The sequence below is a fragment of the Notolepis coatsorum genome (genome assembly GCF_963971535.1).
Source record: "Notolepis coatsorum genome assembly, chromosome: 4".
Taxonomy (NCBI): domain Eukaryota; kingdom Metazoa; phylum Chordata; class Actinopteri; order Aulopiformes; family Paralepididae; genus Notolepis; species Notolepis coatsorum.
This window is the reverse complement of record NC_140168.1, coordinates 42,764,109-42,836,197: the sequence shown is the minus strand read 5'-3', so window position 1 is coordinate 42,836,197 and position 72,089 is coordinate 42,764,109. Positions and strand designations below refer to the sequence as shown.

The following is a 72,089-nucleotide window of genomic DNA, read 5'->3' as shown; positions in this document are numbered from 1 at the left end:
TGAACATTGAGGAGACATCATTAGAAAGCACAATGTATGTTTCCATAGTTACGCAGATGACACACAATTGTACATCTCCGCTGAACCAAATGATCACACAGCTATAAACTCCATTTCCGCCTGTCTCTTAGCAATAAACAAATGGATGACGAACAACTTCCTAAAATTAAATGAGGGCAAAACTGAAATCCTACTAGTCGGTCCTATAACAAAAAAATAAATGTTACAGAGCAATATGGGGCAACTTACTCCTTGGATCAAACCCGAAGTTACAAGTAAGTAACCTACACTGGCTTCTGGTAACATTTAGAATTGATTTCAAGGTCCTCCTCCTTATATACAAAGTATAAACATTGCGATCATCTACTACTGGTCTATTGAAGGTTCCAAGCCACAGTCTAAAGAAAATCAGGGATGCAGCCTTTGCTAACTATGCACCAAAGTTATGGAACACACTACCTATGGACATTAGGGAAGCTAGATCTCTTAATATTTTCAGAAATAAGCTAAAAACGTACCTCTTCACCATAGCCTTCTAATACACCCCGCTGTTGATTGTACTGTAGCACTATTTTACTCTGGCCATTCTATTGCATAATTTTACTATCTATACTATTCTATTATTGCACTGTATTATTGGTGTGCAAACCAGTCAACTTACAAAAAAGAGCCTGTTGGAGGATTTCAACAAGATAAATGCAGTGCAAAATATTTCACTATAATATTTCAAAGCGAAGTAAAAAATATTATAATAATTATTTGATCATGTTAAATTATCATTTGATCATGTTAAAAAAGGGGAAATAAAAAACATTTGTTAAAAAAAAATAAAAAAAAATAAAAAAAATCAGTGGGGCACAGATGATCATCAGTAGGGCACGTGCCCTACTGATAGTAGTCTAAGGCCCCGTTTAGACGGAAACGCTAGCAGGTGAATCCACAAAGATATTTTTGCGGATGTGCCTTTCGTTTATACGGAAACGGCGTTTTTACGGGGTGAAACCGCAAAAAAGTGAGACTACCTTCCAGGGTGGAATTCCTAGAAACGCAAAAGCTTTGCGATCTCGTCTAAACTATCAAAACGTATAAATCTGTTAAAACGATGACGAACGGGTTGTCACGGCTCTGGTCGCGCGTACTGCTTACGTCACAGGTAGCAGGTATGCGCCAGTAGCCGAGACGTAAACAAAGCAAGTATGTCTGACTTATATCAACGGAGATCACCTGAAGGCTACATTGGCAGTACTTTTAACCCTTTCACTGCCACACGACAGAAGGTTACCCCTTTACTATCACACAACCGGCTGTGGTGTGGCAGTGAAAGGGTTAAATACACAAGAATCTGTCCCGCGGCGTGAGACCGTGAGTGGACCCACTGTCTGTGAGTGACTCTGCTTTGGTGCAATCACATTCCCCATCCACAGTCTGCGAATCAGAGGCAGAGTAGGGCGGGTCTTCACAGCACGTCATGTGACATATGCGCCAATCGTGTGACAGCGGGTCTCCGTCGTTACAGCGTCGTCTGCACGGAGAATTCCACTCCAAAACGCTCGTCTAAACGTAAAATTAAAAGTGAAACCGCAAGATGACTTTTGCGGTTTCTGTTCACAAAACGCTCGTCTAAACGGGGCCTAAATACGCCCATGCCCCAGACCCCCGCTTAAAAAGTGGCCTGACTGGGGCTATATTTCGCACTATATTTCCTGGCCTGAATGATTTCCCCAGTCCGGCCCTGGTTAAAACCCTCCAATACTTATTAGTGTTTGTGCGTTTGAACGTTTGCATGTTTCAACCATACATTTCCATTTATAAAATTAAAATTAAAATTAAACATTTAAAAAATAATAGTGGGGGTCGCGGCTCTCTGACACTGTTATTTCGGGGGTCATGGCCTGAAAAGTTTGGGAACCCCTGGACTAGAGCATACATTTGAGCCATCAAAGAAATGAAGCAAAAGTGGTTACCTGTGTTGAACTGGTTTATTTTTTTGAAAATAAAAAGATATAGTGGATTACTATTACGACTACTACCACTGCCAATGCTACTGATACATCCCTATTGGCAAACTTTATATTTAAAAAAAATAGTAAAAAAAATAAAAAATAAATAAATACATAATTTTTTTTGAAATTTTGTTTTCTTTATAAAAAAGAAATGTTTGGTTCATTATACAACTGTGGCGGGACTAATTAGACTGTGGTGGGCCGTCTAGGTAATTAATGGGAAACCCTGGTTCAGGGATGAGCTTATGTGTTCCTTTGCATCGAGGGGGGAAATCTGACAGAAGGCTTTGCGTCTCTCGCACTCCCATCAAGTCCAGTTAGTGATACGGCACACATATGACGCTTATAAATAATATCCTGAGCTGGCATGTCTCCATTCCATCTAAATCAAATCAAATCAAATTTATTTATAAGGCCCGACAACACACGTTAATGTCCCCATGGGCCGTACAGGTCTTCTTTAAACAAGTCAAGAAGAAAACATAACAATAAGTCAAGAACAGAACAAGAACACCATAAGGTCCAAACATTTTTAGATGAATGCAAAAAAAATAAAAAATTAAAGAATGCAAGCACTCCCAGACTAGACTAGGCAGAATTTCAGAAAATGTGCTTGTATAAAGTGCTGAAGGCATTTCGTGTTTATTTTTGGTACACAACATTTCTAGGGGTATTAAGGGGTGCTGAATCTAAATCTGCTGTATACCAAGCTCAAAAATGTCAAATAAGGCCTAAAAAAATCTCAGCTCGGTACACACTCTCTTGAACGGGGTCTTTTGCTAGGCGCCGCTCTGTGTTCAGTAGATAGCGCTCCGTGGCGTCTTTCTTTGCGTGAAAGGTGGGCATTCCCTCTCGCCTCAGGAGTGGAGTTGCGTATCTCATCACTCCGCCAACTGTGACTCTCTTTGTCCCCTGCTCGAGTAGGTTGATGGCGTAAATGTCTTCTTTAGAGCGAATGTCTTTCTTTTCGTTCTTAAAGGGCATTGTCTCTAGGGTCCATAGCCTCTCGACATGCTGCAGGAGAGTGGTGTCTTCTTCTGTCGTTCTGGAGTGGAAGCAGCTAGTGGCTGCTGTTCGGTTGAGAGATTTAGCGAGGGGGCCTTGCAATGTCCATCCTAGGCGGGTCTCGACTGCTGCAGGACAGCCTCGGGGGCCTGTATGGACCCGGTCAATCGGGACTATGAGTTCTGCATGGTCGGAGCCTATCAACAGGGTCGGGGTAGCGCCGTCTATGAGCGGGATAGGTAATTGGCGCAGGTGCACATATTTATCCATCAACTTGGTGACAGGGTAGGTGTACTGCGATAGTCCTATTTCTTGGCTGGTGAAAGCATTTGTGATCTTGTACCGTCGCTCTGGCTGCCCGTTGGCTGCGATAGTGAAGGAGACATTCTCGCCCTTTATCGTCTTTAAATCTCTTCTTATTGTCCGAATCGTCATTTCGTTCTTGCTCCCCCGCAGTCCCAGCTGAGTCGCAGCGGAGGCGAGCAGAAGGGTCTTCTCTGACCCGTCATCAAGGACGGCGTAAGTGTCCATGACTTTATCCTGGTAGCTCAATGTCACTCGGACTACCTTTAAGAGCACTTGCGCTCCGTTGCTGCTGGCGGGGTCAATGTACATGACACTTGCCTTGGTGCCGCTCCGTGGTGCAGGTATAGGCCGTCTTCCGTTACTATCGTGTAGTATATCTAGATGGGCTCCATCGCACCGGCTGCACCTTTTCTTTAGGCGGCATTCGGCTGCCATGTGGGGCCGCGCACATCGATAACAGCGCCGGTTGGACTTTATCCATTGGCTCACTTCTTCTGCATTCATCTTTGTGAATGAGTCACATTGTGACAGCCAGTGTTCTTTCTCACAGTAGGGACACGCTATCTTCCACTTCTCCTTTCTCGAGGGGGTGCTGTGACTCTTACTGCTCGGTACTGACTCTGATTGGTGCATGACAGTCACCGATCTTCTTCCATCACTTATTCTCCTGGGTCCCTCTCTGGAGCTTGGCGTGCTCCGCCCGAAGGTGTCCAGTCGTAAGCTGCTGACCTCTCTCGCCAGGAAGTCGGCCAGATCAAGGAGGGATGGCTCGGGGCCGTCGGGATCTCGGTAGTCCCTCTGCCGCCGAAAGCGCTCCTGTCTTGCGGGTGGCAGCTTCTCCAAAATCCTCTCAACGTTAGAGTTGGCGTACAGCTCATGCATGCCCTTCTCCCGTTGAGCTCCCAGCATCCCCACCAGGGACTGCACTTTGATTGACAGGTTGTCTAGTGAGCGATTGTCTGTGGCTGGGGGTAGGCGGTCAATATGCCTTATCTCCTGGATTACGTAATCCCATATACGTCCATATCTCTGATCCAGCGCTGCAAGGGCCGCTGTGTATGGGGTCGAGGAGGTAGCATAGGCTAGCGCTATATTGTGCGCTCGCGGTACTTTCAGGTGCTTCAATAATATTGCATACTTGTGGCGTTCATCAGCGACCTCCACCATCATTGTCTCTAAGCACATCCGGAGCTCCGTGTACTGTGCTCGACTCTCATAAGCGAAGTCTGGGAATGACGGCGTGGCGTTGTATGACGCCGTGGATGGCTGATACATCGGCGAGCGTTGGGGGAGAGACCTCCTGGGCGAGTCCCCTCTTGCGCCTCGCTGTGGGCTGGTACTGGCAGGGTACCATGGCCCGCTGGTCCAGGTACTGTTCCTCGGGGCTGGTCGTGCGTCGTGCTCACCCGTGAATAGAGTCGGGGGTCTGTAGCGCAGCGCCGCGGGGGTATAGCCTGGACTGTATGGGACCTCCTGGTCCGGTGGAGTACTGTGCTGTCGTCGGGCTTGGTTCTCCTCTTCTCCCTCTTCTTCCTCTATCAAATCTTCCAGATCCTGTAATCGTTTATTTAGCTTCTCCGCAGTGTATGCCGCTCCTTCCTTGTAGCTGGGTCTCGCTTGGACCGGTATGGGAAGGGGGTCTGCGGGGGGTCTAGACTCGGTCTGTTGGTCAAGTTCAGGGTCGCTTGCTCGTTGTGGTGACGCTGCTCTTGACTGTTGTCTCGACGAGTTCCTTGAGCCCCTGGCGGAGGGAGAGGGAGTTGTCCTTTTGATCAGCTGCTCTATTAGCTGCGCTTGTTGCTTGTCGCGCTCGGCTTGTATCCTGTCGCGCTCTGCGTCTCTTTGGGCATCGGCAGCGGCGCGCTGGGCGTCGGCGGCGGCGCGCTCTGCTTCTCTTTGGGCACCGGCAGCGGCGCGCTGGGCGTCGGCGGCGGCGCGCTCTGTTTCTCTTTGGGCACCGGCAGCGGCGCGCTGGGCGTCGGCCCGGTCTCTTGCCATATTCTCTTCCATCTGGAAGCGTCTCATCTCCAGACGTGTGCGCTGTTCTTCGCACCGTTGCTGCGCTTGGAGGTGTTCGCGCTCGCCAAGCATCTGTGCTTGGAGCCGATCGCGCTCGGCGGAGGCTGTCAGGCTGACGAGGAACGCCTGTTGTAGTGTCCTCTCCGCTTCGCTGGGGGAAGGCGGTAGTGGAGGTGAGCCGCTCCTGCGTGAGCCGCTCCTGGGGGTACTCGTTGGGGAGTCCTGGAGCTCTAGTTCCTCGGCGCTCTCCTCCTCTTCCTCCGTGCAGAGTTCTCTCTCTGTAGGGTTGTCTTCCTCCCGGGGCTTGTCGGGGACTACTTCTTTAGTAGTGGCGGGGGGTAAAGGCATGTCAATTCCCTCCTGGTCCCCACCGTGGGCTTGGTCAGTTACATTAGAACCTACTAGGGCCTCTGTGGTCGGGGAAACCTGTTCGTTAAGGTCAGACATAATTTTACTTTCTACTTTTACCACGTTTACCGTTTGTCGAAGACTAGGTAGTTGACTGACAGTGTAAGCCTCTAAGTACTGAGGTGTCTGTCGTCTGCGCCGCGGGCGTTCTAGGTTAGGAGGATCGTTTCGTGGAGTGTTCATCATAGGCCATTTCGATATTAATAACACTATATTAATATTACACTAGTTACCATCCGGCTCGAAGGACCAATTGTAACTGAGGGGTACAATTCCCTGACTGTATTGTTAGATATGATATTTAATACCACTACCTCATGTACTTTAACTTCTGGCCACCCAGTACAAGATATAAGTATGATGAACACTTTCCCACCTGATGAAACGAACCAACACAAATGTACCAAATCGAAAGTTTAATACAGCAAAGGGTGTATACAACGATCACTTAATTACATTTATGATTTGAAATATGGAATATGCACTTTTATGGCAAATGAGTATTCGTAGGTAAATCAACATTGAATGTCCAATCTCTGGTTGCGCAGGGAGTAAGTATACAACCTGGAATATTTAGGAAACGATAGCGAAGGTACTTAAATGATTATAGCTGGATACACTAAGGGGGGGGGGGGTCCCGCTGGTTGTAAGACAGTAGGAGGGGGGGGTTAGAGAAGCCGCTGGCGGTATCCCATCTGGCCGACGGTGTCTTGGGAGAATCCAAAGTCTTGGACACGGTGCCCACAGAACCTCGGGCCGCAGACGAATACAGCTGGACCCTCTGTGGAACGGTATCTGCCGGTCCACAACGGAGAGACGTGAGGCGACCTCACGTGTAGAGCGCCGTCTCACCTGGAGTCCTCTCCGGGGGGTAATTCCAACACTCGGCAGTGTTGGCCTTTATCCATGGAATAATCAAAGCACACAAAGCATAATCCAAGCCGTGGAAGGCTCGCCGTCGTCTGGGTAGAGTAATCCAATATACAGGTCCAGTCGCTCTTGGCCCGGAGCTCCTCGGATGCAATCACCACTAGGGGTCTGACCAGCCTGGTTAAGCGTCCAGATAACGTCAGGAACGATGGGGGTACTGATAACTGTAGAACTCTAACCGAACGATGCACCATACATAAATAGACTATTATTAGCTTAATAGAATACGTCCAACTCGACGGTATGGTGCCAAACTATGACCATCCAACTATTAATCTACACGATATCTCAATGCCTATTCTGGGCCAAGTAGGCCTTACTACACCGCACGTGCGTCGTGGGGAGGCTTTTGCGTCTGTCACTCTGTTGGAGGGTAAAGAACTGGACTAAAAGAAAGTTCTACTTTACAAGCGCCATATATATATGCGCTATGAACAAATAGTACCATTCGTATTTCGCCCGGCATATTACTGCGCGGAACCGGGGGTTGCCTCGACATGTTAGGCGGCACGATTGAACTTGGACCTAGGGGTATGGCAACCTGGCGCCAGGTTCTCGTCCAATGGTAGAATGAAACTATTATGGGCTGTTTAGTAGAAACGGGGATATTCAATGCATATTGTACAAGGAATATACAGGGGATATCAAACGATATACAAATACAATTAAATATATATATATAAATAAATATACATATTCGGTTTAATCTGATCCTTCACAACACCCATAATTAACTCTGAAGAACATCAGTCAGCTAAAATATGGGATTTTCCTATGGTTAAAATGTGCACAAATTGTGTAAAAAAAAAAAAAAAAAAAAAAAAAACAGCCATTTACCATTTCAAGAATAAGAATATAATTCTTTGTAATATAATTCTGTCTTTTGACAATAAAATCCCATAATAAACTCTGAAGAACTGGCGAAACGCTCGTTGTACAAGGCGCATCAGTCAGCTAAAGCCGTTTTGAGCAGTGTTGATCAGCAGTTTATAAAATAATATTTAAAATGTTTATTAGCAACGCCAAGCTTTCAAACCATTGCGTTTCTCTGTCCGAAACCCTTGTGCAACTGTGAGTACCTTTGAATTTTCTCTGCGATACTTGTACAATGAGCGTTTCGCAGAGGACCAATTCTTCAGAGTTAATATGGGATTTTCCTATGGGTAAAATGTGCACAAATTGTAAAAAAAAAAAAAAAAAAAAAAAAAAAACAGCCATTTACCATTTCAAGAATAAGAATATAATTCTTTGTAATATAATTCTGTCTTTTGACAATACAATCCCATAATTAACTCTGAAGAACTGGCGAAACGCTCGTTGTACAAGGCGCATCAGTCAGCTAAAGCCGTTTTGAGCAGTGTTGACCAGCAGTTTATAAAAGAATATTTAAAATGTTTATTAGCAACGCAGAGCTTTCAAACAATTGCGTTTCTCTGTCCGAAACCCTCGTGCAACTGTGAGTACCTTTGAAATGTATCTGCGATACTTGTACAACGAGCGTTTCGCAGAGGACCAGTTCTTCAGAGTTAATATGGGATTTTCCTATGGAATGTGAATGGGTAAAATGTGCACAAATTGTAAAAAAAAAAAAATAAGAATAAAAAACAGCCATTTACCATTTCAAGAATATAATTATTTGTAATATAATTCTGTCTTTTGACAATAAATGCCATTCATGGCTTACCTCATTTGTGCGTTTGGACTGTTGTTTTTAATGTACAATAGCCTACGTGCATTTTTGTAGTCCAGCTCCAGTATACTTCCTGGCAGAAGCTCACACTTTGGTTTCCTGTTAATCACGTCATCCAATAGTATTTGACGTGAAACTATTGTATGAGCTTCCTCCAGAAGTATACTGGAGCTGGGGACTATAGCATGTCTATCATTGTAAATTGACAGTTATTTTGCCAAATTATTAATTATATAATATAATAATTATTATTATTCAATTATTTTGTTGGCAAGTCTGAAAAGTAATGCAAAAGACTTCCCAACAAAATTATTGAAAAATAATAATTATTATATTATATAATTATAAATAATTTGGCAAAATAACTGTCAATTTACAATGATAGACATGCATAACTGTATAGTCCCCAGCTCCAGTATACTTCTGGAGGAAGCTCATACAATAGTTTCATGTCAAATACTATATGATGACGTGATTAATCACGACAGGAAACCAAAGTGTGAGCTTCAGGAAGTATACTGGAGCTGGACTACAAAAATACACATAGGCTATTGTAAATACACAGTAAATTGTTGTAATATATATACAACAAAATAATGTGATATCACAGTAATTTCTTACAATTTGATGTTGTGAAGTCACAGTACATTGTTGTAATATATATACAACAACATATTGTGATATCACAGTAATTTCTTACAATTAGAAGTTGTGAAGTCACAGTAACTTGTTGTAATATAAATACAACAAAATAATCTGATATTACAGTAAATTTGTTACAATTTGATGTTGTGAAGTCACAGTAAATTGTGTAATATATATACAACAAAATAATGTGATATCAGGGCGGCTAGGTGGCGCAGTGGGCAAGGCACTCGCCACCAACGCAGGAGATGCTGGGTTCGAGCCCAGCTCTCGGCATTGCTACCAGCTTGGCTGGTCGTTCATACTAATACAATTGGCAGTATTAGGGGGTGGGAAGCTGGTGGGTGGGGATCGGACGTTGTGGACAGCGACTCCTACAGGTCGGTTGGTGCGCCTGTGCAGTAGAATCAGGAAGCGACGGGGGCGGCGTGTCCCTCCCACGCAGACCCTCGCCGCTGAGAGATCGCGCTGTGCAGGTGAAAAGATGCGACGGCTGCCTCCTCGAGTACCGGAGGGGACACGTGATGCAAGGCTTCGTCCACATTGCAGCCGGCTTGTGGGAGGCATGGCCTAACAACATTCGAGACAGGGGAGGGTAGAATTGGACAATACGAAATTGGGGAAGGGAGAAAAAATTGAAAAATGGGGAGAAAAAGTAGATAAAAAAAATTATAATGTGATATCACAGTAATTTCTTACAGTTCGAAGTTGTGAAATTACAACAAGAACAATGTATTGTACTACCAGTGCTGTGAAATTACAACACGCTTGCTGTGAAGCCATTCACAGTAAATAGTTGTAAACCTTACTGTAAAAGTTGTGTAAAATATTGCCAGTAATTTATTGTGACTTTACCGTGAAAAATCGTACAGAATAACCTATGCGTGTGTCTAACATGTAAAGCTAATGTGGTGTAATATGTAAATGTGTCAGGCTGTTGTTCGTTTGCGTGTACTAACCAGTCCGATTACTGTGGGTGGGGGAAATGTCCAAGTTCAAAGTCTATCTGTGCATCCCGAGACGCCAGTGGAAGAGCGAGAGCACGCAGGGAGCGAGACGGTGTTAATCCGAGCGCAGGAGAGAGAAGAAGACAACACCGGTTAGCAAAAGAAACAGACGAATCAAAACACTGGGAAAACAAAGTAACAAAACCGGGTTAGTCAAAGACACGAGGAATAAGAATGCTGACTTGTGAAGTATAATTTCTGATTACCCCCCCACCCCACCACCTACAATGTACAGTTTTCCCCCCCCCCCCCCCCCCCCACCTACCCAACCCCCCCTCCACCCCTCCTACCAACCTCCTCCAATGTACAGTTTCTTCATCAAATGTATATACTCTATTTTTTAGACTCTTCTTGTATCAAAAACAGTACTGTATTCGTAAATCTGGTATGTCATAAATGTATAGATGTAGCAGTACTGTCTATCTGTATGTCATGTATGTCATATATGTTATGATGAATTGAAAATGGGGGACCCTGATGTAAACAAGACGAAAGTCTTTCTCTGGTCTGCATTCCCTTAACAATTGTGTGTATTGAGCTGTACTGTATTGTACCCATTCTGCAATCTGTTAATAAAATATTCAATCAATCAATCAATCAATGGGTGATGTCTGAGGTCCTGCTGTCTGGAACAAGGTGTCGGAGTGTGTAAAAACAACTGATTGTCTGAAGACGTCTTAATGCAAAAGGTTTCTCCAATTTATTATAAAAAATATAGGGGGTTACAAAAAGGAAGTGTTTGCAATCAAAATGGTCTCATTAATATCTAAAGACAGGGTTCAGAGTGGGATCCGTCAATATAATTTCAAAGTTCAAAGAATGTCTCGATTCTGTCGTCCTTCCGTTGGTTTTTGGCAGGTAGTGATCTGATCTGCAGTCCCTTCGTGGCTCCTTATAAGCCCTCCATGCTCGAGCCCCTCCTTTACCACTCGTCTTCATCAAAAGAAAGGAGGGGGACCAAGAATCTTCATTGTGTGTACGGGGGGAAAACAAATTTATTTTGAAGTAGGCCCAATATAGCTTATCTTACATCACCTTCTGTTTTATGACTCCCAGTTGTCTCCAGTTGTCTCCAGTATCTGGTCACATCCAAAAACTCAAGTTCAAGTTCAAGTTTCTTTATTAGTTGTCATACAGAAATACAGGATACTTTTGTATGAAATGCTTCTTTCTGTTTTGCTCCTGAGAGTGTGCTAGGTAAAAAATAGATAATTATAAAATAAGTATAATAAGTATAAAATAGAAAGTCAAGTACTTAAACAAGTGTAAACAAGACAAACATTTTCAATATACATGTACAATATACAATGCAGAGTAGTTACAGAAAACTCGACATACTCCATCATTCCGCCATCCGTTTTGCCACTAGTGCACCCTTCACCACTCACCATTGTGACCTTTATAACCTGGTGGACTGGACATATCTTCACACCAGAAGGCTTCTTCACTGGCTTCAAATAATTTACAAAACCATACTTGGTAAAACACCTCTCTACCTCTCCACCCTTCTGCACGTCTCCACTTCTAACTACAGCCTAAGGTCCAGCAACTTCATCAAACTCACCATCCCCAAAGCCTGCACGGTTTCTGGACACAACGCTTTCCGATTTGCTGCTGCATCTGACTGGAACACATTACAAAACACCCTTAATAGTGCTGTGACAAACTGTCAAAAAGGGCTTTCGTTTTTGAGATACCCCTACCGGAGGTAGAACAAAACACAAGCATGTTTTTCCTCATCTCTAAGGTCTCCCATATATAAAATGGATTCTTGTATAAAAATATTTTATGCAAAAACTTGTTAAATTGATAGATATTGTTATACACCCCCAAAGGAAAAAAGAATAAAAATATATCCTGGCCGTATGGGAGTTGAGACATATAAACTCATGTAGATTAATAATACAAGCTCCAAGAGCTTTCAAATTTGACATGCTAGCAGTCAGACAGTTGCTTAACCTAATAGAAAAACCTGGATGTGAATATCTTTATGCATGTAGGAAATATATACCTATGTACACATACTTGAAATAAGCGGAAATGTAAAAAGTAATATCTATGTGTAGACACCTGAATATGTCTGACAATAATTCAATGTGTCTAACGCTAATTCCTTGCATTCCCTGTGTTCGCGAGGACGTTGTGTAACCGGCTGACCACTCTTGATCCTCCCTACCCTAACATTGACACTTAACTTGCTACCTCTCTTTGATCCTTCCTATCCTAACATTGACACTTCATAGTGGGACAGGATACAGGTGCCACCAGGGGGAGCTGGTGACGACGTTGGGCAGGGAGATACAGGTGAAGAAGGATGGGCTCAGGGCGAGGCGCCGACGGAGGCACTTCCTCTTCAGCGTTTTCCACGGAGGGAAGAGGACGTACGGAGCTGGAGCTCCGGAGATCAGCACGCGAGATATACACCCAGTTACGAAGGGGGTTAGTAATGAGTATGCGATAGCTTAGCTTTTAGTCAATGTGGAAGAGACATTTACATTTAGTCATTTAGCTGACGTTTTTATCTAAAGCGACTTACAAGTTCTGTACGACAAGACAGCAAGAAGGGTACAACTCTATCAGCTGAGTAACAATGTTTATCAAAGTGTTGCGTGTTACAGTGTAGGTTAGTTTATTAGGACAAGTGCATGACAGTAAGGTTAGTCAGGGTTAGATTTTATTTAATTTTTTTTTATCATTTCAGATAATGGTTGAATAAGTGAGTCTTTAGTCGACGGCGAAAGATTGGACGGGATTCGGCTGTCCTAACCAGTGCATGTGAGCGGATCGGAGCGTGAGCGGCGCGGGGCGCGGAGCGGCCGGTTTTGACGTGAGCGAGGAGTGGGTTTTAAAATGAGTCGGCGCGACGTCCGGAGCGAGAGTTCTCCTCCGCTCCAATCCACTCCAGGCCGCTCACAGTGGTTTAACACTGATGTAATATATACATGCAGTACAATGCCAAAGCAACAGATGGCGATGTACAAACATGAAGGCCATTTTCAACCAATGAGAAGGGTGAACCTGTGATAGGCTGTTCGTTCAGGCTTTGTCACTGTAGAGACGCCCACACTCACTCCAGTTAGAAAAAGTATATCGACACCATTGTTGTTGACGTTAGCTTACATGCTAACGTTAATGGCAGCGACCATAGCATTGTGGCTCGGCTAGCCTATCATCGCTTAATAGAGATAGTGAATGGATAAACAACGTTATTTAACATTGCAGAATGGCTACAATTACAATGCGGCTCAATACAAACAATTGTTAAGGGGCCCAGGGGGTGTAGACTGTTGTAGTTTGAGCTCATTTACACCATGCTCCAAAAAAAGAAGAAAAAAAACTGCCGAGCGATCTGGCGCGGGGAGCGGGGAGCGCTCGATTCAAGGTGAGCGGGGAGCGAGCGGAGAGCGACTTGGGGGCGGGGTCAACATGAGTGATTAGCGGAGCGGACCAAGCTTTAAAGAGCGAAGAGCGGATTTCTCGGCCGCGCCGATCCGCTCACGTGGTCTGGTCCTAACTGGGATGGGTAGTTCATTCCACCATTGTGGGGCAAGGACTGAGAATAGGCGGCTTCTCTTTGATGACCCTCCGGGAGCTTGGATAGGAGTAGGTCTGAGGCGGCCAGAAGATGCAGAGCGTAGGGGTCTTGAGGGTGTGTAGTTAGAGACCATTGACCGGAGGTAGGCGGGAGCGGTTCCCTTTGCCGCACGGTATGCTAGGTCGAGGGCCTTGAAGCGGATACGTGCAGCAATAGGGAGCCAGTGCAGGTCCCTAAGAAGTGGGGTGACATGGGCCGACTTCGGTAGGTTTGAGATCAGGCGGGCCGCTGCGTTTTGAATGAGTTGAAGAGGCTTGGTGGCAGTAGCCGGGAGGCCAGCTAGCAGTGCGTTGCAGTAGTCGAGGCGGGAGATGACTGTTGATTGGACGAGTAGTTGGGTGGCTTCTTTTGTCAGGAAGGGGCGGATCCTTCTGACGTTGCTCAGGAGGAATCTGCAGGTTCTGGTTGTCGCTGCGATGTGAGCAGAGAAGTTCAACTGGTCGTCGAGGACAACACCAAGGTTCTTGGCGGTCGGGGACGCGGTCACAGCTGCATTCTCGACTGTGATGGAGAGGTCGGTCAGGGGGGAGGATTTGGCCGGCAGGTGGAGCAATTCTGTTTTGCTTAGGTTCAGTTTGAGGTGGTTGGTCGTCATCCAGGCGGAGATGTCGGACAGACAGGCCGAGATCCGCTCAGAGACGTGGATATCTGAGGGAAGGAAGGAGAGGAAGAGTTGAGTATCATCGGCATAACAATGATATGAGAAGCCATGAGATGTGATAATGTTACCCAGTGATTTAGTGTAGAGGGAGAAGAGAAGGGGTCCTAGGACCGAGCCCTGGGGGACACCCGTCGACAGAGTCCCTCTCCATGACACTGTGACATTGTGAACTAAGAAGCAGACGAGCTACTACCGAAGAGTGTGGTAGATGTTGCCCACATTGCGTTTTAGCTGAAGTATAGGCGTCGAGACAGGGGGTCGCCGTAGCCCACAGCTTAGCTTCAGTTAGGCCTAGGGCCCAGTTTTAGCCCGTGTGTTGCCCCACCCCCTTCAGTCCAGCAGCGGACGTCACTGCACTGCACGCTCCTCCAGCCCCTCCAAGCCGTTACCCCAGCAGTCACCTGCCCAACGTCTACCCAGCCCCGCTGCCTGCTATCACGGGACCTCACGATGGCCATCTCGCCACACGGACGGTTGGTGGTGAGAGCGGGTCCGCCATTTGGATAAGTACAGCAAGCGCTCCGAGTGCTGAAGCTTTATCGGTAGACATTCGCCACTGGGCGGCGCAGGCTCTCTAAGGGCGAAGAGAAAACAGTGCTTTGAACTGACGCTGATAACAGTGTCTAGGGGCGCCCCGACCATTTATTATTTTGGGGAAAAGCCGGCTATAGATAGGACTTTTATTTGTAACGTGGGCCCACTGTCATTTGGTTTGAGTGTAATAATAACGTGTGTTCTTTTATACAAATCCCATTGAACTCCTTTATCCCTCTCCCTCTTCCTCCCCTCTCTCCCCCACCTACGGAGAAGCGGAGCAGTAGATAACCCTTAAAGGGAAGAGGTTATTACTGTGTCTAGCCCAGTGTGGGAATAACGTGAGTCTGTAGTATAGAGCGAGAGCACTAGGTGCCCAGTGTGGAAATAACTTTCATAGATGTGTGATAAGTTGTAACGTGAATCAGACTTAAAGTAAAGGAGAAGTAAATGGGACCACTGTGTGCGTGTCTGTTAATGTGCATCTTACCTAACCCTTTCCTTCCGGGTAATGTTTATTACAATTTAACCCTTTCCCCACCCCCTGCCTATAGTTCATTGTGAAAGGACTCCCTGGAAGAAGAGATCTTGTATCTCAATGGGACATTCCTGGATAAATAAAGGATAAATAAAAAAGGTCTCCAATCATCATTCGGGAAGGGTACTGCTTTGGGGAGCGAATATATCATCCATCTTTACTGTCATTGGGTGTGGGAGGGCCCAGGAAGTATTGGGGGAAGTGTGGGTGTGTGGGGAGCTGCTGTTGATCGCCCTGGAGGGCAAGAAGGACCAGCGCACCATTCCTAGATTAGTGAATCCTAGGCCCCATCCACTCCCGCTGCTCGACCTCCACTTCAACATTCCTGGCCTACAGTCGGGGACCCAGCTGGACCCAGCTCTGCTGTGTTCCCACTACCAGGTGGCCGTGTACATCCACTCCCATAAAGCAGGGATAATCCACCCTGCTACATTTGGCGTCACGAACAGGATCAACATCCTAACTCACTTCCTTGATTGACCGAGAGAGAGACCCACGATGTCCGAAGAACGGACCCGTGCCGCACCGGAAATGGCGGCGAAAGAAGAGGCGCTCCCAGAGGAGCGACAAAGCGCCCAGCACGCCTCCCCCGAGGTAAAAGAAGAAGAAAGAGACAATGCGAGAATTGGCCGCCCAAGTGGAGGCCCTGAGGTGTCGGTTCCACGACCAGGCAGGCCTCCTGGACCGACAGGCGGCGTACCTGGAGCAGGCCCGGATCGACCAGCGAGAAACCCTCGCCTTAGCCAAGGCCGTCCTTGAGAGACACGCTCGTGAACCCCAAGCGACCCCCCCGACGGTATACGTCCAACGGGGGGGGGGGGGAGAGAGGGGAGAGCTGTCAATAGAGGACTGGATCCGGGCAATGAAGTCGCACTTCCGAGCGAGCTAGGTGCCGGCCGAAGACCAGGCGGAGGTACTACAACTCCACCTGAAAGGCGAGGCTGTGTGTGTGTGTGTGTGGGTGTGTGTGTGTGTGTGTGTGTGTGTGTGTTGTGTGTGTGTCAGATAAGTAATACAGATATTAATATGGAGAGGGAGAGGGAGAGCGAGCGAGAGAGAGAGAGAGAGAGAGAGAGAGAGAGAGAGAGAGAGAGAGAGAGAGAGAGATACCTGAATGAAAGATACCCCTTGTTTGGTATTTTCTGAATGGTATATGGTTAGATGACATTTGGTAAGTCTACAATCGCCACTGTGTTTATTTTGTATAAGGATAAAACTCTATAAACAGTCTTTCAAGTGGATCTTCTCTTCAGCCCCCTCTCCTCATCCAGATGGTCGCCTGGCTATTGTCAGCTGACCTCTCGATCTGGTCTTATCTTAGAGGAACATGGTGTTATCTTGCTCTCAGGAATTTATTTGCACTCTGGCAGGAAGCTCCTGAGGCTGTTACTCAGCTGTTCACACATTTGGTAGATAATCACCTCAACAGGCCAACTTGGTTTACTGTGTTTTAGGAAGACTAGTTAGTTGTTCAGATAATCCATACATACATTCTTTAATTGACACCTCACTTGTAAATACGCTTCTTGGTAAAACGAACCACAAGTGATCAGTATGAACAAGCACTGAACGACGGGCTGTCGGGCTCTTTATGCTGCCGGTGCTTCTCCCTCCGTGTGCGTCCCCGCGTGCGCCCAGCTGCTCCCAATCGCATCTGATTAGACTCGATGAGTTGGGACGAGGTACTGATTTACTCGATCGCCCCCACATCTGTCCTGTCTGCTTGAACACAGCCCTGTTACACACAATCTCTCCAACAGGGTAAACACACACGCTGCTAGTCGTTTGGTCTCACGTGCACGTGCATAGACATTCTTACTAACTCAGACACGCACGTCAAACCTAAATTAGGCCTGGACACACACTCTCAGGCCCACGCACTTACACGCATGCATGCATATATACACACACACACATAGGCCTACACTTATGGGACATATAAAAGGATGGAGTCTTCACTTCGACTGGACTTCTAACTCTTGTTCGACTTCTGCTACTTCTTCTTCGACTTCTTGCTTTCTTGTTTTCTTTTTGCTTTGTCAGGCCTGTAATTGTTTTTCATTGTGCTATTGTTTATTCACTTTTAATAATTAAATAACCAGAAAAGTGCATTTTCTCTCCTTCATTTTTGGCTCTCGTTTGCCAGAAACAGAACGTTTTGCAAATGGCTTCAGACATTCAAAAGGACCTTTCAAATATAGCTCTAACTTGCTGACCTGGCTGAAACCATCACTCACTCAAACAAATTGTAAAGCGCTTCGGATAAAAGCGCTATATAAATGCAGTCCATTTACCATTTACTAAGCTGAGTTGAAAACTCTGTCCCACAGAGTTTATTCAGCACCTCATAATTATCTGAACACGAAACCACCCACACAAAAACATATTACAGGGATACATAAATAGGCCATTTCACACAAAATACTCAATGCAAATATTTTATTGGTATAAAATAATATAATATCAATGCAATTCATAGTTTATGAATAATTTAGCAATCAATCATGAGCATTCCAGAAGATTCCTCCGATCTTTCATGAAGAAAAAAAAAGTTACAGCACACAGATCAGCTAAATGGTATCCCGAATTGCATTTGCTTCTCAGAATACGATGTGTTAGTGGTCAGCATTAGTAATTACTCTATTTGCCCAGAGAAAGGGGATATATTACACGCCATATAGGTACCTGCTGTGTAAACCTCATATAGTGCCTGCTGTGTATACCTCTTATATTGCCTGCTGTGTATACCTCTCATATAGTGCCTGCTGTGTATACCTCTCATATAGTCCCTGCTGTGTATACCTCATATGGTGCCTGCTGTGTATACCTCTTATATTGCCTGCTGTGTACACCTCTCATATAGTGCCTGCTGTGTATACCTCTCACATAGTCCCTGCTGTGTATACCTCATAGTCCCTGCTGTGTATACCTCATATGGTACCTGCTGTGTATACCTAATATGGTGCCTGCTGTGTACACCTCTCATATAGTCCCTGCTGTGTACACCTCTCATATAGTCCCTGCTGTGTACACTTCTCATGTGATCTGCTCCTCCTGGTAGCTGGAGGTTGAGATGGAGCCGTAAGGGTCCATGACTGTCTGGGCACAGCGCACCACTGTGACCACTAGGAAGAAGCATAGGAGACAGAGGAAGAAGAGAGCAAAACCCAGATCCACATCCACCTCAAACTGGGTTGATACAGAACGACCAGCCTGGTCCATGGAGGTGGTGATGATGATGATGATGATGATGATGATGATGATGATGATGATGACTGAGTCTTTCTTATTAATCTTTTTGTAGATTTATTTTTTTATATACTCCAGCAATGTACAGCCAGACCAGCAAATCAGCCAGACAAAGGCAAAGGTCTACTTTAGGCGTCTAAGCTCTTGAGGTTTCCTATGGAAGACGTGTGTTGGCACAAATTGTAGGAGCTTGATGGTAGATCCACAATAGGTCTCATCGGGTGAACGTCACCACTCTATAGTCCAGCCGGGATAGTGAACTGTGGGAGTGGAAATCAGTTAGCCAACCAAATCTATTTCCATAGTAGTGGTTTGTTGGTTCTCTTGTTTAACCCTGTACAGAAAAATAGCCTTTCAGAATTCTTAAGAAGACAGAATCGTTTGATCAGTTGTGAGCAATTTAACTTTTCAGTAGAAATTAATAGTAAATTCTTAAAGGTATAAGAACACAGCACAATTGCAACATGAGCAAAGCTAATTATGCACAAATCATTATACAATTGTATTAGTCGTTAATGACTGACAGTAACAGACACGTTTAAGTAGAATCAACAATATACACTGAAGATGGGTTCTTGAGCAATACCATTTATGATTGACCAATTATTGTCCCATGAAACACATGCAATGCAATGAATTTCAAACATAACTCAAAAACAGTTTCAACACAATTTCAAACTCACCACTCTTCTTCTACCAAATATGTCAATCTCCTTCCGAAGTGGTTTCCCCACCGCCTGCCAGTGCCGACACCACGAAAGCCTTTCATAGCAGCATATCTCCGTCTTCATAAGCACCTCTGACGTTCCTTATTGCTTGAGTTACATGAGAGGAGTCATCTGTTACCAGTCTTCCCCTCTTCTCATGATCATCAGCGGGAAAATGAGCAGCCCACAAAATACCCTCTAGTCTGCACGCGCACACACACGCTACACGAACATATACACTTGCACTTTGCGCACACGCGCGTCGACCTCCCCCTGGTGCGTAAAGCCTTTATGAATACTTTAGCAGGAATTGAATGACGGTCCACAGTTCACAAATGAATCAAACACCCCCACCACCTTTGTTCTACTGTCAGGAGAACCTTGGGACCTGTCACCTCCCAGACTTAACACCATCATAATTCCAAGCACCTATAAGCAACAATGAGCGTCTTCCTCACGCAGGGCTGCGAGGGTAACTAAAGGGAAAGGGGGGGGGGGGGTGAATGGAGGTAAAGATTTTGGGAGAATTGTACAGGTCAGGAGGTATAGGTTGGAGCCGGAGGGTCGTGGAAAGGGGAGTCTACTATGGGACAGGAGAAACAGGAGATGCATTTAGCAATTAAATTGTGGAGCGAGAAGCGAGCGGGGAAATTGACCCTGCCTATTTAAAATGGAGATTGTTATTCGGGCAGCCGGCAGAAAGGAGCAGTAGAGGTGGTGCGGGGCAGCGTCGGGGTAAAGTGATCCTACTCTATATGCAATTAGGAGGCCTTTTAGGCTGCAGCCAAAACAGAGGAATGGGGGAGGGGAGGGAAAGGCTTTATTAATATTAATATGAGAAAAGTTAAATAAGTCGTCACTGACCTCACAGAGCGTTGTTATAAAAAATGTATACCACTAATCGTTAGCAATGGGCAGGCGCAGGTCTGCATGTGCTGCTATGTGCTTGTGACATTAAATCAGTACACTTGACACTTGTATTGAACTTTTAGGTTGTCTGGAATCTGAAATGTAGGGAAGAGAACAGACGAAACCTCCTATAGTTACAGCTTTCCAGCTGAAATAACAAACTGGTTGCATGGTTGAAAATATACCACAATATCAAACAGTGCGTCAGGCACCCAAGTAGTGAAGAGGACTAATGTTTAAGAGTTTAATTATCCATATCGACAGCTCATCTGTCACGTCACGTTTATACTAGCTGCTCCAAGTTAGTGTTCAGTTGTTTTACCAAAAATCTAAAGGAAGCTTCTCTGTCCAACTAATGTTGCCTGAAAGATGTGCTGGATTGACTTTTATTAATATGAATGTGAACACAAGTATTTGAGTTTAATTTAGATTGGGACTAGTTTAGTCACCCCAGTCCCCCCTGTGTTTGTGTGACTTGTTGTGACCTTTATTAATTTAGAGGTTAATTAGTTCCATTAATCGGTAATTAAGCAGTAGGTAATCAAGGAGAAGGAAGCTCTGACACTATTACCAATGAGACATCCCTGCCAAACCATGCAACAGAGACCAAAAGAGCATGGGTGAAACCTCTCGAATACCACTCGGTAACAAACACCTTGCATTGTTTACTTGGTCCCTTTCAATTACAAACAATTTCTAACCAATTCAAATGACTCCTTCCAGATTTCCCTTTCTTTTTTCAAGAAAATAACAGGAGCCACAATGTTATCCACAACGTTCTTTATCTTATATGTCTGCAACATGACTAAATAAAAACACTGTTGTAAAGGCAAAAGCTGTTTTGGAGGGAGCCATGGGTAACACACGGTGAGGCATTACAAGGCGATTGGTCTTTGTGTGTCGAGGCATGTAGGAGGTAAAAAAAAAAGGTGAAGGCATGGCAGTGCATGGAGTTGTTGATGTCCGACGTCTTTGGAGATGTGAATGGAAAAAGAGCTTTGGGACGCGAGTCATAGCCAAAAGACGAGGGCTTGAGCCGGACAGAAATAAAAATAAATTGTAGATTTAATTGCAGATACAGTGAATATGAATGTACTGTATACAGTAGACATAGGAGATTTTGTACGTAACAAAGTTATGGGCACTTGCGAAACAGTGGCAAATTATATGACGTGTAAAACTTACTTTGGTGTCCCGTTTTTACACTTTGCTTTAAGATTTCCTTGTAATAACATTTCTTTTTAACAAAATTAACTAAAAGATTGACAAAGAAAGTGGAAGGATTTGGACTTTTCTATGAAGGTGAAAAATAAATATAAAACAAAAAATTGTAAACTAAAATCATAATCGTAACCACTCAGAAAACAGAACGCGAAATGTCTGGACTTGAATCGCACTATGCTTAAGCTAGGTTTATATTCAGTCGATGCAGAGCCATATCAGAAACCCCATAAAGTGCATCTTTGGATGGATGGACAGAACAACACTGATTAGAAATAACATTTACTCTACCAGTACAACATTAATAATAGCACTGGTCCGAGTTAAGGAACACGTCAACATTATGGGGAATGCGCTTAACATCTTCTCCAAGATAGATACCAATTTCCTCTCTGTGTTTAGTAGAAAGCTATCCGGCTGTAAACTAACCTAGCTTAGCACAAATGAATGTAAGCAGATACGGACCACTAGCCTAGCTTAAAACCCCCAGGAGCTGTGTTTTTGGCCAACAGCTAGGCTAGCTAGTCCATATCCGCTTCCATTCATTTGTGCTAAGCTAGGCTAGCTTGCAGCTAAATAGCTTTCAAATGAATGCCACCTAGTATTTATTTTCTTGTCCGACTCTGGAGATGACGGTAAGCGCATTTCCCATAATGTTGGCATGTTCCTTTAAAGAGAGAAATTTCCTCTCCAATCTGTCGAGATGGTTTAGTGGATTTAAAGCAAGTAAAGAGTAAAAGAAAAGAAAATCAAGTAAAAGACAATAAATGAACAAACAAACAAACAACAAACAAACATTTAAAACAATCTCAAGCGTTTGTGCCTTCTGCTTCCCAAAAGGGCACAACATTTAAGATAAACAGCCACAAAAGCGAAATCGCACACAATGCAAATGTTGTGCCCTCACTTTCTTTTTTAACAGTTTTAAAACGTCATTATTTACTGTGAAATATTTCTCTTAAACAAAATTGGAACAAATATAATTTAACACAACACTGGCTCATTCTGGTCTGAAAACAAAATTTGCAACAAGCATAGCGAATGATCTATTGGCCATCAACAAAATGGCAGCCGCAAAATATCAACCACATGCAAACCGTTTGCACAGATTCCTTTGCTGCTATCGTAGCTATTCTGCGCGTCAGTAAATACATCACCTCGACTGACCAACACCCAAGTTATGGTCCATGTAAGGACAGTACCTCGTCACTTATGGCAGTGTCACTGACATCAGTACAGTTCAGCTTAGCGAGAACTACCAGTATTAGCAGTGTCACTGACCTCAGTACAATTCAGCTTAGTGAGAACTACCAGTATTAGCACTTAGTTTAACATTATTTCTGGAAGAGAGGCGGCATACTGAGAAAAGCGTAAATCAAAGTCAAGTGTAAGAAGAACAGCTTAAGAAGAGTGTTAAAAAAATAAAATTAAAATTAAAAAAGCGTGCAGGAAGAGAATGCCCGTGCTTAATGACAACAGCTCTTTAACCACTCTTGAGAATGGAGTACAGAAAGCTATGAGCAGGCACATTATTGTCACATGGCACCTGGTGACCGACACACTATCAAATCATAAGAGGGAGGTAAAGGAGCACGGGAGAGGAGAGTGGGCGTTCAGGGAGAGGAGTACTTCGCTGCTAAGGCACTGGACAGGTCATGATACATTACACACAGTTTTAGCTGTTTTAGCTTCTGGCTCCACCACAGTCTTCCGTGTCTCTTCCCATCCTCTCCCTCTCCTCAATGAAATGTAGCCCGATCTATGGAGCTGTGGAGTCTTTCCCCGTTGGGAGTGGACGGCGTGAAAAGGTGCATCATAGTTCGAGTATGTTACAATTTAGCCATTATGTGAATGCAATTTAGTTGTGTGTGTGTGTGTGTGTGTGTTTGTTGCCACCCATTTCCACAGGCCAGTCTCCTAATCTTTGGCCTTCAGTGAGTCGCCGCTCTTCGTTCCTGCCACGTCCTCCCTGGCTCGTCCAGTCACTCCATCTTGCCGTGGTGGTGGTTGTTGTTGAGTGGTGTGTGGCCATTCTGCACGTGGCCATTTTTAGAGTTGTCCTCGTCTTCATCTTCTGATTCGGGCTCCTCCTTATCACTCCTCTCGTCATCAACGATGTGCTGCCGAAATAAGAGAGAAAAACATTTCATTGAAGTACACACCCCCTAAACCAAGGCCGAGTCAAGGCCGAGACCAGACGGATGCGGTCTGCAATGCGTTCTCACCAAATAGTATATCTCTCTCATTCAATGAGACAGGTAGTAGGGAACTGCCTTCAACACACAGACAGACCCCTTGTTTGAAGTGGTGGCGGTTTTAATCCTAGAGGTCATCTACAAAGATATCCTTTGAAATACAATGTGATCAACTCTGCCCGACTTGAGCCCCTTTTCCACCACAGAAACGTTCCCCCCAGAACTAGGGACCCTTTGAGGAACTGTGCATTTCTACTGCGGGGACCAGGGTCTAAGCAGAAGTTCTTGACCAAGGTCTAAGCACAAACCATTCTTTTGTTAAATAAGCTATGCATTAAAACATTTCCCCCCAGCAAATCTTTTAGTTAGATCAAGATCGTGCTGTCAGAACAGTCCTAAGTTTGTAGCTTAAGTATTTAATGAGACATTTAACGTAAATTCTGCCAATGTCATCTGCTTTCAATCAGGAAATGCAAACGTGAAATGTGTTTTATAAGCCTATAAATCAAGTGATCAATGCAATGCAATTATCCTTTCCAGCAGATTACAAGATTGTATGAACTAAGCAGGTGAAGTGTTTGCAGGTGAAGTATTTAAAGATTGCTATTGCCTATTACTAGGCAATTCTGGCGCAGAGAAGATCAACAATCTACTATAAGCCTTGTTTGGAAATACGAGTCATCTGGACTCATGAGCTGCCGTGCATTGAGCGGTCTGTTGCACGTTCCTGTTCAATGCGAGGACCAATATATGTCAAAAGAGTATGCAGGGAACATTGTTCTGTTCATTTAACTGTGATCATGAAGATCTGATCAGAGAAAATTGTCCTTCCATGTTCTCGTGAGACTGGAATACCTAGAGACCTTTTTCACACGTCAGAGGACTCATTTGCTTAATCTTCGCAGATCTTTATGCCACGGTGGAAACGCAGACAACAATGGGCTGAAGGAACGAAAAAGTATCGTGAAATGTACCGCAATTCCTGGGACTTTCGGTCAAAATGCGGTTTTGGAGAGGGAAGATCACCATGGCAAATCACCTTTATCCCCTTTACAACTAGCTCTCCCAAATCAACATAAAATAATTGACAATTATGTCCTGCATTCCCACTCACACACTCTGAACTCACAAAGCTGACAAAATATGGAATATAACGACTTAAACTAAACATTCTAATTGTGGATCAGTGGAGAACGAGAGAAAGTGTAGGAAGGGTAATCTAATGATTGGCACCCACAAATTCAGATTATTGTGCTGGACCTGGTAAAATGAGTAGATGACGTGTACCTCAACTGTAGAAACCTTTATGGACATTTATTAAAGTTACAGTGGGAAAACTATGTAATGTTTAAGACACTAGGAGCTAGGAGACTGCCTTTGCTCCACCTGTGCGCAATGATTGACAGGCACACCCATAGGCACCCCCTCTGAGCCCGCTGGTGACGGAGTTGAAGAAGAGTTCAGACCTGACTACCTACCCAGGGGACTGAGGTAAAGAATAGTTCAGCCTGACCACCTACCCAGAGGACAGAGGTAAAGAATAGTTCAGACCTGACCACCTACCCAGGGGACAAAGGTAAAGAAGAGTTCAGCCTGACCACCTACCCAGGGGACTGAGGTAAAGAATAGGACCACCTACCCAGGGGACTGAGGTAAATAAGAGTTCAGCCTGACCACCTACCCAGGGGACTGAGGTAAAGAAGAGTTCAGACCTGACCACCTACCCAGGGGACAAAGGTAAAGAAGAGTTCAGACCTGACCACCCCCCCTGGTGATCGACTAAAGAACAAGAGTTCATCCTTTAGATTCACCGTTTGCTAATTATGTCAATACAGAGGGTATAACGCTCCACAGCCAACCGAGAGACAGGGGTCTGTCCATCTCTCTCTCTCATGCAGACTTGAACAAGCTGTAATGTCTTGCTCTCTCTCTCTCTCTCTCTCTCTCTCTCTCCAACGTGTACTCTCTCACCCAGATATGCACTTGCAACAATCAAATTGTTTTTGAAAGGGTCATAAGGAATCTCATCAATACTTATTTGATTTCACAACACAACAAATGGAGATAAGAAAAGAAGCAGTAAGATGGGGACATATTTCCATGTTTATAAGGTTATGTGGTTGTGCCAATAAGTTAATTGATAAAAGATAATTGCAGTATCTATTTAAATCCATCACAAATAGAACGGGTCACGTATCTCTCCTTCACTCCATCTATCAATAATGTAGGCTGTCTTTCAGTGTGCGGACTTGAACAAGCTGTAGGATTAGGAGGTAACATAGTCTTGCTCTCTCTTTATCTCTAATGTATACTCTCTCTTTCTCTCCAATGTATACTCTCTTTCTCTCTAATGTATACTATATCTATAATGTATACTCTTTCCCTTTAAAAGTATACCCTCTTTATCTCTAGTGTATACTATCTCTCTTGAATGTATACTCCCTTTCTCTCTAATGTATACTCTTTCTAATGTATACTCTCTCTCTAATGTATACTCTTATCTTTCTCTCTAATGTATACTCTCTCTCTAATGTATACTTTCTCTTTCTCTCTAATGTATACTCTCTCTAATGTATACTCTCTTTATCTCTAATGTATACTCTCTCTCTAATGTATACTCCCTCTCTCAAATGTATACTCTCGCTCTCTAATGTATACTCTTATCTTTCTCTCTAATGTATACTCTCTCTCTAATGTATACTTTCTCTTTCTCTCTAATGTATACTCTCTCTCTAATGTATACTCTCTTTCTCTCTAATGTATACTCTCTTACTCGGATGCATACTTGGAACAAGTGGTAAACTAGGAAGGATTGTAGTTATGGCCCATATTTATTGTAACGTATAATATAACTGAAAAGGCATACAGACCCTCATCTGCACCTTTGATTACACCGTTTACTTTTCTCATATTCTTATATTACGAGTTAATTATACCGTTTACACTGTTTATTTATTTTTCTCATATATTTCTTTACATTCAGGTAACATTTTATTGCCTATATTTACCTGCCCATACCGGTACCACCCCTCCCCCATGCTGCTATGATGCTGAATTTCCCCAAGGGGATCAATAAAGGAATATCTTATTGGTTGCAATTGAAGGGGGAAGTTTTAGATTATTATTTCTTTTTTTAAATAATTGAATAAAGCGCAGGCAGGTAATGATGCGTCACTGCAGTTGTGGTCTCGACCGGTCTTGAAATTAAATTCAGAGTCCTCTTTGTCCAAGACAAGAGTAAAAATGCAGTGAAGTCTGAGGCTACGTTTAGACGGAAAGTCTGAACAGAAACCGCAAAAGTCGCCTTACGGTCTCACTTTTAATTTTGCGTTTAGACTAGCGTTTTGGGATGGAATTATCCGTGCAGACGAGGCTGTAACAACTCGAGACGACTGAGCCCTGCTGTCACACGATTGGCGCATATGTCACATGACGTGCTGTGAAGACCCGCCCTACTCTGCCTCTGATTCGCAGACTGTTGGTGGGGAATGTGATTGGACCAAAGCAGAGTCACTCACAGACAGTGGGTCCAGTCACGCCGCGGGACAGATTCTTGTGTATTTAAAAGTACTGCCAATGTAGCCTTCAGGTGATCGCCATGGATAGAATCAGACATGCTTTGTTTACGCTTCTAGGCTACTGGCGCATGCCTGTGATGTAAGCAGTACGCGCGACGAGAGCCTCGACAACCCTTTCGTCATCGTTTTATGCGGTTTGACAGTTTAGATGATAGCGCAAAGGTTTATCGTTTCTAGGAATTCCACCCTGGAAGGTAGTCTCACTTTTTTGCGGTTTCACCCCGTAAAAACGCTGTTTCCGTATAAACGAAAGGCACATCCGAAAAAATATTTTTGCGGATTCACCTGCTAGCGTTTCTGTCTAAACAGGGCCTGAGATAAGACTGAAGCCTTCAAAATGTAGTCTCGAGACCAAGACCGGTCTATGCAACACTGGCATATACTGTGCATTAATATACTGTGCATTAATATACTGTGCATTAATAGAGTTTAGTGATTTCTTATGAGGTATGTAATGAGGTACAGGTATGTATGTAATGATGAAGACAGGATTGTTCAATTCATTCAAACAACTTATTTCAACATATGCAACAACTCTGGGGCGGCTAAGTGGCGCAGTGGGCAAGGTGCTCGCCACTAACGCAGGAGATGCTGGGTTCGAGCCCAGCTCTCAGCGATGCCGGCTTGGCTGGTCGTTCATACTAATACAATTGGCAGTATTAGGGGGTGGGAAAGCCGGTGGGTGGGGATTGGACGTTGTGGACAGCGACTCCTACAGGTCGGTTGGTGCGCCTGTACAGCAGAATCAGGAAGTATCGGGGGCAGCGTGAGCCTCCCACGCGTTACTCCTCGCCACAGAGATTGCGCTGTACAGGTGAAAAGATGCGACAGCTGCCTCCTCGTGTACCGGAGGGGACACGTGATGCAAGGCTTGGTCCACATTGCAGCCGACCAGTGGGAGGCATGGTCTAACAACGTTCGAGACAGGGGGGGGTAGAATTGGATAATCCGAAATTGGGATGGGAGAAAAATAGAAAATGGGGAGAAAAAGTAGATAAAAAATAAACATATGCAACAACTCGGCACAGTCTGGCAGCCGAAACGTATAGCTGTGACGACTACGCACCTTTAATTAAATCAAATTATTGCAATGAATTGAACTGTCCAGAGAGTGGCTCACAGTAACCTTTTGTAGGTTTATTCATTTATTTCTGGGGGTGATATGACACCACTTGCGTTAAAAGTGGGCCAGTGCTTTCTGAGTGCTTGGAAAAGTGAATTTAACACACGTGCGCAAGAACATAACTGCCCCCCCCCCCCCTCCCATGACCTTGTAGATAACTCATAAATAGTAAATGGTGCATTTTTTTATAGTGCTTTTATCCAAAGCGCTTTACAATTTCTGTTCCTCACATTCACCCATTCACTCACACATCGACGGTGGAGGCGACCATGAAAGGTACCAACCTGCTCATCGGGAGCAATTAGGGGTTAAGTTTTAAGTGTCTTGCTCAAGGGCACTTTGACACGCTGCCCGGGAATCGAACCGGGAACCTTCCGATAATTAACAGACGACCGCTCTACCTCCCGAGCCAAAACTAACTCTACTCCTGCAAATATGACAAAACTAAGTCTACTTCTGCAAATATGACAAAACTAAGTCTACTGAAAGTATAACAAAACTAAGTCTACTCCTGCAAGTATAACAAAACTATGTCTACTCCTGCAAATATGACAAAACTAAGTCTACTGCAAATATAACACAACTAAGTCTACTGCAAATATAATATATTTTTAAGAAACCAATATGATATTTGAAGCGAGCACCGCTTCCCCCGACGGATTCACGTCCTTACGTTGCCCGGGAGGAACTTGACGACCATCCGCAGGATGAGGCTGGCCCAGAAGACGTGGAGACACAGCAGGATGCACAGCAAGCCGTTGAAGAAGTAGAAGCCGAAGAAGGGGGGGTAGAGGGTGAGGGGGTACACCCACGTCGTATGCATGATCCTGGAGGAGGGGACAAAGGCAAGAACAGAGACTCTGGTTACAGCCACCTACTCTCCCAGTCAAAGGCCCATTGACAAGAGAGGCCAGGCTTGGACACAATGTGAAGGCACACAAGGTTGTGTGCCTGCCTGACCCCCCCCCCAAGGGATGTGGGACGTACCACTACACACTGCAGTATCATTCTGCTGATACTTCTGATTCATCTATTTATTACTAAATCAAATGTATTTATATAGCGCCAAAATCACAAGGACTTGCCCCTATAATGGGCTTTACAGGTCAAGAAGAAACATCACAATAGATCCAGAACAAAAGCCACAATAAAATCCACATTTTCAACACCCCCAGACTTTTCCCAATGAAGATGAGGAACGACTCCCTAAAACCTAGCAATAGGAAAAAACCCACTGCAGGCGCCATTGTGGGGAGAAACCTCAGATGAGCTGTTCAAAGGGGATCTCCCCATCAGGATGTTCAAAGGGGATCCCCCCATCAGAATGTCGGTGATATTAAAGATTTGCACTACATCCCTACCTCATTTTTGCATTTGAAAAAGTTTGCATTTGTACTTTACTAATTTTGTACTTTTAGTTTGTATATTGTATATTTTGTACATTGTTTTGTCTTTATTCTTTTTACTTTCTTAGGAGTCTCAGGAGGCTCATACAGAACCAAGCCTTTCACTGTCTGTAATGTACCTTATATGTGACAAATAAAACAAAACTTGAAACTCGAACCGATAACACAAGTCATTACAGGTAGTTGCAATATAGAATGGGTTCTTACCAGAAGGGGAGGATGACGAGGCGGGTGACGATGAAGACCGCGGCGAACGCCGTGAAGATGATGTTGCAGGTATTCCTCCAACCCGCATAGTTGAACATCTTGGCCGACTGGGAGGAAGGTGCAGAGAGAAGACATTAATGGAACGTAGTATCACTTGTTCCCCACTAGGGGGCAGACGGTGAACCCTAACAACAGTGTGGAGGGCTTAGAGAGTGCTTTGCTACAGTTGGAGCTCTCAGGGCCTGTTATGGTAAAATACGCCCACGGTTATGTCTGTTATGGAAAGCTGTTTTGGTACAGATTAGAACATTGTGACCGGCCCCTGGTTCGAGGTCTCGTGAGTCGGAGTGTTAAAGAGGCATGATGTTCTGGTTCGCCGGGTTTCGGGGTCCTCACAGGGCGGGGACCTTGGTTGTCGATACTGGGGATGATGGGTGCTCAGGTAGTCTCACCTTAGTGCATATATATATATTTGTATTTAAAAAAAATCCTTTATATATTTAATTTATATTATAACTATTTTATTTTCATTATTCTGATTTCATTGATTATCTTGTCATTATCGTTATTATTATTATTGCTGTTATTGTCCTGTGATGTCTTGTTTATTATTATTGTTACTGTATTGTATTGTGTTGTCTTGTTTCGTGTTGAAAAGGGAAAATAAAGAAAAATTTGATAAAAAAAAAAGAACATTGTGACCGTGCAGAACTCCTGCTGGTTTCCACCCTGACATCATCATTGGGGATATCGCGGATAACCTAAAATCCCAGCACTTTGGGATTGCTGGGTTTCCACAGACATTGCAAAATGAAATGCAAGGACTTTCAAAGTACTTTTCCAACCAAGTATTTTTCTTTTTAAATGCAGTTTTTTTTATAGAAATTCTGATCCAATATTTATGGCTTAAAACACCAATTTCCGACAATTAGTTACATTCAGAACAATTTGATCATGGATGAACAAAACGTTCAATACAAATGGTTGATTTGAATTCCAAGGACTTTTTAAGCACCTTGTTAAAAAATTGCCTCTTTTCAAGGAATTCCACCACGCCATGACATTTTTTTCTTCTCTCCAAAAATCAAGCACTTTAAGCACTTCAAGGACCTTATGGGAACCCTGAGATTGATACCAAAGTGCTCTTGGGATTGATACCAGAGGACTTCAGAATGTCTAAGTGTATGAGGTTATCGGTACAATTGGCTTTAACAACGGGTTGTAAAATAACAGAGTCCTCCGCTCCTTCCACTTATAAAGAATGGATGGAAATGATGTGTAAAATGGCAACATATGAATGGATCATATATAGAGTTGCAGGTAGAGAGGATATTATTTAATGAGGTCTGGGGCTGATTCCTGATTCTAGTTTTGTGTTAATGTCATCTAAAAAAGTATTGACTGTGTAAAGCAGCTCGACATTATTCACCAAATCTGGTCTGTTATACTAGTTTGTGTGGGAGTGTGCTTGTTGGTAAGTTCCATATGTTTTTGTGAATTTAATAATAAGGAAAAAAATGGACAGTTATTTTAAAATATATGGATACTATTTTTTCACTGCCGACACAGATTCTAAGTACTAAACCAGTCGTCTGATACCAGATACCGATGCAATCAAACAGTCTCTAGATTCAGTTTGGCTTCATTAGAGAAAATAATTAAACACCTTTTGTAGAAGTACTGTATAAGTTTCAACAGTCTTACCTCTATGTAAGTGCATCTACAAGTAAGCTAGAGACCACTGCTGTCCCTGTCAACACCACCAACAGAGTCCATTCTCTTCGGTTCAAATAACAAACTCAGCAAGACCGACGGCTTCTCAGTTACAGTGGGTGACAATATTGTCACAAGGAAATATGAAATTACCTACCTGGGTTCCATCCTAGAGGCTAATCTTTCCTGTGACAAAATGGCATCCAATGTAATAAAAAAAAGTCAACCAACAAACTATTCTTGTACCGGATCTCCTCTCTGGTAAACAAGAATACCCTGAAGACTCTGGCAGGAGCACTCATTCAAGGGTACTACGACTATGCTTGCACCTCATGGTACCAAAGCACCTCAAAGGTGCTAAAAACAAAATTACAAACATCTCAAAACAAACTGGTCAGACTACTGCTTGACCTTACTCCTAGAACCCACCTCACCCCTGCCCACTTTGACAACCTAGGATGGCTTAGAGTAGACGACAGAGTACAGCAACTTGCAATGGGCCTGGTCTACAAGATACACTACATGACCAAGGTACCCATGTACATGTCAAAATACTTCCCAAAGGTCAGTGAATACCACGATCACAACACCAGAGGGAGCACCACAAATCATGTTAAACCCAGATTCGGCTCAAACAAGGGACTAAACACGTTTCGCAATTATGCCACGTCAATGTGGAACGCCCTACCCAAAGCTGTAAAGGAATGTGAATCACTACCCACTTTCAAAACTACTCTCAAAGAACACCTACGGGGGACTGCAATTAGAAACTGGCCCCTGTAAATGTCCTAACCCAACCCCCTCCAATGTACAGTAAATGACCAAGTATGGTTGTCAATATTCCAATGTACAGTTTTGCTTGTACAGTTGTACAGTGTTGTAAATATTACACTTCTGAAGTATAAACTAATTACTGCAGTGCAGATCTCAATAAAACAGACCATTCTGAGTCAAATGTACGTTTTGGCATTTGATGTGTCATCACAGATTTATTTCCTTTTTTCCCCTTTTTTATTTCCCAAATAAAAGCAGATCCAATTAATTTGTTGCAGGTTTGAGTGTGCTGTGTATCTTTGACCTGCAGTACATGGAATGTTCAGGGAGTGGTTACCATGGTTACATGCTGCCTTGCTGGAAGAAAGTTTCTAAATATTCTGTGAAAAGTTGACAGTTGGTCAAACTACACCTCAAGTGAGAAATAGTTCTTTTAACTTGTTACTGATCATTTAAAAATGTAATACATGGAATAATATTCCTGTATAGTTTATTTATACAGCAGAAGTATTACATTTAGACTTGGTCCTCAAAATTAATGGAAGTGAATGAAGAGCCTGACACCTAGAAGGAATGGTGGTGATAGCAGATGCCAGGGACAGCAGTGGTTGCTAGCTTACTTGTAGATGACTTTAGATAAAGGTGAGATTGCAGATTTTTGACAAGTTCTACCAAGGTGAAATATCCCTTTAAAAGCAAAACAAGTCACACTTTGATTTCTAGCAGGTCATGTTAGACGTTTCTTGGTATCAGATCAGACTGATATCCTGATACCAGTATGGGTATCGGGATATTAGGTATAATTAGGTATACCTAATTATCATTCCCCAGCTAATGTTATTAGATGGCATTGAAGCATATGGCAGCACAAAACAGCCACCTGGAATGGAGCTGAAGCACCTTTGATGCCTTGTGTACAGTATTGTGCAGTCCCATATGTTACACCAGCCCACGTATGCTATGGCACATCAACCCAATGATAGCTTTGCAGAACGCATCGACTTCACAAAAGCTACACTTTCTGCACTTTGCACTACACCAAAATCTTTTAAATTGATCCAGTATTGTATTTGTAAGTAGTTTTGGATAAAAGCGTCAGCTAAATGACTATGTAAATATAAGTGGATGACTGCCAACCAAAGAAGAGAAAACAACCTTTAGACACTTTTCCCTCCCTCAATAAATCTGCTGTTCGGAGTGGAGAGAGAGAGAGAGACCTGCAGTAGGCACAGTGGAGGTAATGTTATTAGCCAACGTTATGTTGTTGATCTGGCATTAGACGGTCAACACCAAAACAAGACAGGATAACGTGATGTTAACCAGTAACCTCAGAAGCCACTCGAACCTCAGAGGTCGCCACTCGAATGGCAGATGTCTTGAGGGAGAAAAGTTGTTTAGGTTTAGGTAGCGACACAGAGTCTTCTCCCCTTTAGGCGATAGACATCCCCGTCGAAACAGACATTGCAGACCCAAGGATAATGCCAGGCTCGACACCGCTCCACCTCTAATAACTGCACTGCGCTGCCCCTCTCGTGGGATTACAGAGAGAGACCTCTGGTCATGGATTAAAAGTGGATTGATATCATCGATGCAACTCTACACTCCTAACAGTCTGAGCACGAGTCTGTACCAAAAATTCTCTTTCTGTGGACCTTCTTTGATGGGCACACTTGCCCCAAGACATCATGTTGTAGCCTGATTCATGGCAGCCAGCTGAAGTTAGCTTGCAGGATCAATTCAAAAGATTTTGGTCGGTTAGACAGGTTAAAAAACACAAGGGTTATCTATTAAAATGTAATAGTCGTTTAACGTTGGCCTTGAACTCACTTCGGTATAACATTTATATTTGTTCATTCATTCCAAATGTTCTCGTCAGGCGACTAACGGACTGTTGTTGGTGCCGTGTCATAAAGTCGACATACCTCCATTAAGTAATCCGAGGAATCGTGAACCAGCATGATCAAAGTCCCCGCTGGGACATAGTTGACCAACCAGGAGAAGCTGATCAGTAGGATGGTGGCCACATGGTGAACTATCTGCTCCTTGAAATCCTGAGAGACGGGTGGTGTGTGTGTGTGGTGGGGGGGGGGGGGGGGGGGTTGGAGGAGAGGGAGACAGAGAGAGACACAATGTGAAAGTGTTCCGTCACTTATTGATCCTACTGTTGGGATTGGTGACTAACCGACTGTGCACGTGTATCCTCACTGATTAAGGCCTTATAAATGATTAACCTATAAATGCTCATGTCTCTTCACGCAAGAGGACTTTTCACCTCGTTTGCCATGCCATAAAAAAAAGAAAAACAGATTCCAAAATCGATCGTTACATTTGCAGATGATGACACAACGACTCAACTAAACTAGTTTACAAATCCATTGTTTTTGGCCCATACACATATTAGATCCTTGCATCAGTTAAAATCAAGTCATACGACGAGAGGTTCTGGATTCGAAGCCAGGCAGTCTGCTGACACACTTAATTGATGTCCAAGCTAGTGGTTGAAAACAGTCCATCAGTCTCTCCACGCTGACACTTTGCTATACAGCTCATGTCACACATTAACCCACAAGGCACTTAGACACTAACACACTGTTATCACCCGGCCTAGAAATAGACCTGACGGCAGGAACCGTGTTTTGTTGTGTAGTGTAGTACACTGAATAAATATAAGTCTGTGATGCAGCTTAACCCTTTCACTACCACACTACAGAAGATTAACCTTTCCCTACCACACTACAGACTGTTAACGGATGGAAGAATAAGAGGTTTTTAATAAGTAAAAATGGAGATAGACCGTTACCGACAATCGAGTTTCACTTACTTTACGTTTGATATCCGACGCCACACTGAAAACCAACGAGAGGTAAAAGCCCAGTTCTATCATGTAGTACCAGTACTGAGATTGCAACAAGGGCTGTGGGGGAAAAAAGGGGGGGGGGGGTCGGAGAAGGAGCTGTTAGAACCTTTTTTTTCTCTTCCTTGCAACAGTTCATTAATTTGGCAGACAAACGATGAGCGGAGAAACCAGTTTGTGCAGGGCAGGGAATTATTTGCGTCTCTTTCTGATCAACATATAGCTTTGTTGAATACAAATGACAAAAAAATAAGTACGTTTTACACCATTATGAGAAGTAGATGTGTGGGGACGTACCATTTTAGGGAATCCATTCCACATCTCCTCCATGTCAGAGAACCATGGTTTCTATGGGGGGGGGGGGGGGGGTGTACATTCAATCATATTAATGATGACCTAACACCATACCAGTCCATTGCCTGCACTTATTAAAAGCACTACAACAACAAAAACACCACCAGCGCAACATAAAAACACCAGAAGACTATGTTTGTAATGTTTGTGGGTAGCGGTGAACAGATTCCTGTACTCACATCGATAAGGACTGCCAGGCCAGCAAAGAAAGCAAGAAGGTAAAAGGTAAATCTCCAACTGTAAAAGAATGTACAGCAACCTCAGAAATTCCATACTAATGAAGCAGATTCAGATTTTTATTTGCCACATGCAAGTAATATAAATCATACAGTTTTCATACAAAACATAAATCCAGTTCTACCATGGGCAAAAGGAGCAGGAAGAAGAATACATCTTATAATTACCTGCCCCCTATTCCTGAACTAAACAAGTAACACTTGATGGTCAGTGTACAACCTAATTTACACAAAATAATAATTCATACAATATACAAAGAAAAACAATATTCACAGATTAAACAAGAGAAAAAAGAAAAGAAAATATCACTATTCAGATTCATATTTGATAATTTCATTTTATAATTCTTTTTGAATTGACAAATATTATTACACCCCTTAACACTTTGAGTGCCAGCAGGGGGCGCACGATTTATCGCTTGAATGCCAGCCGTTTGACTGATTTTCTATATTCTATATTGAGCTATTTCTATATTATGGCTATGTGTCTAATACGCCCGTCGCTTATCAATGACTTGCTTGCAGTCAACATGTACGAAACGGATTGTTTTTTCATCAGTACATTTCCGTTTTATACCATTTTGAAAAACGCTAGTTTTTAGAAATTTGCAGAAAAAAAAAGATTCTGTGATAAACGCCCTTTAGTGGAATACACCAAACAGGTTGTCATTTCGGCCTATTTATGAATCGTTTTCAAATAAACGCTAGATTATCGATAGTATATGTGTACTTATGCACGCTAGAGAAGCGGGCTGAAAAATCGATTATCTATCAGCACACACACACACATATATATAGGGGACACGTTGAGATATGTGAAAAAAAAACTCTGATTACCCCAAGACTGGTAAAATAGATTCCTTACCTCACATCAGATGTTCTCCAAAAAAATTATTCCAATGCCTGATCGCCATTCCAAATATCAATCGCGTTTATTGATCCAACGCTGGGTACTGGAAACACATAATCCACACTGTTCTGAGGGTCCACAATGAATCCGATCGGCTCGGGTTACATGCCTGAGAAGTAAAATGTGTATTCCGGATTTTTCTTTTCTCATCCATTTCCATTGAGTCCAATCCAATACGTGCATTACCATCCGGGAGACGATAGGGGGCGGTATTTTCCCTGTTCGAGCTGAGACAGTCCCAATGGTAACGCGAGGCTAGATTGATGAAAGATTTATGAAATCGCTAATAAAAGAAATAACGATTAAATAACGAGATTTCTCATCCTTGGCACTCAACGCATGGCATGAACTAACGAGATTTCTCGTGGCTGGCACTCAGTGTTCATTTGTAGAACTATCTTTTGTGTCACTTGAATTTGTACATTCTTGTTTAACACATTGGGCGCCAGCCATTAGCCTTATCCTTGTAGCTAACGAGCCAAGTTTCCATAGCATATTTTCACTGTGCGTCACTGTTTGGAGAGCTATATCTATATTCTATATTCTAGCTATGGAGACAATACTATGGTCATTTGACAGTGACTTTCTTCCATCGAACATGCAAAAAAGAATAGATAATTTTTTCATGTATACGTTTGCACGTTATTATCCCGTGGTGAATATTGTATAGTTTAGGAGTGATCCGGGATCATTCCTGAAAAGCTATAGAGTTATAGGGTGCTACTTGAATTAATGTTAATTATAACTTGACTACTTGAGGCTCATAGGGATGGGTGTTCACCAGGCTATTCGGTTAACTTGTGAAGTAATTAGTTTTACATGTAGAAGTTTCACCCTCACTTCCCCTCATTATAAGCAATTTAATATAATTGCCATTCACTCTAAAGTTAACAGTCTACTTTAAAAATGCAGTCTATTAAACCCTATATAAAACAAACTTGATTCAAAATCCTGTGAATTATAATGATACAGCCAGTAGCGAGTGATATTTTGCTATGATGCCCCTAGCTCATGGAATGAAAGCTTGAGATTCTCCCCTCTGTTGCAGAGTATAAGTCAAGTTAAGTCAGCTAGGACACAATAAAAAATGCATACAATGCAGTAACAAATAAAAAACACATTAAAGAAAAAGGTATAGTACACAGAAAACAAGAGCAAGGTGCACTATAAAAGAGACAAGAAAAATAGATAAAAAGTCCAGAGTAACAGCAAACGTAATGTACAGGTTAAGGGCTAAGGGCTTGTGTCCACAGCGGACCTTTTTTTCAAGACGGACCGCTTAAAAAAAAAAAAAAAAAAAAGCTCAGAGCGTTTTCCTGAGTCTCGCAACTGCCGCGGCTCCGCCACTTCCTCGATGTTGATTGGTCGGTCGAAAAAAGTTACCTTGATGAGCGCGCTCCTCTCCAAAAGTTGAACTAGTTTCAACTTTAGGCGCTGGGAGCGTTCCGCCCAAAAAACGCTGCCGCCGAGAGCGCTAAAATGCGAGGCGCGGCGCTGGGAAAAGGAGTGCGCCTGTCGCGTCTGTAGCATAGAAATTAATGACAGAAAGGAGCTGACAACTCATAAAATGTCCGCTGTGGACACAAGCCCTAACTCTGGTCAAAGGCCAGGGGGAAAAGGTGCGTTTTAAGCAGAGATTTAAAAGCCTCTAGGCTCTGGGGAGATCTAATGTAGGAGAGGCTGTTCCAGAGCCGAGGGGCTGCAGCAGCGAAGGCTCCGTCTCCCCTGGTTTTGAGCCTGGTCCTGGGCACCTCCAGCAGCAGCTGGTCAGCAGACCTTAGGGCTCTGGATGGGGTGTGGTGGCGCAGGAGCTCAGAAAGGTATAATGGAGCCAGCCCATTTAGTGCTGCAGTCATTTAAAATCAATGCGTTAACGGATATAATTGCCATTCACTCTAAAGTCTACTTTAAAAATGCAGTCTAAGCCCTATATAAAACAAACTTGATTCAAAATCCTGTGAATTCTAATGATACAGCCAGTAGCGAGTGGGCAGTACGTTAACCGAGTAGGCCCAAGTGTCAAAAAGGAAACATTTCAACTTGTTTTCCCGCTAAAAGAAAGCTTGAAGGTAAAGCGACCGAAGGAGAGCAGACGCAGATAAAACGTTAGAGATTCAATGACGTGTCCTGTGGGAGGGGTGGAGGAAACCGGTTCTTCCGTAAACACACAACTTATTAACAAGCCACAACAGATATTGTCTGCACCGTCTGAATCCAACTGAATGAATATAGTAGCGGTTTTCTTTTTTTGTCGTGTGTGGGGTAAGGACATGCTCCATTTAACCACATACAATCTGTGTCTACCTGCTCCGATACACTTACTTACCAATAGAAGAGGATATTTGAAACGGAAAAGATGACTTGTGAAACACACACACAAACCAGTTTGTGTAACGGTTTGTCATTTGACTGAAGATGGTTATCTACCTGGCTTCCCGGAACTTCTTGAGCTTACTGGGTCGGGCCTGATTCCTTCGCCTCCGGAACCACCTCTCGACCTGCCGTACTGAGCAGCCAGTCTGTTTACTTAAACTCTCCACACAAATCTGGTCCGGAGAGAGAGAGAGAGAGAAGTGTTGGTCAATTCCAGCGTTATGGACGTGACTCCAAACAAAATGCCTCAGATTAAGCATTAATTAAATCATTCACATATATTCATGGTACCTCCTAGGGAGAGTGTAGACGCCCCACAACTAGTGATGTCACAATACCAATAAAAAAAAAAATTACTTTAATACCGATACCAGCCTAAGTATCACGATACCGGTTCTAACGCGATACCACTGCAAAAACCTAAAACATCAGGAAAAGTAATGGAATATAATATTAGATGACAGAACATGGAACATTCTTTATACTATATATAATATATTAGCGTTTATCGCTTTTTTTGCTACTGGGCAGTCCAGTAGAGAGAGAGAGAGGAGGAATGGGAGACAGAGTGGGGGGAAGACATTCGGCAAATAACGACGGGTCCGCGAATCGAACCCGGGTCGGCCGTGCCGCGACTCAGCGCGTTATGTGGTTCGCCACTGGGGCGCCAACTCTGCACATTTTTAAATCATATGTTAAACATTTGCTGTCCGTCAAATTAAGGGGGCATGTCTTAGCACATTCTGTGCCACACCTCTTCCGGGAAGCGGCTATGCTCATGCCACCCATTAAACCAATGTAGTCCGTTGTTTGTAGTCTGTTGTTTGTAGCGCTATAACTATATTCTATATTATAGCTATGGATACAATACTAGTCATTTGACACTGGGTTTCTTCTGGTCAAGATGCAAGTAATCCAAAAAGAATATTCCAATTTCTTGATAGTCATCTGGTAGATCCAATGTCCATTTGCTCGACGGCATAATCGACCATAACATATGGAATGGGCATATTTAACGGGCTTCAATGTAACCGGCAGAATCGTTCGCTTCGCCCGAGAAGGAAAAATTAAACCCGAGACCTGGGGCCATCCTACAGCCCAGAATACAATGTTAGAAATGGTGGTCCATACCGCCGCCTGGTAGGATGTGGCTGGTACTGCACCTTCAGATTCCCAGTATGCATTTTTTAGGCAACACACAGCTCCCTGAGATTGAATAGGGTATTAAAATAAAAAATAAAAGGAAAAACGACCCAGAAACAAGAATCTTCATTTATGGTACTCAACGGTTGGGGCCAAGACGTTTTGTATTTCTAATCAAGTCCTCAAAAACAGCATTTTTCTACCTCAAGAGCTTAAGCCGTTTTGAGCCTGGGCTCCAACCACTGTGTGCAGCTCATCATGTACCTGATGCCACACAGCCACATTATCATGCAGCTGAGTCTCTCTGACATCACAAATCATCACATTTTCAAATGACTCAGTTCAGTGAGGGTGAATATTGTGAGGAGAATTGGAAGAATGCGCCAATATGAGAATTAGAGACATAGATCATATTAATATAAGTTCACATAGCTAGGAAACAATGCTAAACACTCAAAAAGGCCATTTATAAGATAGTTCCCCTTTAATATAAAAAGTACAATTATGAAAATGTTTATAATTTCATTTCCATGCAGCAGAGGGAAAGAACCTTCATGAAAGTTAGCTTTGCGCAGAACGTTTGGATACAGTCATATGTAAAATGCTTGTGCTATAAAGACTTTCCCTCCATAACGTAAGGTGACATTTGATGTGCTCTGCAGTGCACGGCTTTTGCAAAGCTTCACAATTCTAAACACAAAATGCACATGAAAAGATTTTAATACAGATTGCTCAGTCAACCCCTCCTCGTCTTTGCAATAAACTAGGACAACCGAGTGACAAATCTGGTCCCACAGCATAGGGCATAGGCCACCATCAGAATCCATGTAATGGATCTTTTTTAGTTTTTTTGTTTCTTCACCATTACAATAGCTGTATAAAACATGGAATTATCCAACTATATACTGTAGGTCAGACAAATTAGGAACATCACAATATACACCCTTGTGGTGTATTTCAAAATGTTTTTGTGCTCATGTCTATAACTTCTAGGTCCTGCTGTCCACTATTCATATTAATGATAATGCAATCATCTGCATACAGATGACAAAGGTTGGTGGCCTTGACAACCATTCAGCGAAGACACAATATTATTGTGTCTTCGCTGAATGGTTGTCAAGGCCATCTGTATGCAGATGATACTGTTGTGTATTGCATTGCATTGCCGACTCTGTACAATTGGCCATTGAGAACTTACAACTTTGCCTTCCAAGAAGCTCTTAAACTTAAATTGGTTCTTAATGCCAATACAACTAAATGTATGCAGTTTTCTAGATCCAGAAATATTGATTATGATGGTGTTCACATATCTACCATAAGTGGTTCTAGCATTGTGAGAGTCACTGAAGATAAACATCTTGGTGTGCGACTCGATGAGGAATTTACGTTTAATTCCACGTGGACACCCTTGCCAAGTTGCGACAGAAAATTGTCTTCCTATATAGAAACAGAACCTTTGATTAGTAGGAAGAGAGTTGTCAAAGAGGATTTCTTATCAATCCTGGACTATGGTGATATAATTCATAGGCATGCTGTGGCCTCAACCCTTAAATCCTTGGACTCTGTCCATCACCCTGACCTCAGATTCATCACTCAATCAATCAATCAGATTTATTTATATAGCACATTTCACATGACGCGTGTCAACCAAAGTGCTGTACAGAGGGTAGGTACACATAGATACATAAAGACAAGAATCACACTCCGTTTTATGGGAGGGCACACAGGCAAACAGGGCATGAGTCAGTGAACGGGAAAGGCTAATAGGTAGAAGTGGGTTTTGAGCCTCGATTTGAAGGCATCTATCGAGGGGGCAAGCCTAATGGAGGTGGGGATGCTGTTCCACAGTTCAGGGGCTGCGATAGCAAAGCCACGGCCCCCCCTGAGCTTGAGGTTAGACCTCCGGACTGTCAGGAGCCTCTGATCGGCTGACCTGAGGGACCTGGTGTTGGAATAGGGGGATAGGAGGTCTGAGATGTAGGAGGGGGGGTGACCATTAAGGGCTTTAAAAACAAATAGGAGAACCTTAAAATCTATCCTGTAGCGTACTGGGAGCCAATGAAGGGAGGCAAGGACAGGGGTGATGTGGTCTCTCTTGCGGGTTCCGGTCAACAGTCTGGCAGCAGCGTTTTGTACCAGTTGTAAGCGGGACAGGGAAGACTGGTTAATGCCTATATAGAGGGAGTTGCAGTAGTCTAATCTAGATGAAATGAAGGCGTGGATGACTCTCTGAAGGTCTGCAGGGGAGAGAAGGGCTTTGAGTTTGGCAATGGTGCGTAGTTGGAAAAAACATGCCTTTACCACTGAGTTCACTTGTCTGTCAAATTAAAATTGTGGATAAAAAATGACACCTAGGTTCTTGACATAGGGCTTGACCAGGGAGGACAGGTTGCCATTGGCTGTTGGTAAGGGTGGTGACAGCGTCTGGGGGACCGAAGAGGATTATTTCGCATTCGTTTTGATTTAGTTGTAGAATGTTTTGTGCCATCCAACATTTAACATCATCCAGGCAGGATATGAGACTGTTAAGTAGAGACTGGTTGTTAGGTTTCAGGGAAACGTAAAAGCTGTGTGTCGTCAGCATAACAGTGAAAAGAGATGTTGTGCTTCTGAATGATTGGACCAAGGGGTAGCATGTAAAGGGAGAACAGGATCGGGCCAAGGATGGACCCTTGCGGGACCCCACAGGAGAGGGAGGTTGAGGGGGAGGAGCAGTTGGCGATGTTGACAGCAAAGCTTCTATTTGTGAGATAGGAGAACCATGCTAGTGCAGTGTCACTGACACCAACCCCATGTGATAGATACGACACTCATCACTGTGTCCTTTATGAGAAGGTTGGTTGGCCCTCTCTGACGGAGAGGTGCAACAAACACTGGTATTTGTTCAATTTTAAGGTTCTTACTGGTAAGCTACCTCCTTATATCACATCATTACTGGAATGGAATTTTGGAACTTATGGAACCCGTTCTAGTGATGATTGGCTGGTCCTTAAGGTCCCCCAAGTTTGCTCAGAACAGGGCAAATCTGCATTTTGCTATGATGCCTAGGGGTGGGGGAAAAATCTATACGTAGTAGTATCGCGATACTTTGCGTGGCGATACTGTATCGATACAGGGACGCCAAGTATCGATATTTAATTATTCATAAAAAAATAAAAATAAAATGTGTATAAGGAAGTTGCATTGTTCATTTCAATACCTGTAATAGTACAGTAGTCCACACACATGTGCATTCAGTTAAGTTGGAATATGACTGTAATACAAACAGTTCAGTTTGTCAGGTACATGCAACACAGATCTGTCTGCTTGAGAAAATACCATGTTCTGCAATAAAAGTTATTGAAGTGCGATGAACAGACTGAACTTTATTTTATTAGATAAAACATGTTGACAGTTTTACTTTGCAGTTGAAAATTAAATTTGTTCAAAAAAAGAATAAAAAAAGAAATCGCAATATTAATATCGCAATACTCAGCGCATCGCGATATATTTAGTATCTCGATACTATCGTATCGTGACGCAAGTATCGCGATAGTATCGTATCGTGAGGTATCTGCCGATTCCCACCCCTAATGCCCCTAGCTCATGGAATGAAAGCTTGAGATTCTCCCCTCTGTTGCAGATTCTGCAAGTTAAGTCAGCTTTATTTATATAGCACATTTACAGCCAACCAAAGTGCTTTACAGGTAGGACAATAAAAAACGCATACAATGCAGTAACAAATAAAAAAAACACAAATTACAGAAAAAGGTATAGTACACAGAAAACAAGAGCAAGGTGCACTATAAAAGAGACAAGAAAAATAGATAAAAAGTCCAGAGTAACAGCAAACGTAATGTACAGGTGGCAGGCTAACTCTGGTCAAAGGCCAGGGGAAAAAGGTGCGTTTTTAAGCAGCGATTTAAAAGCCTCTAGGCTCTGGGCAGATCTAATGTGGGGGAGGCTGTTCCAGAGCAGAGGGGCTGCAGCAGCGAAGGCTCTGTGTCCCCTGGTTTTGAGCCTGGTCCTGGGCACCTCCAGCAGCAGCAGCTGGTCAGCAGACCTTAGGGCTCTGGATGGGGTGTGGTGGCGCAGGAGCTCAGAAATGTATAATGGAGCCAGCCCATTTAGTGCTTTAACACATTCGTGGCCAACCACATATATATACGTGTTTCGGATCCAACGCTTGAGGGCCAACCAGGTTGTTTTGGCTTTTATTCCATTGTAATATCCTACTCAATGTCACCGAGTGGCACTGCAGATTTACCCTACTCTTGGGATTCGGAAAAGTGCATTACTGGCCAGATCCTCGTAGGGGCGCTGTCTCAATAATGCAGTGTTCCCTGTTACAGACTGGTGTTTTTATTTTTTTTCATCATGGGTGGACTTTTTTGTTAGCCTGAAGCTATGCCTCTAGCATGTAGCCTGGAATACTTTTTGGGACGCTGAATTCAGTATGCAGTAAAGGAATATAGCATCAGCCAATGGACATATCGATCTACCAGATGGCAATCGATAACTGGGACATCCTTTTTGGTATCCAACCGGCCCACGGTAAGAGCTTTTTCACGTAAATTACAGCCCGATCGGGCCTTGCTTTGTTAGCCAACCAGCCGATCATCGTATGAGGCTAATGAGGCTAATGCCGTTATTGGTAATCAATAATCAGAAACGACGTCCCCCCCCCCCCCCTTCATACATTCATGGTGGACCATGATACAGATAATATGCATTTTGAGTTTTAGCTCTAGCTTGTGTATAACCGAAATGCCATTCGATTTAACGTTATTAGCTTAGCGCTCTGTATCTCGCCTTCCAGGAAATACCCCAGAACATTGCGGTATATAGTTCATATTCACAACGCTATAAAATGGGAACGTATTGATGAAAACATTTTTTATTTAAGGCATATTGAAGGGACTGTTTATAGTGTCAATAATATAAAGTATAGATTTAGCTCTACAAACAGCCTCACGCAGAATGAAAGGTTGTTATGATAAGCTGGCCGTATAGAGTGAGATTAGACGGATCCCAGTGGCCGAAAGTGTTAAAAACAGTTGGCAGTAATTTAAAATCAATGCGGAAACGGACGGGGAGCCAGTGGAGTGAAGCCAGGATTGGTGTAATGTGGTCAGGTTTTTTTGGTACCAGTGAGAAGACGGGCAGCCGCATTTTGGACCAATTGTAGGCGACGGAGCTGCGACTGGTCAATGCCAACATACAGCGCATTGCAGTAATCTAGCCGGGTTGAAATGAAGGCATGATTACCCTCCTCTGACAGAGGAGCGGATATTGGAGACCAGAGGGCCTAGGGCAGGGCTATTCAACTAAATTGTTCAGGGGGCCACATTGTCAGAAACCCAAGGGGCCAGGGGCCGGACTGCCACGGCGCCTCCCCGTGCTATGAATATATGTACACTTGACACAACACGCAACCACATTTTCACAACTTTTATTTAACTACATTACATACTACACTACATACAGTAGTATACTTTTCAAAAAAAGTGCTTCATTTATGTGCCACATCTGCAACATCTCCTGCAAAAAGTGCTTCATTTATGACTGTGCAACAACTGCAACATCTCCTCTTCAACATTTCAATATAAAATAAAATAAAAAACAAACAAGTGCATGATGTGCATCTGAACATTCTAACATCAACACTTGAACAAAAAAACACATTTATAGTGCATCTGAGCTTATGAAAAAGTGCTTCATGTCTGTGCAACAACAGCAAATCACAGCATCTTATTAGCACTTATTGTCCACTCTTAACTCTCAAACATCAGGGGGGTGGGGGGCAGACAGGCCTAGCCTACATACACACAGGGGTGTAGCTCCAGATTCTGGGCCCCATGAAAGAATTTATTTGTAGGCCCCCAGTGAATGCGAGCGTGCGTAAGCGCGCGAGCGGAATTCTCTTTGGCAATTTTTTTATTGATGAAAACGCATAATATGGTTTTTACCTATACATTCGGATCAGCAGTTCAGCACCTGCACTGTTGGTGGGTGAGCCTAGTAAAGGATGTCGCATTGCGTTCATCTTAAATGAATGGACCAATGCAATAGTCTACCAAAGCCCCCCCCCTCTCTCTATATATCTCACACACACACACACACACACACACACACACACACACACACACACACACACACACACTTCAGAAACAAACATAGTATCAATGAGAGCATCAATAATACACATGAGTGATGTCTAGTAAAAAAGAAAAAAAGAAAAAAAATTGGGCCCCCCCCCCCCCCAGTGCTGGGCCCTTGGAATCATCCTAAGCTACCCCCCCAGCTACGCCCCTGCATACACACATCTAATGAGAGCGATTGCACTTCTTTGACTGGGCAATGGCAGAGAAAGAGGGTTCATAGGAAGTGAGGGCTACCCGCAAACAGTGATGCAAATGCTCATTTGTCAAGGAGGCACGGTTGCTTGTTTTAATGGCATTCATGTGAGAGAAACTGGATTCACAGGTGTATGTTGAGCCAAACATTGTTAGCACAGATATTGCCAGCGTTTTTATTTTGGGGAATGTCTTGACATGAATACACTTTATCCAAAATGTTGTGGTGGATTCATTCTCAAGTGCCTGCTTCAGAGCAGATGATGCTTGCATGTCAATTATTTCAAGTTGCAGGAGACCTTCATCAATGTGAAGTGATGCAAGGAACTCTTGTCCTTTTGTGGAAATAGCAGCTACATTGGCAAATGGGTTGCTCACAAAATGCATCAATTCTCTGGACATGTCAAATTCATCAAATCGACTTGCAAAGTTTTCCCTCAATTTATCAATGAAATCTGTCATTAATTGAGTGACTTTTGGCTAAATTGTGCGTGTTAACGTTGACATGAAAAGAAAAAAGTAAAAAAAAAATGTTATTATTTATTATTATCATCATGTAATCTTTGGCGGGCCGGTCGCGTGAATATTAAAGGCAACCAACTTGTGTTCGGCTTTTCTCTGATTGGCCGCGACCCCCCGCCCCCACGCGCAAGCAAGCGGCAGCCCCTCCCACGTCCCAAATGAAACCCAAGGAGCTAGCGGCAGCGCGGGCAACCAACTTGTGTACCACTACCAACCAACTTAAGCTGCTGTACCAACCAACTTGTGTTCAGCTGCGGTAGCAGTGGAGCGCTGCTGACTGATTATTATGTTTCGCGTTTTTAACAACCAACTACCAGATTCACTCGTCACTGTACATCACTTCAGCTCCAGCAGCAGCAGCGGCCGCGCTCCGTTGAAGCCCTTCAATGACAGAGCTCTCATATTTTGCGAATGCATAAACTATATCTTAAATTATGGCTATGTGTCTAATATGGCTGTCGCTTATCAATGACTTCGCGACAGCCATATTAAACACTCACTGTACATCAGTGTTGAACTGTACGCTGTAACGTTATATGTTATTTCGCCCGTGGAGGCTGCTGAAGCCGTGAAGCGCCAGCGGGGCGACGCGGTGGTTTTTCCCCGGCTTCCGTGCACCGCCCGCAGCTTGATCCAGCTTCAGCAGCAGCAGCGGCGGTGCTCTGTTGTAGGAAGCCCTTCGCTGACAGCGCTCTCATATTTTGCGAATGCATAAACTATATCTTAAATTATGGCTATGTGTCTAATATGGCTGTCGCTTATCAATGACTTTGCGACAGCCATATTAGACACATAATTTAAGATATAGTTTATGCATTCGCAAATATGAGAGCTCTGTCATTGAAGTGGGTGGTGGCAGGCTGGCAGCATTACTAACAGTAGCGATTTTTATTGTTTTGTCATGACCAAACATAATCCCAACATAGATAGGAGGTGTACTGTATGTCAAATGTCGGTCATCATCGCCATAATTTAAGATATAGTTTATGCATTCGCAAATATGAGAGCTCTGTCATTGAAGTGGGTGGTGGCAGCATTACTAACAGTAGCGATTTTTATTGTTTTGTCATGACCAAACATAATCCCAACATAGATAGGAGGTGTACTGTATGTCAAATGTCGGTCATGTGGTGGAAGAGTTTAGTACAGTCACACAACAGAACACCAGTGTTTCTAGTAGATATGTTTATTAATATAAATAAACACCTGTCTGAACTGGTTCGAGCAGCGTATTGGTTCGACCAGCGCTTCTGCCGCGTCTCTCAGCGGAAAAGGGCGTGTGCTAGGGCGGTCACGTGGCCGTGTGGGCAATCAGAGAAACGCTGAACGAAAAGCTGAACACAAGTTGGTTGCCTTTAATATTCACGCGGGCCGGTCAGAATCATCTGGCCCGCGGGCCGCCAGTTGAATAGCCCTGGCCTAGGGCATCGACAGTAGGGTCAACAGAAGCATTTCCAAATAAAATTATTTCCGTTTTGTGCTCATTTAGGTTGAGAAAATTGGCACTCATCCATGTTTTGATGTCGGCCAGGCAATCTAACAATGGCTGCCATATGACCTTACCTTTTGCCTTTAAGGGTAGGTAGATCAACACATCATCAGCAAAGCAGTGGAAGGACATGTGCTTCGCAAGGATTGAGCCTAAGGGCAACATGTATAATAAAAAAAGGATGGGGCCCATTATCGACTCCTGGGGCACCCGACAGGTAAGAGGGGCTGCAGATGAGAAGAATTCTCCTAGCTGAACTGAAAAGCTCTGGCCAGTCAGGTAGGACTTGAACCAACTTAGGGCGACGCCTGTGATGCCAACATATTTTTCAAGCCGCGACAGTAGGACAGTGTGGTCTATGGCAGGGGTTCCCAAACTTTTCAGGGTGCGACCCCAAAATAATAGTGTCAGAGAGCCGCAACCACCACTATTATAGGAGGTAAAAAATCATGGGGAAATCATTCAGGCCAGGAAATATAGTGCAAAATATAGCCCCAGTCAGGCCACTTTTTAAGCAGGTTGTCTGGGGGTCCCCCACCAGGAATTTTTTTGTTACAAAGACTTCATTTCCTGCATTCTGGTGCAGGAATTTTTTTATTTGTACCCTTTAAATGCCAGTGTTTGTGATGGCATCACAAATTATTGTTAAAAAACAGGCTAGCATATGTATGATTAGCAACAACACTGATTTTTATGGATTTTCTGTTTTTTTGTAATGTCAGATTGAAAAAAATCATGTTTTATTCAACTTCAGCCCTGATCATAACACCACATATTCATTTTATAATTCTAACCCTTTAAATGCCAGTGTGTGTGATGGCATATATTTGCTATATATCAAATGCAAAGTAGATTTTTATTTTACCTTTATTTTACCAGGTAGTCACTTGAGATCAAACTTGTGTGAGTTGCAGTGATCTCCTGGTTGTTCCCCACCTAGGTTATCTAACTATTGCGCTGCTGCAACTAGAAACACTGGCCTGGCCTGCTTCTAAGTTCAGTGGCCTGACTGCATAAAAAAATTTATATATATTTAATCATTTTATGCTTATTTCTGTATGTACACTCGACATGACTGTAAATGAGGGGAACCTCAGTTGCCTTTAAAGTTTAAATAAAGGTTTGAAACTTTCTTCATGCTGAGGTGGACGTTTGCGTGGAAATTCCCCATTATCTTTTTACATTTGGCACTGGGAATGTATTGCAGTAAACCGGATTTTAAAAGACATGGTATCTATAAGTGTATTAGACCGAACCCTAAAATGAAAGGTAATTTAAACTAGAGAAATATTTGGAGGGTTTAAATGCATTGAACTACAGGGCTAAAACTTGCTCCCAATTATGAAACGTGCTTGCGCACTTTTTAAAACGCACGGTATAGTCCAGTAATTACAAGCCTTTAATTTCATAATATTAAAAAGGAATTTCAAGCAAGTGGCAAAATATGATTTTTTACATTACCATATATTTTGTTCTATATACCTTTTCAATTGAACCCTTGCACTGAAGAACCATGTAAATCCATTTTGAACGGACAACCTAGGCTAGGTTAGAGAGGAATGAGTTGAGCGGAGTTAGAGTTGTGGTATTGAGAGAGGGAGAGATTGTGTATTCGGAGTTGTGGAGGTGAGAGGTAGTAATAGGAGAGGTAAAGGTAAGTAGGTGTTCTTCGTGTACTGGACCCTGGACTGGCTGAGATACTCCCTTGTGTACTGACCCTGGACGACTACCCAGAATTGTGAACAATCCATTTTTCTGTCGGCGAGCCCGTTTTGTGTTTTTGACCCTCGGACTGAATCACGACCATTCTTTTCCTTTTCCCCTCTGGATTCTGCCCTGAATTCAATAAATACTTGTATTAATTCATATTGCTCTTGTGTGGACATTCGAATTTGTTTGTATTTGAACCATTGCGAGCCTGATCACCCCCAGGTTCGTCACACTATGTACTTGCAGTAGTGAAGTTCATCTAAATCAGTGTGAATGTGACATATCACAAGAAACTACACTCGACACCTCGACTGTCTTTAGCTATGAGTGAACACAACACTAACCTTTAAGATTAAAAAAAGTTTGAAAACATTGTCCCTCCGAAATCCCACTTGGTTCTTTGTCTGAGGTACTCAATGAACTAGTCGGTTTGGAAGTCTAAGGTTCAGATACATGAGGTTCTACTGTGCTATGCTATGCAATGTAGCATGTATAGTGCTGTGTAGTTTCAAGTTTATCAAGTTTCTTTATTAGTTGTCATACAAAAACACAGTACTTTTATATAAAATGCTTCTTTCTGTTTTGCTCCAGAGATTGTGCTAGATAAAAATAGATAAGTATAAAATAAGTATAATAAGTATAAAATAGAAGTAAAGTACATAGACAAAAGTGTTCAATGTACATATATACAATATATAATGCAGAGTAGAAAAGTAACTGAGTTACAATACAATATACAGTACAATGCAGAAATGGGATGAGGTACAATTTAGGTACAATTTACAGTAAGGTGTGATGAGGTATGAGTTGTAGTGCAAATTCTTTACCAATAAATATAAAGTGTGTTAGGTGTCTAAAGTGGGTAAAGTGGGTGCTGCAGTGAGTTGTTTGTTTAAAGTGAGTGTGTGCGTGTGGATGTGTGTGCTGTGAGTGTATTTGATGGTTTGTTACATAGTGTCATTGTCATTTAGCATCCTGATGGCCTGGGGATAGAAGCTTCTTCTGAGTCTCTCTGTGCTTGCCATGAGACTCCGGTATCGCTTGCCTGACCGCAGCAGTTCAAAGAGGCAGTTGTTTGGGTGGCTGGAGTCTTTGATTATTCTCTTAGCCTTACCCATGCAGCGCTTGTTGTAAATGTCTTGGAGAGTGGGAAGCCCCCCTCCAATTGTGCATTCGGCTGAACGGGCCACTCTCTGTAGTCTGCTACGGTCTTGTGCGGTGCTATTCCCAAACCAGGAGGTGATATTGCCAGTCAGGATGCTCTCTATTGTGCATGAGTAGAAGTTCTTAAGGATATTCTGACTCACTTGGAACTTCCTTAGGCGCCTAAGGAAGTAGAGGCGTTGCCGTGCCTTCTTGATAACACTGTCAATGTGTGTGGTCCATGGCAAGTCCTCGGATATGTGGACTCCGAGGCAGTCGCGGACTGGGGCCATAATTCCTACCGGGAATTTGACTCAGGCAGGCCGGGCAGTCCGCTAGTGCTCCGAGGTACTTAAAACTGTTCACTCTCTCAACCGGTGCCCCGTCGTAATTATTAGAATGTCCGCTCCATTCTCTAAGTCAGTGGACATGTATTAGGATGCAATGCAGTAGGCTATGTTACAGGCTTACCTGTGTGGGATGCTTGGATGCTTTAGAGAAATAGGCCTCCAGTGTGGGGTTGCGGGCTGCTTTTACACGAGGTTCGTCCCTCACCCCCAGTAGAGAGGCCAGGGGAATGGCCACCACCCTGGATGGGAGAAGCAGTGGACTGTTTACAGAGTGTCTGATACCATCTAGTAAGGCTGGATGATTTTGGAAAGAAAAACAACATCTAATTGTGATTATGTTGAATGATATTGCAATTGCGATATGATTCACGATATCGGAGGGAGACATTATTTTCATTTTCATTGAAAAACATAACAATTATCGTAGTGTGATTTTTTTCAGGGAATTGTACCAAACCAAGATGTTCTCTTAAGACTGTAGAATGCGATTTGTAGGCCAAGACATGTCTGCAGCACCACAATACCTCGTTCAGAATTCCATTTTGACACACATTTGTTTCTAACGACTATTGCGCCTCCTGCAATTTGGATATTGCACTGTGACTAGGCCATATTGTGATTCACCCCTACTATAGAGTTTAACTCTAATTTCAAAATAAACAGCAAGCAGCAGAGGACATATGGTGCATCCGATTATAACTCAGGTCGGAAATTCTGACTTCCTCCTACTAGGAAGAAATCTAATAAAACGGCACATCAACTCACAGTTCCTAATCGCAAACTTGGGTATGATTTCTCAACCCCCAGTCCAAGCCTGAGCGTCGTTTGACGTAATTTCAAAATGGCCACCCACATCGTATAAACGTTAACGTTGCTATTAGCCATTTTAAGAGTACATTTGTAGGTATATTAGCTATATATCATTGTAAACTATTGTTGCGAGTTGTAGTTCATGCAGTTCATGAAAGACAAATTGTAAGAAAGAAATTACCAAAAAGGTTTAGCGTGAGCATCCATGTTTTCCCCCGACTTTGTCGCTTGAACGAACGTAGGTCAGAGGTGCCGCACTTCCCACCTCCAACTTCCCACAGAAACGAACGCAGCATGAATTCTGCACAGAGACAAATCTGTTTCAGAGTCATGATGATGACTGACCTCTCAAATATCTGCCTGATGACCAGGAAGCAGAGCGCGATGGGGACGGTGACCCAGAGGTCCCCTGCCTGAGGGTAGACCTTGCCATCGTGGGGCTTCAGGTCATCCCAGCCATAACCTTCAGGAAACCACAGCCAGTCCTGCCAGATCAGCTCGCTGAGCCGCGACAGCATCCTGAGGAGGGAGAGAAGAGGTGGATTAAATGGAGAGCGAGAGAGAGAGAGAGACTAATGTACAGCAGCCACCACAACCCCGCTTTAAGAGCAAAGCATCTGGAACTTGTTTGGTATTCATTTCCATTTTTGCCAGTCGATGTTTTCATATTGATAAAAAATAAAACATATCTTGATGTACAGGTGTTTCCATATTTACATAATCACTCAACCATGCAAACATAGTCAAAGAGCTGTGATCAAGTCTTACCTAACACCACACCAGTCAAAGAGCTGTGATCCAAGTCTTACCAAATACCTCACCAGCCTTTTAAGCTTGGTCTGGCCTTGAGCGCATCAGAACCTGATCGCAAAACTATGTAGTGGGCTGGGCTCAGTGGGCTGTAATATACATCTTATTACAGACTACCGGCAATATAATAATTACACAGGAAATAGGAGCAGACTTTGGACACACACTTATTATGTTCCAATGTTCCATGTCATATGACACAGTTAGAATGTCTCCTTCTCCACCTAATGTTATGTAATAATAACCACAATAATTCAACATAACTTTGTTGAGACAAAGCGATTACTGCACAGTCATCATTATTCATCATTATCTCTGCCAAGGGGGTTATGTTTTCACATGCATTTGTCTGTCTGTATGTTTGTCTGTCTGTGAACAAGATATCTTTAAAAAATAAAATAGCTGGAAGTTTGCTGTGCACAACATTCATGATCCCGAGAGGAAGAGACCTATGGATTTTGGTGACCCGTGATCATTCCTTTAGTGCCACCGGGAGTTCCAACGTCAACATCCATGTTGAAAACAAGATATATATCTTATTTTTTTATTTTTTTAAGGTGCCTCGCCCTTAAACCTCTGGGAGCATTTGGAACAGGTGTTATGGCCGATAGAGGAACGTAAAGGAAATTGTTACTGATACTTTGTTACGGGAGACACAGCGAGGACGTCCTTACAACAAAAGCAATAGGATCTACTGTGAAAGGCCCGGGACACTGGGATGACATCATCCTTGCTGTAATTATTGGCAGGCCCTGAATGGCTTTCCAGTCAGTGGTGGACTTTGTCATACCGTCAGAGCGGTGCAGTTTTGTTATAGACAGGAGCGGGGACTCTCATGTTACTGTGGGACCTTTGTACCCAGGAGTTACAGGGCCAGAGAAGCCAGCGTGACCATAGCTAGAATGACCATGCGTATCTCTTAACGGAGAAGCACCATCTCTTAAATGGAGAACCACGTAGGAGGGAACATCTTTACACAGCATCCACAGTCACACACAATCCCACACTGTCTGTTTTTTGGTTGGGTTTCTTTAACTGGAGGAGGAGTCACTTTGATTAGTAAACCATTTAGCCATTCAAACGTGGATCTGGGTTTCTGAGTGATTGGAAAAGTTGAACCCGTGGAGGAGACTTTGATCGCAAACCTATAGAAGCAGAAGCACGGTCGGATATTTCTGCATCACCTGAACACAATCAATACGGTCTAAATGAGTCCTTGGAATTTCAGTGTTTCTATATTGATCAGCATCTCTTCTACTGATCAGGCACCTTCGATTGTGCTATGTATAGGCTTTTCTATTTGCCTTTTTGTGTGTATACTATTAAGTGTTTGGCTTAATAGTAACATGATTATGCACTGACTTATGCCATTCTTTATAGTTGAACCCGCTGACCGGGTTCGTCTTAGGTAACAGACCACACTTCTACCACACCTGCCTATAATCATGATGTGAACCCTCCTCCCTTCCTAATACAATTGACAGGATTCCACACGCATACCAGCGCTGCCCGAGGAAGAGTTTAATAATCGGAATGCATTGCATAGTGGTCTGCATGTATCTCAAGCCGTGTGTCTGAAAGCCTATAGAATATACTGTAATGGGTGCATATTTGAAGGTATTGAATAATTTCTCTTTTTTTTTTATTATAATACAGTGGGTTCCCTCTTCATTTTGATATATTAGTAAACCATTGGCATAAGTAAACAAGCAAACTGGTCCTGGCAAACTGGTCACTGTAATTGGAAAGCCTGGTCTCCCGCATCTTGATTGTTGACAAGGACAAGGATTGTGCATGTGGACTTTGACCAGCCATAAGCTTACCATGAATGCACATAGTGGCAGTCTGCCTTTGTTAGGACACAAGTTTCACCTCAATAAGCTATCAGCTAATGTGACATTTGTATCTTAAAGATTCAGTACAATGGAAATAATATATATATATATATTTTAATCAAAGAGGGTATGTTGATGTAAAATTGCCCAAAATGTTATAACTGTTGTTGTTGTTAAAATGATGACTAAAGCCATATAATCTCTATCCCTCTGGATATCAATAGAATCAATTATCAAACCATTTCAGATATCTGCTTCCTTGAAGAGATTGCATCATCTACATCAACAGGTTAGCCAACGTTAATCTCCTTCATAGCAACCAATCACACTGGTCCCATGAATTTGTTTACATTTGAAAGCGTCATGTATTATGATACTAACTTGACATCTCATGTTAATGAACAGAGGGCCACGCCCCCTCAACATACTGAGAGTTGGCTGTGCTCAGAGAGGATGCACTAAACAGTTATAACAAATCAAATGATACATCTGAAGCTGGGAAAAATGACACTCCCGTCATTAACATTCCACAGTAAGTCTTTTCTGACCGAAATAACATGATTGTACTGGTTCTTTAAATCAAGGTCAACCGAGGAGGTCAAAGTGACCCTTCGAGACACACAGCTGTGTTCCATTACTTGCTACAGAACCTCAGAATGTATGTGCGATATAACAATATCACTAATTCACACAATGCTGATTGGCTCGATCAGTCAAATGCTTGGGGGTCTACAATCAGAGGCTGAGAGCTTTCTCACAGCATGCTCATTGTTGTGCTTAGCCCACTACATGCACTGCACTCGGCCCACTCAAACGTATCAAGATTCAAGAGATTTATTCGTCACGTATACACGAGACATGTAGTGAAATGAAGGTGGCCATGCCCGCCTTGATTGTGCAAAAAATTGAAATAATAATAGAATAGATAATAAAATAGACATGATAAAAAGTACTAAGATAAAATACAATGCTAAGCTTATGAATTAAAGGTAATGAGTCCTATATATACTAGGGATGCCCCGATCGATCGGCCAGCGATCGGTATCGGCCGATATTCAGTATAAATATGAGATCGGTGATAATGCTTTATTTTCGCCGATCGTCAAAACTGATCGAAAAACATGATCCAATTATTAGCGGAGATTTCAGTGCCGACTTCTCTCTCAGACACACAGCTGCCTGCAGCGTACGGCCCCTCCTCCTCCCCAGCCCCTCCCGCACTCGTGTAGTCTGCTATAGTCTGGTGCATGCGACATGAGCTAACGTTGGCTACCTACCGAGCTAACGTTACCGTTTAAACCAAATGACCCAGTGACTACATGAGGCATTGTCTAACGTCATCTAGCTGGCTAGCTACTGATAGCTGCTGATATCAACAAATGCTCCAGCAATAGTCGAGTGCATGATAAGTTACCTCCGTTGACTCTGTAGCTCACGTTAGCTCTAAACTAAATAGTTCACTGAGGCGTTGTCTTTTTTTTTTATCCACTTTTTCTCCCATTTTCTATATTTTCTCCCACCCCAATTTCGTATCATCCAATTCAACCCTCCCCTGTCACGAACGCTGTTTCTTGCCTCCCACAAGCCGGCTGCAATGTGGACTAAGTCATACATAGCACAAGTCCCCTCCGGTACTTGAGGTAACAGCAGTCGCATCTTTTCACCTGCGCAGCTCGATCTCTCAGTGGCGAGGAGTAACGCGTGGGAGGCTCACACTGCCCCCGACACTTCCTGATTCTACTGCGCAGGCGCACCAACCGACCTGTAGGAGGCGCTGTCCACAACGCCCGATCCCCACCCATCAGTTTCCCACCCCCTAATACGGCCAATGTGTATTAGTATGAACGACCAGCTAAACTGAAAGCAATGTGGAGCGCTGGGCTCGAACAGGCGAGCCCAGCGTCTCCGCATTCGTGGCGAGCGCCTTGCCCACTACGCCACGTAGCCGCCCTCACTGAGGCGTTGTCTTAACGTTATCTAGCCGGCTAGCAGTAGCTACAGATTGATAGCTCCTGATATCAATGTCTTATAACATTGATTCGATGCGTATTAGAGCTTAGGGCATGCTGAATGTGATTTATACCAATACGGTCCAGCTGCAGCGCCGGAGAATCCTGGCCGTAGCTGGAGGCTACTCGAGTACACACAGACAGTGGAGCTGTTTGCAGATAGCGAGCATTTTGACTTGTTGCGTGGTGGTGGCGATGTCTCGCAGATAATACAAGTACAAGTCTAATTATATAATATATATATTTTATAAAAAAATAAAAAATAAATGTATATAAAATACTACGATCGGTATCGGCCGATATGGCTCAAGACGATCGGTATCGGTGGCAAAAAACGTGATCGGGGCATCCCTAATATATACTGCTATACAATATACAGTTATACTATATATAACTATACTACTATCTATACAAAAACATAGTTATGTTTTTTAAAGTGACCTGTAGTGTGTTTGTGTGTGTGTGTGTGTGCGTGTGTGGATAGATCAGTGTTCAGTGTTCTGATGGCCTGGGGGAAGACCTGTATCATGTTTACAAGTCTTATGGATGCTAAAGAGGCCTAGTTTAGTTTGTGTGTGTTGGGAATTAATAGTATCGGCTCTCTGAGGAATGAGTGTTAAAATGTGTTAATAAGTGCAGGTTTGCCTCCAAAACGTGTCAATGGAGGTGAGTGGTGTGTGAACTTGAGGGTGAACAGACTGAGTTCTTCAGTCTTTAGCTAACTGGAAACCGCCCAGGGGCTGGTCTCTCAGGTGTGTGTATCCTACTCCGTAACGAAAGAGTCTGCTGAACAATGGTTAACTTTGGTTCAATGAGTGGAAAAAGAAATCCCAACATTGATTGATTGAATTGATTGAAAACTTAACAGATTGCAGAATGGGTACAATACATAACAGTACGGCTCAATTATAATACACACAATTGTTAAGGGGATGCAGACCAGAGAAAGACTTTCGTCTTGTTTACATCAGGGTCCCCCATTTTCAATTCATCATAACATTTATGAGATACACGACATATAAACAGTACTGTTACATCCAGACATTTATGACATACAAATATACAGTACTGTTTAAGAGACAGAGTTTCTAAAAGAGAGTATATACATTTGAAGAAACTGAGGGGGTTGGGTGGGTGGGGTTGGATATTTACAGGGGCCAGTTTGGAATTGCAGCCTCCCGGAGGTGCTCTTTGAGAGCGGTTTTGAAGGTGGGTAGGGAATGGATTCACATTTTTTTACAACTGTGGGTAGGGCGTTCCACATTTATGTGGCATAATTGAGAAACGTGTTTAGTCCCTTGTTTGAGCCGAATCTGGGTTGAACATGATTTGTGGAACTCCCTCTGGTGTTGTGGTCGTGGTATTCACTGACCTTTGGGAAGTATAGTGGTGTAGTGTATCTTGCAGACCAGGCCCATTGCAAGTTGATGTACTCTGTCGTCTACTCTAAACCATCCTAGGTTGTCAAAATTGGCAGGGGTGAGGTGGGTTTTAGGAGTAAGGTCAAGCAGTAGTCTGACCAGTTTGTTTTGTGATGTTTGTAATCTTGTTTTTAGTGCCTTTGAGGTGCTTTGGTACCATGAGGTGCAAACATAGTCGTAGTACCCTTGAATGAGTTCTCCTTCTTCAGGGTATTCTTGTTTACCAGAGAGGAGATCCGGTACAAGAATCTTGTTCGTTGGTTGACTTTTTTTATTACATTGGTTGCCATTTTGTCACAGGAAAGATTTGCCTCTAGGATGGAACCCAGGTATGTAATTTCATCTTTCCTTGTGACAATATTGTCACCCACTGTAACAGAGAAGCCGTTGATCTTGCAGAGTTTATTATTTGATCCAAAGAGAATGGACTCCGTTTTACCCAGGTGTAATGATAGTTTGTTATCAGCGAGCCAGGTGCAGATTCTGCAGAGTTCAGAGGTGAGGGCTTTTTCAACCTGCAACTTGTTCCTGTCAGAGACCAGCAGGGCTAAGTCGTCCGCGAACAGGAACAAGTTGCAGTCACAAGCTGATGACATGTCATTTGCATAAATTAGGAACAGTAACGGTTTGATTGATTGATTGAAAATTGTATTAACAGATTGCAGAATGGGTACAATACAGTACAGCTCAATACACACAATTGTTAACACTTTAACTGCCGGGAAACGCTTTACAGCGTCATTCCCGGCCATGCTCAAGTTGCCGAAGGACGCTTTACAGCGTCTTTAATATCAATATTTCAAAAATCTGTGATCGGATTCATATTTCCCCTCCGCTGGCCTGAGATCCACCAGGAGGACCCACTGAGCTCTCTGGCGGTTCAGGAGCGCCATCTGGTGGCCGATCGGCGCAATCGCCAAACAGGAAGTGCTGTGGAGGTTGTGCTGGTCGGCCATATTACTTCCGGGCACTCTGTTTGGCTGCCGGCACTCTGGCTCGTCACAATATATAGCGATCCATTGCCAATGACTCGATAAACAACATGACGTATATAGTATTATACAAGCTGTAAATGGTTCATCAGGATAAACATCCCATAATCGAAAACGGTCTACACCACGCTGATCGTCCAACGGCGCGAGGAAGATCCGGTAAGATTCAGCGTTATTTTTGATCGTGTTCCATATAAACTGTTATGATGAACATATGACCCACACTAGATGAATGATATAACGCTGCCCACGGAATTATAAACGATCCCCCGCCCATCCGGTCATCATCAGATCATACGTAGATCATTCTAGAAGTACGTCCAATTGAAATTTTTTATATCGCCCCGATTGCCATCAAACTGTATTTCATCATCAATATAATGCATTTGGGGCTATAGATCACGTTCTGGAGAAAGCTGCAGAAAGAGATGAAAACATACTTATACATTAGACTAGGGCTGGGCGATATAACGATAACGATAAATATCGCGATATATTTTAATAATCGATATCGAAATTTAAAAAAAAATCGAAAAATCGTTTTTTTTTATTTATTTTTTTTTTACCTGCAACAGGGCAGTTTTAAAACCAGAGACAGTGGACAGACTTGTCTTTCTTGCCTGCAACTTAAAGTAATGGCTTTGCTTGTCCAAATGACAATACTGACCAAATTCAGATTTCTTTTTCTCTTGTCCATTTATTTTGTTTGCTTTCCAATTTAAAATACATTTTGAAACCGTCTGTACACAGTAGGCTATGTGTGCTAGCAGAACTAGACTCCAGTCACGAGTCACAGTGCACATGTGCGGTGGTTTGTCCACCAAAAAAGCGCCAAAAGATCGAAAATAAACTAGCAGAGCCAGAACTGTTCAACTCCTCTGGAGCCACAGCCAGCAGAGAAGCCGGTTTACTTTAGCTTTTAAACCAGCTGCAGCCTGAGAACTGGAGTGTGAGGGGATGTAACACTAAAGATGGCGGCAATGACAAAGAATTGCTGCAAAATAAACATACATCTGTTGTTAAAAAAAAAAAAAAAAAAATTAATTTTTTTTATACTTATAACTAGTGATGCACCGATGTGAAAATTGTGGCCGATACCGATAACCGATATTAATATTGCTGTTCTGGCCGATACCGATATTTACCGATGTCGATATCTCTGTATAGAAAACACTTTTTTATGATAATCAAATAAAGAGCTATTTTCCAAAACGCATAATTTTTTTACTTTTGTAACTTATTTTCAGAAATGACTGATTTTTGAAACTATTTAAGGCCAAAACATGTAAAAAGAAAAAAAAAGATTAAAAAAAAAAAAGGATTTTTTTTTTTTTTTTTTTTTTTAATATCGGATATCGGCCCCATCTTGATATCGGACCGATACCGATGTGTAAAAAAACGGCCATATCGGCCGATATTATATCGGCGGCCGATATATCGTGCATCACTACTTATAACATTAGATAATTATCGATATCGAGAAATAAAATAAAATTATCATATCATATCGCGATATGATTTTTTTCCATATCGCCCAGCCCTACATTAGACCATACTTTACTATGAATATGTGAATGAAAAAGTTTAACATTGCTACACAATGAACAATACATATAGGACTTTGAATGGGCCCTAATAATGGCAATGTAGCAATAGAATTTAAAAAGTTATAGCCATGCAAAGAAGGGGTACTTCTCCATAGACAAATAGAGCCGGCAACCTATGGTATATAATGAATTTAACCCATGGCACCCAAAGTGTTAAGGGGATGCAGACCAGAGAAAGACTTTCGTCTTGTTTACATCAGGGTCCCCCATTTTCAATTCATCATAACATATATGACATACATGACATACAGATAGACAGTACTGTCTGCTACATCTATGACATACCAGATTTACAAATACAGTACCGTTTGTGATATAAAAGAGTCTAAAAAAGAGAGTATATACATTTATACGAAGAAACTGTACATTGGAGGAGGTTGGGTAAGTGGGTGGAGGGGGGGGTTAGGGTAGGTGGGGGAACTGTACATTGGAGGTGGTTGGGGTGGGGGTGGGGGGGTAGGTCCGTATGCTTCCTTGTGGAACACCGCAGCTCACTGGGAGGGGGGGGGGGGGGTAGTGTACCATTTACCTCCACCATTTGTTATCTCCCCTCCAGGTAAGTTCAAGTTCTTTAATAGTTGTCATACAGAAGTACAGAATACTTTCATACAAAATGCTTCTTACTGTTACGCTCCAGAGACTGTGCTAGACAAGATAGTATCAAATGACATAATAACATAATATAGCATGAATTTAGAAGAAGAAAAATGAGGTCACAGTGTTCGGTATAGACATATGTACAATGTTCTGAGTTACCATATAATATACAATACACAATACTATGCAGTGTACTAATGTACAGTACTATCTAGTGCAAAGCAGAAATGGGATGAGGTACAATTTTAGGTACAATTTACAGTAAGGTGTACGAGTTGTAGTGCAATCCTTCATCCATAAATATAAAGTGTGGGGAGTGGGTGCTACAGTGTGTTTGTTTAAAGTGGGTGTGTGCTATAAAGTGTGTGGAGTGGGTGCTACAGTGTGTTTGTTTAAAGTGAGTGTGTGCGTGTGGATGTGTGTGCTATGTGCGTTTGGTGGTTGTTGTTGTGTAGTGTTCATTCATTGTTCGTTTAGCAGCCTGATGGCCTGGGGATAGAAGCTTCTTCTGAGTCTTTCTGTGCTCGCCTTGAGACTCCGGTATCGCTTGCCTGACCGCAGCAGTTCAAAGAGGCAGTTGTTCGGGTGACTGGAGTCTTTAATGATTCTCTTAGCCTTGCCCTTGCAACGCTTGTAGTAAATGTTCTGGAGGGTGGGGAGCCCCCCTCCAATTGTGCGTTCGGCTGAACGTGTCACTCTTTGTAGTCTGCTTCGGTCTTGTGCAGTGCTATTCCCAAACCAGGAGGTGATGTTGCCGGTCAAGATGCTCTCTATTGTACATGAGTAGAAGTTCTTAAGGATCTTCTGGCTGACTTGGAACTTCCTTAGGCGCCTGAGGAAGTAGAGGCGTTGTCGTGCCTTCTTCACAACACTGTCAATGTGTGTGGTCCATGTCAAGTCCTCGGATATGTAGGCTCCGAGGTACTTAAAGCTGTTGACTCTCTCAACCGGTGCCCCGTCGATGCTGAGGGGGCTGTAGTCCTTGACCCCCGACCTCCTGAAGTCCACAATCATCTCCTTTGTTTTGCTGACGTTCAGGGAGAGGCTGTTTTCCTGGCACCATCCCGCCAGGACCTTGACCTCTTCCAGGTAGGCCCTCTCGTCGTTGGCAGAGATCAGGCCCACCACCACTGTGTCGTCACGTCAGCAAATTTGATGATTGTATTGCTACTCCGCTGAGCCACACAGTCGTGTGTGTACAGGGAGTAGAGGAGGGGACTCAGAACACAGCCCTGGGGGGCCCCTATGTTGAGGGTGATGGATGAGGAGGTGCAGTTGCCTGCTCTCACCACCTGGGGTCTGCCAGTCAGGAAGTCCAAGACCCACTGGCAGAGGTCATAGCCCAAGCCCAGGTCCCTGAGCTTGGCTATGAGTATGGAGGGGACTATGGTGTTGAATGCCGAGCTGTAGTCGATGAATAGCATTCTCACATAGTTCCCCTGCCTCTTGTCCAGGTGTGATGCTGCTGTGTGCAGCACATGGGATATGGCGTCCTCCGTGGACCTGTTGGGGCGGTATGCAAATTGCAGGGGGTCCATGTTGGTGGGGAGGGAGGAGCAGATGTAGCCCTTTACTAGCTCCTCAAAGCACTTCATGGCTATGGAGGTGAGAGCTACAGGGCGGTAGTCGTTGAGGCAAGCAGGCTTGGATTTTTTGGGTACAGGGATAATAGTGGACTTCTTCAGGCAGGTGGGGATGACAGCCTGTTCTAAGGACAGGTTAAATATGTCAGTGAATACTGGGGCCAGTTGGTCGGCACAGACTTTTAGGACGCGGCCGGGGATGCCGTCCGGACCTGCTGCCTTCCTGATATTCACTTTTTTAAAGGTCCGCCTCACCTCATGCTCTGTTACCCTGAACACTGCGCCTCCATCAGCAGCCGACCCCCCCCCCCCCCCCATTGCCGAGGCTTGTGAGCTGGTGTTGTTATTACCAGCATCAAACCTCGCATAGAAGGTATTGAGGTCATTTGCTAAGGAGATGTCACTGTTCAGTTTGAGGGAGGCGCCTTTGTAGTCTGTCATCGTTTTGAGCCCCTGCCACATAGCTCTAGAGTCAGCTTGTTCAAACTGGAGTTCAATTTCACCAGGAGGTAGGATTGCATCCAGCTCACTGATAAACTATCAAAACCAATTGCTTTTAGCTTGTCATTCAGAATGGAGTGATTGACAGTGTCGAAAGCCTTTTGGAGGTCCAGCATGACCATGCTGCAGTATTTGCCCGAGTCCACCTCTTGTTTGATGTGGTCATTCAAATAGAGAAGGCATGAGTCAGTGGAGTGGGATGTTCTGAAGCCAGATTGGAATTCGTAGATTAGATTTTTTTCCGCAAGGTACTTTTTGACCTGTTCGTAGACTCTTTTTTCCATGACTTTCGAGATAGAGTTAAGAATAGAAACAGGGCGGTAGTTGCCTGGGTCTAATTTGCTGCCTTTTTTGTGCAGGGGGGTCACTCTCGCAATTTCGAAGACTTTGGGGATGTGTCCCTGTTTTATGGAGAGGTTTATTATGTGTGTGATGACTGGGGTGATGGTGGCTTCTGAGTCTCTGAGGAATTTGGAGGGGATATTGTCATGGTCATTGGCCTTGTTAGGTTGGAGGGCGCTCAGTTTTTTTAGTACTGTACCTTAACTGTTGTTACCATTTCAAGTTTGATGTCGTCTTTGCGGACCCCTAGGTTTTTGTAGTAGGCTAGGATGTGTTCTACCCCAAAATGCCCTGAGTGGGAGGGTAGTTTATTAACCACCAGTGTTGTGGCTATGTTTGTAAAGAAAATGTTTAAGTTTTGGCCACATGCAGCTCGTCTGTGATGAGTGTTTTCTTTTATGTTTATGTTTGTAAATCTGGTTTAGTTTTTTGCTGCATCCTAGTTGGTTGTTGAGTAATTTCCAAAGTTCATTTAAAAAAATAAAAATAAATTATTTTCAGTTTTGATCATGGTGTTTACATTGTTTCTTAGTCTGTTTCTTTGTAGTTTGAGTTCAACCATGTGGGCTTGGAGATCACTGTTTGAGCTTTTGGCAAGCTTTGACTGGCTTTTATGAAGTTCAGAGCATTTTTTATCTCTGGTTTTCATAGAGAGTGCATCCATGGCTCAGCGATTTTTAACCCTGGTGGTTCTTAGGGGGGTCATCTTGTTTAGTATTGTTGAGAATTTGGTTTTGAATCCAAGCCATGTTTCTTCAACTAGTGTACTACTGAGCTCATCTGAACATGACATTTGGTTGCGTCTTCGACTTCTACCATTGATTTTGACTTCCCTCTTGTGACTGGCTGGAGGAGAGGGGAGGGAACCGGTCTAGCAGCACCAGAGTGATTTAGGAAGTCGCATTTCTCCAAAGTGAGAGGAAACTGGGATTTTCACTTTTCAGCCTAGCTGCATGAAGGGATTACAGAGGTCCAGGTGAGACAAACATGTTAGGACACTGAACTGAAAAGTCGGTTTTCAGTGGACAGGCCTGTTTCAACTTCAAACTACAGTGCATTCCCAATAAGCATAACACACTGGAAAATATAATTTCAGAATACTTCACGTGTTGTTCTGTATCGCTGTTCCACTGAAATGTGACTAACAGAAACACATGAATGTTTAAGTCACATTGGTATATATATATTGGTATACAACAGTCCTAATTGGCCCATTTCATCAAGGTGGTGGTATTTATGGGTTATGTTGTTCACAAAGGATGGGACAAGCCTAATGCAGACTTTCCAACAGGCTATGCTACCTATTAAGTAATGCTTTTGCAATGGTCTAGATTTGAACGAACGAACTAGATTCTTGTACCGGATCTCCTCTCTGGTAAACAAGAATACCCTGAAGACTCTGGCAGGAGCACTCATTCAAGGGTACTATGACGACTATGCTTGCACCTCATCGCAGGGAACAAAATTAACTTTTTGACTTACCAGCCATTTGGCTGGTAGATTTGAAAAACTACCAGCCTGAGCCAGGCAGATTTTTTACCAGCCAAAAATTATAAATAGCTTTTTAGTATATCACCATGTGTTATTATTACTATATAATACTCTCATATGCTATTTTCAATTAATATCATAAAGAACATAAGGAATATTAGCATAATTTTGAGTGGACTGAAGGAATGAGTCAGCGTTAATAGTTTTAAATGCAAATAATTGATTGAAACATAGAAGTGGGGTCGGGACACACACACACACACTGTTTCAACTCACCACCCCTGCATCATATTGTAGTCTAGTCCGTCTTCAAACTTCCATTCCTCGAAACTTTTTTATATTTGAATATCAACATCATCTGTCCATCCTCAGTAATCCTCAGTTTACTATACTCCTGTCCTGAGTCCTGACGTCATCGTCTTTCCAAAACGCACGCACACACACAGAGAAAGGGAGAGTGCCCCCCACCCCATTTCCTCAGTCCACACTGTCTGCTGTTCTCTATGGCTCTGCCGCTGATCAGGATTAGCTTGTTAGCTTACGCTAACGTAACGTTCATTTCGGGCGATGTGGGCATAAAGGAATGGCAACGATGCAACGCATGTTAGATGCATTTGACCCGTTGTGAGAAGCAAAAAAACACCACAGACTTATTTCGGCTCGCAAAATAGGCGCACTGCTGTGTAGCCCTGCTCTGCTTAACACTTTCTATGCCACTCATGCGTTTTCTCGGAATTATTAATATCTCGTTGAAAGCCACTCACGAGATTTCTCTGATTTTTTTTTTTTTTTTTAGCGATCTGAAATCATATTGCGTCACGCAAGCCTACCCTAGTATACCCGAGCGCCGCCGGCGATCAGATGTGGGAAAAAAGCGCCCCCTATCGTCTCCCAGATGACATAAGGGATTTTGGAATGGACTCAATGAAAATGGATGGGGAAAAAAATCCTGTACTCCACATTTTCCAGTCCACTGATGCAGCCGGGGTTATCACAGTTCATTCTGGAGCCTCTGAGACCCGCGGAATCATGTGTACTACTGTATCACGTTGGATCTATACACTTATCGATTTTTTAGAATGGTGATCAGGAATTGGAATATACCAGTTGGATACCATCTGATGTCAGGTAAGGAATCTATGTTATCAGTGTTAGGATAATCAGACTCATTTTGATGAAGATATAAGCCGTTTTGTGAAATGGGCTCCATCGGTTTCACTGTAAAAATCCAAGAGGAAATGAACACAGCGATTATCCGTGGGCGGAAATGAGACCCGCACAGGATTTTCAAAATAAGAGTATCAATATGAACTACACGCCATTGGCGGGTACTTATTTTGTTCCCTGACCTCATGGTATCAACGTACCTCAAAGGCATTAAAAAAAAAGATTACAAACATCACAAAACAAACTGGTCAGACTACTACTTGACCTGACTCCTAGAACCCACCTCACCCCTACCCACTTTGACTACCTAGGATGGCTTAGAGTAGAAGACAGAGTACAGCAACTTGCAATGGGCCTGGTCTACGAGATACACTACACTACTAAGATACCCATGTACATGTCAAAATACTTCCCAAAGGTCAGTGAATACCACGACCACAACACCAGAGGGAGCTCCAAAAATCATGTCAAACCCAGATTCGGCTCAAACAAGGGACTAAAACACGTTTCGCAATTATGCCACATCAATGTGGAACGCCCTACCCAAAGATGTAAAGGAATGTGAATCACTACCCACTTTCAAAACCACTCTCAAAGAACACCTACGGGAGACTGCAATTCTAAACTGGCCCCTGTAAATGTCCTAACCCAACCCCCTCCAATGTACAGTAAATGACCTAACCCAAGAATACACGAGACCCTCTTCTTAGAACCAAGTATGGTTTCGTCGATATTCCAATGTACAGTTTCGCTTGTACTGTACAGTTGTAGTTTCCCCCCCCCCCCACCAACCACCTCCAATGTACAGTTTCTACGTCAAATGTATACTCTCTTTTTGTAAACAGTACTGTATTTACAAATCTGGTATGTCATAAATGTATAGATGTAGCAGACAGTACTGTATCTGTATGTCATATATGTTATGATGAATTGAAGATGGGGGACCCTGATGTAAACAAGACGAAAGTCTTTCTCTGATCTGCATAACCTTAACAATTGTGTGTATTGAGCTGTACTGTACTGTACCCATTCTGCAATCTGTTAATAACGTTCAATCAATCAACCAAAGTCTCTGATCAAATAAGAGTCCTACGCCGTTGACGTAAACTACTCTTTCAGGGAGTGGTTTGAGTGCGCAAGCATGGCGCAACTTGGGTGGCTCCCGGACATAGCGGACTGTTTGGGGTGGGATGGGGACATTTCCAAACAAGTTTGCCCGTAAATCATATTTTAGTCTTGAATAGTAGTCACGCATGATTCAATAAGATTAGGCTACTTTGTATTATTTCACAGATCAAAAACTATCGAGACAAATGTTTCACGCATTTCAGGTTAACTTGGGGCAACTTTTATGCTTTGATCATTAGTAGCATAGAGGCTAGGCCCGTTTTCCTTTTCCACTTTATTTTGGCCGTTTTCTTTTTCTTGTTTTTCTTCGAGTCGAGTGCCGTAGTAGTGAAATGATTAGTGTACTCTTATTACACGACCTTCATTTATCGCGGTGTTCTTAAACAAACATCACCTAGAGAGATCAAGAGAGTCGGCGGCCTATGTGTTGGCTTTGTACACTTTGATTAGAGAGTCATGTGTCTTTCGAAAGCAGAATTTTACCTTTTTTTATGTATTTTTTATTTTTGAATGTATATACATATATTTGAATGTAGAATCTTTGACTGTCTTCTTATTCTTATTTTATTACCTGTAATGTTTATTGTGAGTGGTATCTGTGGTGCTGAATCTCCCATAAAGTACTTCTATTCTAATCCGAGGAGAGTCCACACAGTAACGTCCGCCAAGTCGGATATACTTCCCCCGCATAAAACTTCACATAAACCCCCTTGAGAGGATGGCTCTTCCATTTCAGTCTAAAAATAGGAGGCCAAGGTGTGCAGATAAGAGCTTGTGTGCATGATAAAAGTCTATGATTTTGACACCGAAGGTGCTGCTAGCTAAACAGGAAGACTGCTGCGACCGCACAGGGTTGCAATATGATCAATCAAATAACGGTACGGGACAACTTACCTGTTTTCACTGTGTTTTATGCGGGTTTGGCTATCCTGTGCGTTCCCAGGTGTTTACTCCGTTTGTAAATCACGTTGATTTTCATGCAGACCTCGCCATAAAAAAACAACCTGTTGGAATGATCTGCAATCCGCCTTTTTTAGACACGATCTCTGCGACCGCGGGTTAGTGCATTATTATCAATACAACGGTATAGTGCGCCCGCTCCTTTGGTTATGATGACGCGACTGGACCATATCAGGTCAAATGATAAGAATAGGTCTTTGAGTTTTCGATCAAAGTTGCCTGAAATAGGCCCAAGCTTTTGTACCGGTTTACCGAGCAGTGGGCGTCGATTTCGCCGGGTCGTTGAAATGGAATGAATAGAGGATAGATAGTATGATGGTGGGAGAGGCTGAGGACTGGAGGGGCGGGGAGTGCTGCTACGGACCACCGCAACACTTCCGGTATTTTGAGCTCACTGGAGAGAGCGAGGGGAGCGCGGGGGATACAAAATGAATGAATGTTGATTAGAGCCTGGACGTAGCCGTAGCTACAACCACTTACGTCCAGGCTCTAATCAACATTCATTCGTTTTTATCCCCATGCGCTCTCCTTCCCCTCTCCCCCATCCCCCCCACGAGCTCCATGTAACGCGGAAGTGCAGTGGTCTATCCCCCCCACGAGCTCCATGTAACGCGGAAGTGCAGTGGTCTATTTAAAGTGACGTCGTCGCTGTGCGGCAGGCGAAAGAACGCTGTGGCGTGTTTGGACCCGTCTGGCCAAACCCAAAGTGCCGGAGCAGGCAGGCAGACACAACAACAGCACAGTTTGGCAGCGGTTGTTGTAGGTTACTCTCAAAATTGGATCACCTATGCCTATACATCACTATCAGTCATACCATACTACACCCAACATAAATCCACACGTTGGGGAATTGATTGATTGATTGAATGAATGAAAACTTTATTTAACAGATTGCAGAATGGGTACAATACAGTACGGCTCAATACATACAATTGTTAAGGGGATGCAGACCTGAGAAAGACGTTTGTCTTGTTTCCATCAGGGTCCCCCATTTTCATTTCATATAGACATTTATGACATACACAACATACATGACATTTATGGCATAGGGACATATAGGTATTTAGTACTGATACATTTGTGACATAAGCGGTATTCAAATATACAGTACTGTTACCCCTAGATCCTGACAGAGTATATATGATGGGGAGGGGACTGTACATTAGGAGGGGGTGGGTGGGTGGGAGGGAAATATACATATACGGCGGGGAGGGAATATATACATGCGGTGGGGAGGAGACTGTCTATTAGGAGGTGGTGGGGGTTTTGGGCATTTACGGTGGCCAGTTTCGAATTGCAGCCTCCCGTAGGTGCTCTTTAAGAGCGGTTTTGAATGTGGGCAGGGATTCACATTCCTTTACAGCTTTGGGTAGGGCGTTCCACATTGTTGTGGCATAATTGCGAAACGTGTTTAGTCCCTTGTTTGAGCCGAATCTGGGTTTAACATGATTTGTTGAGCTTCCTCTGGTGTAGTGGTTGTGGTATTCACTGACCTTTGGGAAGTATTTTGACATGTACATGGGCACCCCGGTCGTATAGTGTATCTTGAAGACCAGGCCCATTGCAAGTTGCTGTACTCTGTCGTCTACTCTAAGCCATCCTAGGTTGTCAAAGTGGGCAGGGGTGAGGTGGGTTCTGGGGTTCAGGTCAAGTAGTAGTCTGACCAGTTTGTTTTGTGATGTTTGTAATTTTGTTTTAAGCGCCTTTGAGGTGCTTTGGTACCATGAGGTGCACGCATAGTCATAGTACCCTTGAATGAGTGCTCCTGCCAGAGTCTTCAGGGTATTCTTGTTTACCAGAGAGGAGATCCGGTACAAGAATCTAGTTCGTTGGTTGACTTTTTTTATTACATTGGATGCCATTTTGTCACAGGAAAGATTTGCCTCTAGGATGGAACCCAGGTAGGTAATTTCGTCTTTCCTTGTGACAATATTGTCACCCACTGTAACTGAGAAGCCGTCAGTCTTGCTGAGTTTGTTATTTGAACCGAAGAGAATGGACTCTGTTTTGCCCATGTGTAATGATAGTTTGTTATCAGCGAGCCATATGCAGATTTTGCCTAGTTCCGTGCTGAGAGTTTTTTCAACCTGCAATTTGTTCTTGTCAGAGACCAGCAGGGCTGAGTCGTCCGCAAACAGGAACAAGTTGCAGTCACAGGCTGACGACATGTCATTTGCATAAATTAGGACGAGTAGCGGTCCTAGTATGCTTCCTTGTGGAACACCACAGCTCACTGTGAGGGGGGGAGATAGAGTACCGTTTACCTCTACCATCTGTTCTCTCCCCTCCAGGTAGGATTGCATCCAGCTCACTGATAAGCTATCAAAACTGTTAGAGATATTCTCAACCTGTGCCTTAATTGCACATTCAATACCAGTACCCAATAACAACAAGACACAGTGTAATAACAGTTAATACTGTCTGCAGAACAGGAGCGTGTCTGAGGGTCAGAGCACACTGAAGAACGTCCTGTTTCACAACCAGCTTTATTGAGCGGGGAAAGGACATGGAACAAAAGAGGACATCATGTGTTCATCAGGAAACATACAATTAATCATCTGAGACATGGCGCCCCCCATTGACCCTCTCGGCACATAGACATGTCTTCACATTAGAATGGAAAGTGCTTGTAACAGCGGCTTTGGTTTAAGGAACTGTCCACACAACTGGCCCCCCAGAGGTCCAGTGGGACTTCCTGCTTTAGCTCAGAGGGAGAAAGCAGAAGCGTGTGTCTGTCAGCATCTAGACACACATGCTGACTTTTAGAGACCTTATATAACAATACATTAAAACTTAATGTATTCAGACATTTGTTGATAATAACAGATAGTAATCTAGTAATAACTCTAACATTTCCCTACTCTTATCACTAAATGGATGATAACATTTTAGTTTTTCCATTGGTAACCTACACCATAATTGTGGCAATACTGTAATTGCCGACCATTCTAAAAAACATCTGTCATCATGTTTTTATCAGAGGGGGAATGCATG

General features: G+C 43.3%; 1 protein-coding gene across 1 annotated transcript; it reads right to left on the bottom strand.

Annotated features, from left to right (window-relative positions):
- Nucleotides 1-20,969: 20,969 nt before the first annotated feature.
- Nucleotides 20,970-69,368, bottom strand: cers2a (ceramide synthase 2a). Its single transcript, XM_084311727.1, has 11 exons — nt 69,030-69,368; nt 52,998-53,171; nt 51,964-52,081; nt 39,205-39,323; nt 35,811-35,868; nt 35,575-35,625; nt 35,245-35,337; nt 34,346-34,474; nt 29,937-30,043; nt 28,997-29,150; nt 20,970-23,547 (listed from the first exon to the last, which is right to left on the bottom strand). Exons 2-11 carry the CDS (start codon nt 53,168-53,170, stop codon nt 23,410-23,412), a joined length of 1,140 nt encoding a protein of 379 aa, XP_084167853.1. The 5' UTR covers nt 53,171; nt 69,030-69,368; the 3' UTR covers nt 20,970-23,409.
- Between the last annotated feature and the right edge of the window lie 2,721 nt (nt 69,369-72,089).

Coding starts and splice junctions, on each gene's coding strand:
- cers2a (XM_084311727.1), bottom strand. CDS start 53,170: ATGCTGTCGCGGCTCAGCGAGCTGATCTGGCAGGACTGGCTGTGGTTT. Junction 52,082..52,997: donor ATCAGGCAGATATTTGAGAG/GTCAGTCATCAT, acceptor TCTCCCATCCAG/GGTGGTGGCCATTCCCCTGG. Junction 34,475..35,244: donor CGTCGGATATCAAACGTAAA/GTAAGTGAAACT, acceptor CCCGTCTCTCAG/GATTTCAAGGAGCAGATAGT.